Raw genomic sequence first — 71,349 nt, forward strand, 5'->3', positions numbered from 1 at the left:
CTTCCTCGTGAGTGCAGGACTGGGTAAAGAACCAGTACCACTGCCTGTCACTGGGCTTTTCAAATGACAATGGCAAAGCTGTGCAGAACAAATTTTTATGGTGGAATTTCTAAAAACCTCTGCATTGAGCCAACGGGCTGTGTATTGAGCCAGTTTTTCTTCCAAAAAGTTAAGCATTTTATTGCCAGCTGCTAAAAGGAGAGAGCAACACTGCAGGCAGAGGCTGTAGAATAATGTTGTTGAAGCTGCTACCAGTTGTGTTCTGTGGCCAAGCCCTGCAGTGCTGCCTTCCTCTGCAGCTCTGGAGGGTCACACACAGGCACAGAATGCCTTCTCAATTTGCCATGGATATCCTGGATGCTCTGCTGCTTGTCAAAGATACTCCACTGCCATCTGCCAAGAAGTCTGAGGTTTTTAAATCAGCAGATCTGATGGAGACAAAATTCAACAAAAAAAGTGTTGCTTAGTAAGATTTATTCGTATTCTTCTAAGCAAGGGTATATATTTTCCTTTAGTGGGGAGAGATTGATAGAAAGGATTTCTTTAGCAAGTTTTTTTCCCACTAGAAGAGATTATTTTCTTTAATTTGTGACTGACTTAAAGGGCAGAGGTTGCAGCTACTTTAATTTCAGCTTGCTGATTACTTCTTTCTTCTGCAGATTGTGAGGATTGGAAGAAATCATTTTGTGAAAATTAGGTTTAAAATAATACTAATGAGACAAGCTTTTTAATAGCTGCAAAAATTTCGTCAGTTATTCTCTAAATAGCACATTTGCTTTAATTATACCTCACACTGCAGTGCTTCAGTCACCATTAAATAGAAATGGGAATGCAATACACATGTACCATATCCATGGAGATAAATATGTGTATATGTATATATATATATATGTATTTATTTATTTATATATTTATTTATGCATCTTTACACACGTGTATTTACATCCAGGGGTAGAAGGGTTCATAAGTGCCCATGATATTTGTTTGCCTACGCCCCCACATCTTTTGAACCAATTGCCCAGGGCAGACTGGTCAAGCAAAGTAAAGTAAAGTATAAAGTCTCTAAATGTAATATTTCTATATTATTATGTGAAAATTAATAGCCTGATAGAATGCCTCCAGTAAAAGGCTACAGGGTGAGCTCACGTTTATCAAGTCCCAGAAAATAATTTAGGATAAATGCCTGTAGCCATGGAAAACCTTCAGCTGGATGCCAATGAACTCAACCATGAGATAAAATCCCGTAGAAACCAAGCCTTGGTGGTTCTGCTGCTCACAGCAGTACTTGTTTCATTGTCTACTTTACAATATTTAATATTTTTTCTACTTACTAAATGATATGATTTGTCTTTTTCTGGCTGTCTCTCTAGGACCTGACTTGTTTTTAAAAAATTTGCTCATCTTTCCCTACATATGTGTAGGGGAAAATAACTTTAATAACAAAATAATATGTTTTCTCTTGAGGTGCCATAAAGGTCCATTTGTGTAACAAGTGAGAACAGGTTCTCAAAATACACAACTTTATCTTTTCTTGATATGGTTTTAGTTAATTTTCAGCTTTTGAAATAATTATAAGGGTGTCCAACTATATATTGGAGCTTATTTTGCAAGTGGCTCTGCTTAAGTCAGAGCACTTGCAGGGAGTCATTTATTCAGTTCAGGCAGATCAGATCCTGATCAAGCCTCTACTGAAAACAGACTGTAGCCTCTGAAGCTGCTGAAGAATTTCATGCATTCAAAGTATCAGTGTCAGAAAAGTGTGTCTTGCTACTCACTGTTGTTGATACAATAAATGAATGCAACGAAGTTCCTGAAAGTTTAGAGACAGGGTTTTAAGTTAAACCTTTTTTCTTTTTGCTTAGATATTGAAAAGAAGCAGCTAAAAAATAAAGGCATGTGACATATGGCATTTTTTTCTGTCATTTTATAAAAAAGTGAGAATTCACATTTATTTGCATACATTTGTACCATATTGAATTTCTTTAATAATCATGTACGACTTAATTTAAATTAGACTTTCATTTTCTAAACACTTTTGAGAAGCCAAAAGCAGTCAAATAGTCAGGAAAAACACCTGGAGGATGAGCTTTACTGGATAGGGGATTGAGGCAGAGTTGAATTGCTCCCTTTGTGAAATAACAGCCTTGGTTCTCTGAAAACACAGATTGCTGTTTGCTGCTAATGGGTGCCTTGTGCAGCATTACAGCAAATTGCTTTCCTTGATGGCATAAACTGAATACACAGCAAACACGAGCACTTAGTTAAAATGTTAGCACAGCCAGAGTTGCTAAATGAAAATAACTGTTTTCCACAGCAAGGATGATCAGAACTGAAGGATTTCTGGTTTAGGGGACTTGTGTCATCCAAAACAAGAAGCAGCCCCAGGCACCTTGGGATGGGTTTAATAAGGCCCAAATATCTCACCTCACCCTGCAAGCTTGTTTCCTAATGGAATTGACACAGATCAAAGTTGTATCATAGAATAAATCAGTATCACAACAGTGCAGCAATTTATCTAATAATCTGGGCTTGCAATTTATTCCAAGTATTTGCAGTTCCTGCCTTGATGGGCAGCAATAGAACAACCAAGAGTTCTCAGTCCATCCACTCTGGATAGAATTCTGCAGCCAAGTGAGTTCACAGCCTCACACCTCACACAGTTTCCTCTTAAATAAGTAATTTTCTCAAATATTAGGTCAATGCTAAAGCATTTGAGGAACATGTTTTGTTTATTTTTCTGGATTCCACTCGGACTTAAGGACCAAAATATGAAAATATTTTTATCAATTGATCTCATTTTGTTAAAAGGTTGTAATTTATCCTTCTTCCCTGACCACTCCATAGGTTTTGGTAATGAAACCAATAAACCATTACTATCCTATCCTTCCCTGTCAGCTGCTTCAGCAGTAATTAATCTCCACTGAGTGAGGAGCATAAAGGTGCTTTTATCACCAATTTCCCCCTGTATTATAATGATTATATAGCAAAAAAAAAAAAAAAAAAAAAAAAAAAAAAAAAAAAAAGGAAAAAAGGGCACCAGAGAACATCTTTTGGTAGGAGAAGATTTCATGTATTTCTATATCCAGTTCAATGTCAGGTCTTCTTATCTGGAAGCATTTAGAGAGCAAAAGAAATGAATCTTGGTTCCTGTAGTTCCCTGTAAAGTGTGAGGTTATAACTTTTAGAATTTACTTGGAGCCACAGAAGAATTTGCAGCATCTGCTCTGGAGATAAATACTTAAATTAGTCATATTTGGTTTTTTAAGAGCACTTATATGAGTAGTGCAATAAGCACATTTTTTCTATACTATTACCTTCAGCATAGAAAAATTTCCTCAAAGTCTTTCAACATAGAAAAGTTTCCTCAAACTGCAAAGGTTTGTTGCCAAAAACCTCCTTTTGTCACAAATCTATAAACACAAACATGATGACAGCCAGCAAAGCCCAGTTTTTGTCTTGTGCAAATCAAATCTACTTTCCCAAACAGCAGAACACTCTCAGCCAACACACAATCACTAATGACCCTGCTGGCAGAATGACATTGTCTCCAGTGTTATTTTATAAACATTTCCAGCTTCTACTTGCAGCCAATCTTCTGAATCCCATCTCAGAGGAGCTTTCAAACAACTCCAGCACCAATTTCTAATACATTGAATGGTACCATATTCATCACTTGTCATGGAATAGTTCACATAGAAAATCAGACTGCATTTTCATTCAAGTAATTCTTTAACTAATTTTAAAAAGTTTAAACAGTGCATGGCACCTCTTCCAGTTACAAACCCATTCGGCAAGCCTTGATTTTGTCAGCAAAACAGACAAGTGTGCACAGAACAGAGCAAAATCCTAAAATCTGTTATATTTGGGGGTTTTGTCATGGATGTAGTGCAGCCCCTGGACACAGAAAAAGTTATCACAAAGGGAGAAAGCCTTGTTGGCCAATTTGATGCCAGGAACCGTTCCCATGCCATTGTCTGCCCACATATATTTACACTGAAGAGCTGCTGAACCAAAACTGAGGGAATTCACCTTTTTTCATTGAAAGAGTTAAAAGGTACCAGTGAAAATGTTAATAATTTTATTTACTTCTGCAGAAGACATTAAAAGCTATCGCTTAGAGATATGTGATAAGTATTTTTTCCCAGACAGATTTACTACAAAACCGGTTTTGGGATTTTGTGTCCAGACATCAGAGAGGAAAACGAAATGGAGATGTACAGAATCAAGGCGCCATCGAGTGGTGAATCTTGTACTCACACTGCCCTCTTCCCTCAAACCAAAAATAGTCATTATTTTCATACCTCTGTGGAAAATTGAATAACATCCTTGTCATTTATTTTCAAGAACAGAACTGTTAAGATAATTTTTTTACTCATAGCCCACCACAACTTTCCAAGTGCTTTTACTTTGGGGAGATGAAATTCCAACAACATACTGGCTACATGTTGTTAATACTCCTCAGTTTTAATTTGGAAAGCCATATAAGAAATAATCCATCTCCATTTTCGATTGAAGAATTGCTAAAAGATATGAAAGTGTGTGTGGGTGATGGTTATTATCACTGCTTGGAGGGAGGGGGAAGCTGACTCTATTACAGAATGGCAAGAACAGCAGCAGAAGAGTTGAACCAAAAACCTGTAGCATTAAAAGCCTAAACTGTTTTAGTCTAAATGAGGTTCTGTACTGATCCTCACTCATCAATAGATTTTTTACTTCATCTTTGGGAATTAATTTGTCCAGATCTGAATGCTGCAAATCCTATGTCAGGTTCTGTGAATGCAATATACTGAGCAAGGATTGAAAAAGAGGTATTCAAAGCTAAAAGAATTCATTGCTATAGTCTGAGTTCAGAAATTCAAACAATGGGCAGAGATTGGTGAGATAACTTGCAGTCTTCAGACTGCACAAAGAAGGTACACACCACACACTAATATTGTTGAATTTTTAAAATATGACTGTATTTCTGAAAAAATTAATGATTCAAGTTCTACTAGAAATGGAAAAACAAAAAAACAGTGCTTGTATAAGACTAGTGCATATAAATATATTGTTACATTTGCCTCTGGCAATATGTTATTTATGTGTGATTATTGTAAAAGAGCAAGGATAAAATTTAATACAGCTTTCATCACAGCCTGCTCTCCTACATAAACAACTTGTTACTGGGTTATTGTGAAGAAAAATCTTCCAATACAAAGACACACATTCAGTGCTGCAGAAATGCCACAGAATCCTGTGTGCTGCTGGTTTTCTGAACACAATGCAAACTCATAAACCATGTAACTATGCAACTCCAATCATAAATATAGAGGGCTTTGACCTTTCCTAGAAAAACAGCTACATATTACACTGCTGTAAAGTAATTTAGAAATGATAATAGATTCAAAAAAATGTTCCAAACCTGTTGACAAAGCCACCTTCCATTTGACAGGCATATCTCAGGAGAATAGTGTTGGATTATGGTCACATTTGGGGTTTCTAGAAGGTTCTTCTGACACCCTGTGCAAATTGCCAAGGGTTTGGTTTTCTGTGCCTAGCACACCACAAGGCTGAGCTGCATTTGAGCCCACGGGGAAACAACTGCTATCAAATGATAAAGAGAAAAGACTTTGTGCCTTGGGATCTTAGTGACAACAGTGACATCTGTGCTTTAAACCCTTTCCTTTGTTTGCTGATGAAATGCACATGTGGAAGGCATTGTCAGATATCAGGGGACTGCCACAAAAGCAGGTTTTCCATCATTGCTGCTCCTTTGAGGCAGTCACCTGTAGGCTGTTGGACAGGATATTGGATTCTGGATTATTCTGGACATTGTACAGATGTTGCAGTAGGAGCTGAAGCTTCACCTCTGCATGTGAAAAATGCAAACCTGCCAGATCAAGAGAAAACAACCAAATTCCTTCCTTCACAAGCCACAGTCAATTATCAAAGTCTGGCCATGAACCTGGACACTGGCCATGACTCAGTGTCCATAGTGCTGCTCCTAAATTTCCTTTTATTACCACTTTGTATCTGGATAAAAAAATAACTCTATGTCAATTTTGTGTAACTTTAATAGAAAACAAACACAGTGTTCTCAGTTTTCCAGGGTGCTGGCAACCCATGCTATTCAATAAACAATTTTTGCAAGCTTATGGAAAATCTGATGCTGAATCATTTCCCAAGAATGCTCTTACTCTGTATTCAGCAACGATAAGTTAAAAATATGTAATAGTAAATAAAAATGGAAATCACAGAATCTCTCTGTCCTGAAATCAATGTCATTACAGAAATTTTTAAGCAGCTACTGGACTGATACTCCTCGGACAAGAGGAAATCATTTTAGGATTTCTAGTTCATGTTATCTCAAGACTATATTCAGAGCAAACTAAACTGCTCACTGAATCAGATCTTAGGAGCAGTTTGGCAGGTTTGAAGATGAGTAGAGAAAATGGGATAAGTTTATCTGAAGCCTCAAAACTCAGTAAAAGAACATTAGCACCAAGATTCAACTATAGTGGAAGGCATTGTAAATCTGATAAAGAAAGAAATTACAAGCTCCAAACTTGGAATACCTGGGAGGATATAAACTGCTGCCTTCCAAAGCACTTCTGTGGTTTAAGGCTTGCCCTATTGCCACCAATCTTAATGGAAATGGAATCATGCCAGAATTGGAACTGTGGCCTCCAGGAAATAAAACAAGAAGCAAGTGTTAATAAATCAGGAGCACTAACGGGTCAATCAGGATGGTTCTTGCTAAGTGATTACATGAATGACATAAAGATAGCACTTATCTAATGAATCAAAGGGGCCCAAAGAAGCTGTAGCACAAGAGGTCAAGAACTGGAGTCTTTTTATTATGTACAACACTTTGGTCTCTCTCACTGACAACCTTTTTTTTCCTCAGAGTTGTCTGTTTAAAGATATCTCTCCTTGTTATTAGCATTATCACATACTACAGTGCTACCACAATTAATACTTTGGATTTTCTCTTTAAATTAAATCCATATCAGATGTTGCTGAAAGTTTGCTGATTATCCTGTTGCTGATTTTAAAGAAGATGGTATTTGTGCTCATTGAAATCCCCTTAAAAATAGTAAACCTTTCTACTGAAATTTGAAAACAGTCTGAAATAGTTATCTTGTTGAGATGAAGACACCCAGTACAAAAAATCCGAACCCACGTGGCTGAGGTTTGGCAGAATTGTGAGGTCTGTAATGAAAGTGTCAGGCAATACTATTTTAGATGACACAAAATACAAAACTTCCAGTCTCTCCTTTACTGATTGCAGTAGCTTGTTCCTCTGCATGCACCACATACATGATTGCATTTGAAGGAGCAACCATTTTTGGAAACAATCATTTTATGCACCATCAGGCTGCTACAGGCAGGCTGCAGGTTTTGGGGGGGATGGGGTTATGTTTCTTCTAATCTGAGCTCTGGCCTTTTGACAGTTTTTATTTTTTACTGGCATTTTAATTCCTCACTATTCTAGTCAGGTTAATGTTTGGCGTGTGAGTCAGGATTGTATCCAAGGCTGGGATGTTTCCTGGAGAGTTAGAGGCAGGCTGGGCAGCTCAGACTAAAGGAGACAAAGTGCATTCCACACCACTGAGCGTCCCTGAGCCACCACAGAATGAAATGCTGTCCTAACAAGGGAGGCTTTAATTCAGATTTACAGCAGGGTTTGTCTCCCAGCTCTGCCTCCTACACGTTAATAACACCTTTCCTTTAAACCCACCGCGTTCCATCAATCTTCACTGGCTGCCAAGTTCAGGCTGCAACGAGTTTGCCTCGGTTCAGTGCGCTGCAAGCATTAACTCCTGGCAATCAGCAGCACAGCACATTAATTCCACGTGAAATAAACACTTCACAATCCTGTGGAGCTGACCTGAAGAGGTGAGTGCCTCTGTGTCTCCTAAAAGCAAGGACCTTAGGAGAATTTCAGGTTACAGGGCAGCTCACTTAGGGAATTGGTAATCCCCAACAGAGCTCAGTCAGCCAAGCCCTGAGGGCCTGGGGAGCTGAGCTCCGGGTGAAATGCAGAGATCCCAGGAGATGCCTCCCTGCGAGGAGAGCCAGCAGGGCCTGGAGAAAGAATTTGTGTCCTGGGCACATCAATCAGGGCAAAGAAACCCTGGACCCCAGGACTGAGCTGCCTACTGCAGCAAGCAGCAGCACACATATTTATTGCATATAAATATTACACCTAATACGTATGCATTGCATATATTTATTACATCTATTATTATATTAATAATAAATTGCATTTATTATTTATTTTTTGGGTATGGCTCTACCTGACAGCACTACAGAGCTGAATAGGAATTTTCACACATATAGGATGTGCCACGTTAGACATGACTCTTTTTTCCAGACTTCTAGTCTTTACTTGAGAGAAAAAGAAAGTGAACTGGTATTTTATTGTTAAAATTCATTTGGTACACTAAAAATAAACAATCAGTGCTTGTGATTGGTATCCCAAACTGTTCTCATCTTTTTCTCTGAAATAATGATACTGTACCTTTTTTTATTAACATTAAAATGCTGTATCCCACTCCCAAAAAACCTTTTTATTGCCAAAAACCCACCAATAATATCATAGCCAAAATAAATCTCAGAAAAGTAAGGTTGAGTGGATTGGCTTTTCTGAGAGACAATTATTTGGGTAATAAAAAATGCTTTTTAATGCTCTGCACTGAGAACTTTCAAGAGATTTAAAAGCAGCTTTGCACCTACAGAAAATGTGTCCTGCAACACCCTATCAGCAGTTCCTCTGTTATACACTTGTAGACAAAAATATCCACACTTACACAATGTGTTCCTAACAAAAAAGCAGTTGTGGACTGACCAGTCCCACTGCACTGAAAATGTCCTGTACACCTTTATTCTGGTTTTTGAAGGAAGCCAGACCTGAGGCTGCATTCTTCTTCTCTGCAGCCATCTCATCATTTCCTTGCATCTCCTCTCCTCTCCCCTTTCCCTGTCTGTGGTCTGTAAGATATCTGATAGCTACAGGCAAACTCAGGTTTGTGCCCTTCCTCCAGAGTAAAGAAAATGTCCAATTTCTTCCAGGCCTGGGAGGAAAGAGCCAAATGCCCAGCCCAGGTGTGCCTGCTCTGCAATAAAACACTGTGTTGGGATTTTTTACCTGAAAAATATCTTTCAGTAAACAAGCATAGGAATAGCTGCTGAGTTACACAAAAAAACCTGAAACAGAGATTGTGTTCTCATGTAATCCCTGCACTGAAAGGCTTCTCAGGGACACAGCACAGTTCCTGTTCTGTATGCAGCCCCTGGTGGAACAGTGGTCAGTACAGCATACAGGGGAAAGCACAGGAAAGGCAAGCAAATAAATAGTATATTCCCTCTGTACACCTATTTAATTTCCACAATGGATCATGCTTTGGACTCAGAACTCATACCCAGCTGGTAAACTTGCCTCTTACAGCTTGTGAGGGATATTTCTTATTTCGAATTTAATTGCTTTTTTTTCATGTCTTCTTTCCTCCTGTAAGGTCAGTCTTGGCTTACACCCTGTGCTTTTTCTCTCTCCTTTAGCTTTTCTATAAATACAACTTCCCAGGAGAAGCTAACAGCAAAATAATTTCTTCCTTTCTCTGCTGTTGTTTCCTTGACTAACAAGCTCTACTCCCTCATCTTTCTCTTTCCTTGCTGACCATCTCTAATTGCCCTGTAATAGTCTCACCTCTCTCTGGACAGGACTGCATTGAGTTTTTCAAGGAAAAACACACCGTGTGTGCTGTATATCCCCCACCACCTACATTCTCTATTATGGTCACTTTACATTCTCTATTATGGTCACTTTCCTCTCCATCTCTTCTTTCAGTGTTCTGCCTCAGCCTAAAAATCCTGAACTACACTCAAAATTCATATATTTTACTCAAATTGTTCCTTTTAGGCAGGGTTATCCAGATTCTGCATCCTCAGATTCTGTACTTAAACATTTTAAGTGTTATTCATTACATTGTAGAATCACCACTGTGATGAATTCAAAGTGGAAAGCAAGACTTAAAGGAAGCTGAAAGTCTAAATTCATCCATAGCAGTTGACAATATTGTGCCCCTTTTCTTGCTTCTTTTCTCACTTTTCATCAGACTTGTGGGGTTTTTTTTAAAGATTTAATTATCTGTCTTTTCTCACTCGGAGTGAAAATGACAAGAATTGCAGTAACTGTTCTGTCTCTCTGGCTTTTGTTTGTTTATGTCCTTCAGACTGTAAACACTCCAGGCTGGTGTAATCCTTCTTGCAGTGTTGTGGGATGGAGGACACAGAGATCCTAATCCCCAGCTGAACACTTGTATCAAAAAGAGAATTATCTTTACCTGGATCCCAATAAAGACACTCCGTGTTATTCCTCTCCTTTATACAACAAAATATGGGGGATGCAATTTTAGTGATGGAACTTCAGTCTGGGAGTGGGGGTAGGAGAAATTCCCTCAGGAGTGGTTCCTCGTGGGAACCCTCACATTCCCCATGTTTCTTTAGATGCTGTTTGGACTTGCAGCAATTTCAGCTGGCACAATGATTGAGAAAAGTGTTCTATTGCCTGTCTCGGGGTGTAAAGGACTGGCCAGGCTCAGTGTTTGCCTTTGGTGGCAATGGGCACGCCGGGCTCCCTGGCAGGGGCCCCAGAGCGCTGTCACCAGGCTCCTGTGCCCTGGCAGTGCCACCATGGCCGCGCTGAGGGGACAGCGCTGGGGGGACAGCACCAGGCACAGCCAGACCGTGCTGAGGGGACAACACTGGGCACGGCCAGACCACGCTGAGGGGACAGCGCTGAGGGGACAGCGCTGAGGGGACAGCACCAGGCACAGCCAGGCACTCCTGGACATTGTCACCACACCTCCTCACTGAGGGGTCCAGGGCCACAGTGGGGACTCTGCAGGGGACACTGAGGGGACACAGTTTGGGGCATTCTCAGGAGCTGTTGTCTGTCTCTGCCCCGAGGTGCGTGGGATGGTTTGGAGGCAGCCCGAGCTTTGAAGGATGAGACTGGACTCTTCAGTTTTCAATCTTGAGGTTGTTTACTATTTCTTATCTACAAAGCTTTTCCTTCTGCCCAGCCGAGGTCTGAACAGCAAGGCAGCCAAGGGCACTCTGACCACCTCTGAGGCGGCGGCGTCTTTATATACTACAAACTACATATATCATATTTACTTTTATGTCCCAATACCTATCACCCATGTTAGACAGTGCACTTCTACTCTAAACCAGTCCCCAAGTGCCAACATCATCACTGAAAATGGATGACATGAAGAAGAAAGAAGGACAAGACACGCCCAGATTCCTCCATCTTGTCCCCATTACCCTTTATACCAAAACCCCTAAAATCTATATTTTCACCCTGTAAATATATCATTCCTGCACCCTTCAAACCCGAGTGCCTCTCATGTCCTCATACACAGGTGGCACATCCCTAGATGGATCAAAGTCAAGCCACCAGGCACTTCTGGCAACATTCCAAGACTTCCGAGCCCCCCAAGAGGGTTCTCGGCAACTCGGGGCATCCGGAGTGATGTACTGAGTTCCCACAGGGCATCACAGTACAGAAAAAGACATTCAGCTACTCGGGAGTGTCCAAAGGAGGCCACAAGCAGGGGATGCCGTGAGAGCGGTTTGGGACACTTGGTCTGTTCAGCCTGCAGGAGGCTCAGGGAGAGCTCACAGCAATCTCCAGCATCCTCGTGAGGGGAAGTGAGGGGCCGGTAGGGATTTCTGCTCTGTGGTGACAGCGACAGGACCTGAGGGAACAGCAGAGAGAGAGCCGGGTCAGGAAACACTGAGGCTGTTCTCACGGAGGTTGGGCACTGAACAGGCTCCGCAGGGCACAGCACTGAGCCTGACAGGGTTCAGGGGTTTGGTAAGCGCTCTTAGACACACGGAGCGCCGCTCGAGGTGCGGTGCCAGCACCCGGGGCTGGGTTCCACAGTCCCGGCGGGTCCCGTCCCGCCCGGTGCCTCCCCGGCCCCGAGCCGCCTACAACTCCCACCCTGCTCCGCGCCGCCGACTACACATCCCGGCATCCCACGGGAGCGCCTCGCTCTCGCGAGACTGAGGGGCGCGCTGCGGGGCTGTCGCGAGAGCGGCGGGCCCGGAAGCTCCACGTCGGAGATCGGAGCGAGCCCGGGCGGAGCGGGGCCGGAGCGGGGCCGGGGACAGCGGGCGGCACCTGGGCACACCGGGCGGCACCTGGGCACAGCGCGGCCATGGTGAGCGACACGCAGGGTCCCGAGGAGCGCCTCGCCCCCGCTGCGGGAGGGTGACCATCCCAGCCGGCCCCGGCGAGGCAGCGCAGCCCCGCGATCGGCGGAGCGGGCGCATGAGGGGCCGGGGTCGCGGCGCGGTGCTGCCCGTGCTGTGCTGAGCCGCAGCGAGCGGCTGTCCCGGGGCTCGGGGTGCGTGTCGCACTCAGCCCTCGGAGCGGCCCTTCCCGGCGGTTCCCGGGATAAGCGCGGAGCCGAGCGTAGCTGTGCTTGCCGTGCTGGTGTTTGTAGCAGGAGAGAAGCCAAACTCATCTCCACATCCCGTGTCATAGCTATGGTTCAGGTACTACCTGATAACCAGGTGGTTTTTTTCCTTGCAGTGTCTAATATAGGTAACTGCAGGTTTTATTAATGCGTGTAGTGTTCTTTGGTCAGCCATTATCCGCTGAGTTGTCTGAGATAAAAACAGCGTTAAATGATCTCCAGTGAGTGTCTAAAGGAATCCACAATGCCTCGGATATCTTAGAAAATCACTTTGCTGGACTTCATGCCTTTTAAATATTGTGTGAGTGCTTTGGGACGCTTGGTGTGTTCAGCCTGCAGGAGATTCGGGGAGAGCTCACAGCAATCTCCAGCATCCCCCTAAGGGGAAGCAAGGGGCCAGGAGCAATCTCTGCTCTGTGGCGACAGCTTTACATTGCCAGTGATTAAAGTGGAAGATCAGAGCCTTCTTTGTAAGGGAAAGACTTAAACTTTTCCCTGCTCTCAGTTTTTACCAGACAGTGTTCCGTTCTAAACCATAATTTTGGAATTGTGAATGAAAGTAAGTTTACAGTGGACAAATGTTGCGCTTTATTGTGGTAACTGACTTTTCTTCCTGGTTTGTCAGGAAGAAAAGTCAGTTAGGACTAGTAATCCTATAGATGCAAATAGGTGAAGTAGCAGGAAGATTTATTTTCTAACATTTGGAATTGTGAACGGAAGTAAATTTACAATGGGCAAATGTGCTTTATTGTGGTAACTGAGTTTTCTTCCTGATTTGCCAGGTGAAGTAGCAGGAAGATTTATTTTCTAACATTTGTCTTAGGAGCAAATTCTCTTTGCTTTGCTATCATAGTTTAGGGACATCAGGAGGATGTGCAGTGCATCTTTTTTGGGGTTTTTTGTTTTTTTTTTTCACTCTGCTGGAGGTACTTTTGCAAGAAAATCTTGAGTTTCACAGAATTAAATGAAGCAGCGCCACTGCCGTTGGTGGGGATGTGACGCCTTCCTGCAAAAACAGACACACAGATAGATAGAAAAGAGTGGTAACCTTCTGTGTGCACGGGCAGCAGGCTTGGATCCTTGCATTCTCAGAGTGAACTGCAGCTTTCCCTGCCCCTTTCCCTGTCCCAGTTTGCTGTTGTGTCACCCGGTGCTCCCGTTGTTCCCCCAGCCTCTGCGCCTGGACATCAAGCGGAAGCTGACGGCGCGCTCCGACCGCGTCAAGAGCGTGGACCTGCACCCCACGGAGCCATGGATGCTGGCCAGCCTCTACAACGGCAGTGTCTGTGTGTGGAACCACGAGACACAGGTGAGGGCCTTGCTGGGAAGTGTGCATGACTGTGTAGCTGGTGCTGGAAATGGGATTTGTACAGATTCTTCAGTCACTGCTGTTATAACCGACTGTGCTGCTCTGGCGGAGTGCGAGAGTCACCGTATCAGTAGACAAGGAAGTGACATGTTGGACACTGTTAAGAAAATAGAGCTCATCTCAAAGTTGGTATTTTTTTCCCCAGTGTTATAAACTTAACTGGTTTTATTTTCAGACTCTGGTGAAGAATTTTGAAGTGTGTGACCTGCCTGTGAGAGCTGCCAAGTTCGTGGCGAGGAAGAACTGGGTTGTTACTGGAGCTGTAAGCTGTTTCCTCTTGTGTTTTCCTGTTCAGCTGCACTTTCTCTGGTCAATTTTCATGCCATTACTTTCTGCATCATGTAATAATATCATCTGAATTTGTAGAGGAGAAAGGAATACTGCACTACAGTTTCCCAGAAGTTTTCTCCTTTAAGGAAGCTTAGAAGCTTAAATTTTCATTTCAAAAAAGAGCAGCCTGCTAAGGTGATTGACTCTGCAGGTAATGCCAGGTAGATGGAGTTCAGCTGTTACTGCCAGCTGGAACATACTCAGCACAGAGTTCTGACAGTGCTGCTTTAACTAAGATGAAACTATTGACAATCCTAGGTAAAATGAATTTGAAATTGCTTTCTACTTTTTTTTCTTGGTTATGTTAAAAATAATTTTTAGTTTTGCTCATCACTAGAAAAAAATGCCTGCTTTTATTCAGTGAGTGTACCTTGAGAGGAATAATTGTATTCTGATCTTGGTAACACATTTTTCTCTATGGAATGAATATTTTTTGACTAAATTAAGGTAATGCCTAAATAGTTTTTTTTTCTCAACTTTCATTTCCTAGTCTTCTGCCCTGTACCCAGAGTAAAAATGTGTTTTCATTTCATTACCATATACTGCCATGACTCAGTCACTTGTAAAAATGAAAATTTGCTTTTTTCATTTCATAAATGACTTGAAACAGCAGTAATTTACAGCCCTCTGAATCCAAGTATAATTTATATCATTTGCAAGCAAACTTCCTTAAACATTTTGTTGTCTTCAGTGGTGGAATGTTCTTTCCTAGCTCCCCTGCATTGCATAGAAGATGCACTGCACAAGAGACTTCTTTTCACATGGTTTTTCTCCCTTTCCCAGGATGACATGCAGATCAGAGTTTTTAATTACAACACCCTGGAAAGAGTTCACATGTTTGAGGCTCATTCTGACTACATCCGGTGCATTGCAGTGCACCCCACGCAGCCCTTCATCCTCACGAGCAGTGGTGAGAGTCCTTTGGGGTCTTTTCTTGTTCAGCTCTGCCCAGGCTCCTGTTTTCTGTGGGGTGAGGGCTTGCACCCTCTGGGGAGACTCAGGAGCCCTTGAGCAAGAAGCCAACGTTGCAGTTGTCATTTTGTTGTTTCTTGGTAGATGTGTTTATTTTTTTTTTCATGGTATATCATTTGCACTTAAAATTTAAAATATAATGGCTTGTGTTCTTGTCAGAGAAAAGAGCTTTCTCTCCTAATATCTGCCAGAGGAGACATTTGTGTGTGTGGCAAACTCTCAAATAACAGCTCAAGTTGTGTTTTTAAAAAGATTTCATTGTGGTTTGGAGTAAGTTTTTAGCTGGGAAATCTGACTTGAAAGCAACAGACAGCTTTCATCTCCCTTTGGTACTTCTGAAGGACTAGTAATCCTACAGATTACCAGTAGGTAACTTCATGGTACAGGCTGGAAAAGAGGCACTGCAAATAGATTATTAGCAGTGCCTCCTTTCCAGCCTGTACCACGAACTTCTGGATGATTATGCACTTTAAGGAGGTTGTTATCACCCACTGAAGCTTGGTTCTTTGTGGTTTTTTCCAGATGACATGCTGATCAAGCTCTGGGACTGGGATAAGAAGTGGTCCTGTTCTCAGGTGTTTGAAGGACACACCCATTACGTCATGCAGATTGTCATAAACCCAAAAGACAACAACCAGTTTGCCAGTGCCTCTTTGGATAGGACAATTAAGGTACAGAAGCTGTATTTGGGGTTTTCAGTCATTGTGATTATCAGTGTACACAACCAGTTTGCCAGTGCCTCTTTGGATAGGACAATTAAGGTACAGAAGCTGTATTTGGGGTTTTTAGTCATTGTGATTATCAGTGTACACAAAGCAATAATCCTGGATGGATGATGGGTCATATTCTTAAAAACAGGTGCAATAATAGAATTTTGACTGAACAAAGACCTGGACATTGCTCCAGGCACCTGCTAAGTAATTCAGTAAATTTACCAGATTACCTGTTGTCTCTAACAATTGGAAAGTAGTTCTTTAAACTTTTCTAAGTGCTGTATCTTTAACTGTGCACTAAAAAGAAAAAACAACCCTGGTAAAGGTGTCTCTCTCATTATTTGCATGTCCTTGGCTGTCTGTGCATGGAATTGTTTCCAGTGATGCCTTTGGCCTTCTCATGGTCTCATCTGCAGTGCAGCTGTTATTAAATATCTATGACTACAGATTTTCAGCCACTGAGCAGGGACACCCCCTCACATTTCCTGTACATCATCAGTATATTGGCTGTAAAAAGCCAGCACTGATTTCATATGGCCACAGATGTTGAGATCAGGTGCATAAAAATTTTGATTTGATGTGATAAACATGAGAAAACACTAGTATGTCTACACTTGACTTGCTTCATTTTGTATCCTCATTTAACATGAGATTTGATATTCTTGAGTGTAGCTGGAAAAATTAAAATTCAGGACATGGAGGAAACTCAACTAGTTACTTTTATAAACACATAGTAGTTCTTAAAAACAGTTCTTTATATGGCTTCATGTCCTTAAAAAAAGTGTAAAGCAACCAATTTCAATGTTCAGAGGTATGAGCAGAGAGCATGGGCAATTCAGCATGTTATTTGTGTTTATTGGGGGAAGGACTGTAGTTTGCTGAGCAGTTATTGAGGTTTTTCACCTAAGAAAACAACAGTGTCTTTGGAATTCTGTGTTATTTCTCATTGGACTTGTGAAGTACTTCTGGGCACCTGTTGTGTGTGCCAAGGGTGACCTGGGCACAGCAGGTTGCTGGGTACAAGTGTTTGTGTTTCATTGCTCAGGTGTGGCAGCTTGGATCATCCTCTCCCAACTTCACCTTGGAAGGCCATGAGAAAGGAGTGAACTGCATTGACTATTACAGTGGTGGGGACAAGCCATACCTCATTTCTGGGGCAGATGATCGCCTGGTGAAGATCTGGGACTACCAGGTGTGTGCTCAGCTCTTCAGAAGCCTTTGTGCCACATTTCTTATTCAGTTTCTGTTGTTAGATTTTTTTTTTTCTGTGACAAATTGATTCCCTGCCTTTTAGGCCTCATGTTTGTGGATTAAGCTATTCTTCTTTTTTTTCTTCAATCTTTATAGCTCTTCCCTCCTCCTGTTTCATCCTTTATAGCTTCCCTCACTCCTGTTTCATCCTTTATAGCTTCCCCCATCCTGTTTCATCCTGTGCACAATGGCACAGCCCCATGTGTTGCATGCACACCCATGCAGTGCTTGTACCCCCAAACAGGGCAGGAGTGATGAGGTGCCCTGCTTGAATGCTCCTCAGAAAAGAGAGATCTAATCCAGAGATTCACTTCTGTTGCTGGAGCCTAGAGCTCCTGAGTTCTCTACAAGTGTCTGAATGGCCAGAAGGGTGAGACAGAAGTTGTTTGGTGGTACTTTCTGGTCACTAAAACACTGCCCTGGAGTAAATCCAAGCCCAGAAGTTGAAGCTGGCATTGTTAATTTAAGCATTCAATGCAGTCATGAATACTACACAACAGTGCTTGGGATTTTTGCCACCATGTGCAGCTGGAGACACTGTACATGCTCCAGTCTTAGTTACCCCAAGTAGAGCAGCCTGACTTTCACAACTGTGTGAATGAACATTCTTACCAAAGACCTAAATTAGATCTGTTTTCACCTGTAATGCAATGTTGGGTTATGATTTTTTTTTCACAGTGAACTCAGCTTTCTGTCATGCTTTAATGTGTTGTGCTATGCTGAAAAAGCATATTTTCTAGCCATAAACACATCTGAAAATAGAGGAAAACACTTCTGTCAGGGGAAATACTTTCTTCTGGGCAGGAGGTACAGCTCAATGCAATCATTTTTTAATAGCTTAGTGCTGTTGTTTGAACACCTTGCAAATGTAAGAAATTTAGAGAATTTTCAGATCTATTTTGGATTTGGAGGAGATATTTTTAAGAAATAAGGGTTAAAATGTGGCATTGTGTTCTCTCTTGCTTTCAGAATAAAACTTGTGTCCAGACACTGGAAGGCCACGCTCAGAACGTGTCGTGTGTCAGCTTCCATCCGGAGCTGCCCATCATCATCACCGGCTCTGAAGATGGTAACTTTGCATTTTGTGGTGTAGAAAGGACAGGAAAAGCACTGAGGGCAGAGCTCTTGTGGTGCTGTGGCTGCACCCCTGAGCTGAAGGGATGCATGGCTGTGTTTTTCCCCAGGCACGGTGCGGATCTGGCACTCCAGCACTTACCGCCTGGAGAGCACCCTGAACTACGGCATGGAGAGGGTGTGGTGTGTGGCCAGCCTCAGGGGCTCCAACAACGTGGCTCTGGGCTATGATGAGGGCAGCATCATTGTTAAGGTACAGTTAATGCTGTGGAGTGAGAAACTGTGATTCATCCTGTCCTGTCTGCACAACAACTGGTTTCTGATTCTGGAATAATACGTAAAATGCTGACATTTTGGCATTTTAATTGGCATTTTTCCGTAGAGATTGGCTATTTCACTTGATATTTACAACTGAAAAGAAAATCAACAGTGTATTTTTTCCATAGCCTCACTGTTCTAATCTTGTTGTTGTATTTCTAAAGTCCCATATTGTCTCAATCATATTTCTAAAGTCTCATACCTTCTCGGTGATACTTCTTGGGGGCAGTTCTTCACAGCTCTGACTTCTTCTCCTGCTTGTTGTCAGCTCAACTGCACTGGCCAAGCCCAGCCCCTTTTATCCCAGTTATCTTCACTAGCTACAGCTGCAGCCTATCAAAAACAACCAGGGCTTATCAGGGCAAGGCCTATATACAGATATTCAATATACAATACAGATATTTTACTAAGACTCCTACTATACCTCACCTCTTACTTACTTTCTAGCTTGGTCGTGAAGAACCTGCCATGTCCATGGATGCAAATGGAAAAATTATTTGGGCTAAACATTCTGAAGTCCAGCAGGCTAACTTGAAAGCAATGGGAGATGCTGAAATCAAAGATGGAGAGAGGCTGCCACTGGCTGTGAAGGATATGGGCAGCTGTGAAATCTATCCTCAGACAATCCAGCACAACCCTAATGGACGGTAACACATTCCTTCGTCTCTTCTCTTGAACTGGTTGAGGATTTTTAGTTAACAGGCTCAAAAAAAAGGGATCCAGAGTCCAAGAGGTGCTCAGTGGAGACCAGAAGGAGCATGACTCAGAAGGAAATAGAGTTCCATGACATTTTAGGCATATATAAAGCTCATGCTCTGTGTTTCAGTGATTACCTTGGGCAGAGAACCTTTACCTTTACAGATAATCTGCCTTCTTGCTGCTGCCTGTTGACCTGGACACAGATATCTGACAAGTGCCTCTCTCTCCTGCCCCAGGTTTGTGGTGGTGTGTGGTGATGGTGAGTACATCATCTACACAGCCATGGCTCTGAGGAACAAGAGTTTTGGTTCTGCACAGGAGTTTGTGTGGGCACATGACTCCTCAGAGTAAGTCTTGCAAGTTTTTTCCTTTGTATTACATTTGCAGCTGCTATTTTAGTTTAGTTTTCAGGCCATGAAACATGCATGTAAAATGAACTTTCAGTAGTTGTCCTGCTTGAAAAGTTTGGGTTTTTAGCACTCTGCTGGTTTTAGAAGATAAGTCAAATGCAGTTGTTTTGTAGCAGCTTATAGTTTAATAATTTACTACTTTGGAAACAAAATAATTGTTTTGTTTATTTACAATTTAATCTCTATTTAGGTATGCAATCAGGGAGAGCAACAGTGTTGTAAAGATATTTAAAAATTTCAAAGAGAAGAAGTCGTTCAAGCCTGATTTTGGAGCAGAAGGTAAATACTTTACAAATAGATATGCTGGTATGGTTTTTGTACAATGTGGATTTCTTCCACCTTTATTTTCTTGTAGGTATCTATGGTGGCTTTCTCTTGGGAGTCAGGTCTGTCAATGGCCTGGCATTCTATGACTGGGAGAACACAGAGCTGATTCGCAGGATTGAAATCCAGCCCAAACATGTGAGTTTCTGCATGGCACTGAAGATATTTACCTGTCTGATTTACTGATTTATATTTCTTTTTTACTAAACTGGTTTTCTTGCATGAATCAAAGCTGTCAATAGTAAAATAATAATTTAAGTTTATCTCAGTCATGTAGCAGAAAGGACAGAAAAATTCCTGTATGTGTTGACTTCTCAGTCCTACAGCTTCTGGACTTGGGGTGTTTAACCCTTAATTCCCACATCATCCTTCTTAGCCTGGGGTGTGTAACACTGCCACTGTTGATTCTGCTCTCACAGATTTTCTGGTCTGACTCGGGTGAGCTCGTGTGCATTGCTACAGAAGAGTCATTCTTCATTCTCAAGTACCTGTCAGAAAAAGTGGCAGCAGCCCAGGAAACACATGAAGGTGTCACTGAAGATGGAATTGAAGATGCCTTTGAGGTACCTTCTATTTAAAAAGTGGAATGAGATTAGAGATGGTAGAAGCAAGAGAGTGCAGCAAACTTAGTCCTTAACATAGTCCAATTTAAATGTTAGTTTCCAGGCCATTTTTACTATCACATTGTGCACCTGCCTGAGGAACACTTAATAATTTTTTTGGGATTCATGAGGAGTGTATCCCTGTCTGAATCCCAGCATAACAGATCTTGATGCCAACATTTCTCTCCATCTGTTCATTATTGTCAGAGAGTTATAGAGATATTTTTTAAAACACACTTTTGGGTCATTGATTAATTTTTTTTTCTACAAATTTCAAGTTTTGAAATGTTACTCAAGTTTGAGAAGTGAAAAAACCTCATGTAGTGAACCAGAATTTCAGAAAGAAAGCTACCTTTGATTGTCTTGCTTAATGCTTAGTTTGGTGCTTGTTTCCTAGATTTATAATTGGCTTAGTTAAGAATTAGGGTAGCATGCATGTAGAATGAAATTATAATTTATGTACTTCTAATCTAGATCTAAACTTATATTTGCAACTTGTCCAGATTAAAGTATAGAATGTGGAATTATATTTTAAATAGCAGTAGTCTTTCTGCTACCTAGAAGTACCTTTTAATGTATCTAATTACCCAAAATTTGCTTTGCAGGTTCTTGGTGAGATCCAGGAGATTGTGAAAACAGGTCTGTGGGTTGGTGACTGCTTTATTTACACCAGTTCTGTGAACAGACTCAATTACTACGTTGGAGGAGAGATTGTCACCATTGCCCACCTGGACAGGTGAGTTGCTGCTTCAGTTCAAGTGCTCAAGGTTCTCTCAGTGAAGGGGGTTCAAGGTGCCCCCCTGGCAGGGGTGGGAACAAGTGGGGTGTTGTGAGGCAGCAGTGCAGTCCTGAGGGATCAAAGTGTTCATCCAGGAAAAGCAGAGTGTTTGATAGGAGTATTCTTGCTACCATAAGAGCTACTGGAATAGTTTTGTACACTGTTAGTGTGGATCTGTTGAAGCTGACATTTTGTTTTGTTTGTTTTGTTCCAGAACAATGTATCTCCTGGGCTATATCCCCAAGGACAACAGGCTGTATTTGGGTGATAAAGAGCTGAACATTGTTAGTTACTCTCTGCTGGTCTCAGTGCTCGAATATCAAACTGCTGTCATGAGGAGGGATTTCGGCATGGCTGACAAAGTTCTTCCCACAATCCCAAAAGAACAGAGAACCAGGGTTGCACATTTTCTTGAAAAACAGGCAAGAAAACTACTTCTTAGTTATCCAACTAAATAAATAAATAATTTTATTCACATTCTTAATGGAGTTTGCTAAGCAAAACCCACTGAGAATTAACTCTTGTTAATTATCCTGTTTGTTTGAGAACACTGTAACCTTCTGTTCAGAGTGCTTTTGTTAAAGTATTTGGGATTACGATTGACCTGACAGGTCCCAGCTTCACTGTCACATTTTTATTTTAGGGCTTCAAACAACAAGCTCTTGCAGTATCTACAGACCCAGAGCATCGTTTTGAACTTGCTCTTCAACTTGGAGAATTAAAAATAGCCTATCAGCTTGCAGTGGAAGCAGAGGTAATGATATAAATTTGGATGATTCATCCTGGATTCTGAGTATTAGGGGGAGTCTGAGAGGCCCTGTAAGAAAAGGCAGTGGTATGTGGGGATGCAATACAACTCCAACTCCTTTGGTGAAGTTCTGCTGCCTGTAATTCAAAGGAATCTAAGCTGTGGGATAGGGACAAAGAACAGTGTCTGCTCAGAAAGCCACTGGAACTCCTGGAGAATACAAAACTTGAGCCCAGAACCAAGCCTTAATCTCCAGTACTTAACAGTGAGAGAAGGAAGACAGGGCTGAAGGCTTCAGACCTTTGTTCCAGCCTTGGTAAACTTAGACTGCTGCACTAAAAAAACTGATTTGTCCCATCATTATTATGCAGAGAGTTGATCTCCTTGTTCCTGCTGTAAAATAATCCAGTTATTTAGAAGGAATGTTAACTTAGTTAGACACAGATGCCTTTCAGCGTTCTGAGGGTTAACTTGGGAGCTTTAAGAGATCGTTATAGTTAAACTTCCAGAGTTATGCCTGCTTCTCCCCTCCATGTTTACTGAGAAGCTGTTTATTTTATGTAATGTTAGAGCTAGGTAGGGATCTCTGGGCATTCAGTGTGCCATGCTGGGAAGCTGCAGTAATTACAGTACCTCAATGGGAGGACAAATGTAGTCATGGGATACAGCACCTTCACAAGTCAACTCCTATTTTCATACTGAGTGCTCTGAAAACCTTTAAATGCTGTTCAGAAATGTGAGTGATTTGGTTTTTTTCTTTCCCTCCCTCTCCCCTTTCTGTACAATCAGTCAGAACAGAAGTGGAAGCAGCTTGCAGAGCTTGCCATCAGTAAATGCCAGTTTGGCTTAGCCCAGGAGTGTCTCCACCATGCCCAGGACTATGGAGGGCTGCTGCTCCTGGCCACAGCTTCAGGAAATGCCAGCATGGTGAACAAGTTGGCAGAAGGTGCTGAGAAGGATGGCAAGAATAATGTGGCATTTATGAGCTACTTCCTGCAGGGAAAGTAAGTAGCAAATGAGCTTCTGATTGTTCTGTTCTGCTGTCTCAAGTGCAGAGACCCTCAGGTTCCTCAAGTGGTGAACTTCAGCTAATTGAAAACTTCATGGAGAAAGATGAGCATAGGTCCTTCTCAGAAAAGCTCATTCTATAAAGTCTGAAATGAAAGCACCTTAAATGAATGAAATAGAATAAAAAGCTGTTCTAATACAAAAATTTGTCTTTATTAAGTTTACTGGTTCAAACCATATTTTGAAATCTTTTTAGGCTTGATTCATGTTTGGAACTGCTGATCAAAACCGGGCGTCTCCCTGAGGCTGCTTTCCTTGCACGGACGTATTTGCCAAGCCAAGTTTCAAGGTAATTTCTGAGCATGTGCAGAGCATGAGCTGTGTTGTCTGAATGAGCTGTCTCTAACAAATGTGGTTTGCATCCCCAGGGTGGTTAAACTCTGGAGGGAGAACCTCTCCAAAGTCAATCAGAAGGCTGCTGAGTCCCTTGCTGATCCCACAGAATACGAAAATCTTTTCCCTGGATTGAAGGAAGCTTTTGTTGCTGAAGAGTATGTAAAGCAAAGTCTTGCTGAGTTGAGGCCAGCCAGGGAATACCCCCTTGTCACTGTAAGTAGAAGGTTTTACTGTCTCTACAAGAGTAACATTTGGTGCTGTGTAAAATCAGCTCTAAGCAACTCAGTGCAACACTTAAATGTGTCTGGGGTTCTTTTTCCTTTTAGCCAAATGAAGAAAGAAACTTACTTGAAGAAGCAAAAGGATTTGAGCCCTCTGGAATAATGCCATCTCAGGTCAGTCAGTGATGAGTCTAAGGGAGAACTTTGCTATCTTACAGTAACTTCTACCCTGGAGAATATTTCACCAGTAATGGACAAATTGTTGCTTTTATTACCTTGATTGTAAGTGCTGCAGTTGGCTTCATGTTCTTTTGCCTCAGATTCTTTTTCATCTACATCTGCACTTACTAACAGCTTCTTGGCTGTGAAATGATTTGTGTGCTTCCTTATCTTGGGTCACCCTGTGTAGTGTGAGTACTTCTAGACTCTTTCCATTGAATTCATCCTACAGAAAAGTAACTCCAGTTGCATTTACAAACACTGCCTCAGCTGCAGCTGGTTTTCTAAAGCTCAGTAGCTGGAAATGGAAACTCTTGCCTATTACAGCAATGACAAATGCTCTGTGTTCTTTGTTGGTGTGCTCCATGGGTGTGGAATAACAGTGCTCCATAACTAACTGGCCAGGAATCCTACTCGTGTATTTGAACATAGATTCTAGTCAATGTCTGAAGTAACAAACTGATTTTTTTACCACCTCAGTTGTCCAGTTCTTATGCAGAAAATAGGACAAGTATAAGTGGTAAGCATAGATATTGAAACAAATTTAAAGCTTTTCAGAGTCTTTTAGGAGAAAATGACAACTTCTAATTTTGCTCAAGTCAAATACACTTTACATTTGTATGTGAAAATCATAATGTGAGGGTTTCTTAAAGGCAGTGATACTGGCACAACTCTTTGAGGCTATAAACATCCAAAATCAAAACTGCACTGGAAACTGAAGGAGAAACAGAAAAGCTACAGCTCTCCATTGTCTGTAAGTTTTTCCTCATAGGAGGTGCACTACAGAGCATCAGGGACATCCCTGACAGAGCAGAGAGGTTTGGTTACTCTCAAGCCTCTGTAGTGACTCTTTGCCTCTTGTGCATCAAAAGAAATACTATTAAAGCAAAATCAAACTTGTCTGCTCGTTTGTTAAAGATGATTAACAAACTGTCTGGGCTACCTATGGAAACAAATGGAAAGAACTGAGAACTAGCTTGCCATAGAAGCTGAAATCAAGACCTGAGTGTATCTTTGCATTCAGCTCATGTTCTCATAGAAGCCCTAAACCCCAGCTGTCTCTTACAGCAGAGGCTGAATATGGGACATTTTGTAAGAGATAGATTAATTCTATAATTAAGTACAGTTAATTGAATAGTACCATTGCTTCAGTAATAGTACTGACTGATGAATTATCTTAATATAAAGTTTATGCAGCAGTGAAGCAAGAAGAAAGTGTTAAACCATTATAGGATTTGGAACCCTTAGCTCAGCAACTCCTAAAATTTCCTGTCAGTCTCAACTAACTTAGTCTCTCCTGCTGAGGATGTTGAAAATCACTAGCAGCACTTCAGTGTTTAAAATGAATTGATAATTTCTGAAGGTTCTCATTTTATCAGTTCCATTGATATACTGGGAAGGGAAATAGTCTCCAGTGGAGTGAGGACTAGAATATTTTCTGACAGTGAAGATCTGGCTCAAGAGTAACTGAGGGAAGCTGAAAGAACCACTGGGCAAGGGGCATTAGGTCTGCTGTTGTTTACCTGCTTTTGTTGAAAGAATTTAAATTGAAAAAAAAAAAAAAACTAAAGGAATTTCTTTGCCATTAGAAGAAGGCTGAAGAACCAGTTCCCTCTCCTAAACAAGAAGTGATGAAGACAGTTGTGCAGAATTCTGATAACCTTCCAGCAAGAGATCAAAAGGTACCCAAACAGTTTGATGAGGTGAAGTATAAGCACTGAATTCATTTTACACTAAGACTTCAAGGAGTGTGACTCAAGCAGCTGCACACGTGACAGTGGCAGTCCCAGAGCAGTGTTCAGAGCCCTGCACACAGTAACAGACCAGTGCAGCAGGCAGGGGACAGAGGGAGCTCAAACCCTGCTGCTCCCATGGTAAAAAGCTGCACTGGTGGAAGAGGCTTCCTCACCAGCAGGCAGCTGCTCTGCAGCCTCCTTTAGCATTGTGTTCCTCATGAGGCCTTGGCTGGGCTTTGCAGAGTGCAGGTCCATCCCACAAGCTGCAGCACATGTAACCATAGTGGAATCCTCCTCATCCAGTCTTTTCTCTCCCTAGACACTGCTGGACTTGGAAGATGACTTAGATAACTTGGATCTGGAGGATATTGATACCACAGATATCAATCTGGATGAAGAGATCTTAGATGAGTGAACATCCTTTTTTAGGTGACCAAATCAGGAAATAATTTGGTCAAAACCCAGAGGAATGAAGTTCTGTGGACTATGTGCTCCAAGTTATTTTGATTTTTGTATCACAAGTGGACCATGTACATGTAGAAGGAAGTATACAGTAGCAACTGTACAAAGAGAATCAGCTTCCAGTAAGTTGAAATTTGAGATGTAAACCTGCTCCAGAACCTACTAAAATTTTCATTTATCAAGCTGTTCAATAAATCCTTTTAAAATTTCTGCTCCCTCATTTCTCCATTTACTACTAGTATTTACTAAGAATACTCAAATTCTTAAGAATAACCCAGCTTCCATAGTGTACATTCCAAATCTGTGAATCAGGAACACAGTAGCTGAAAAATGGGATTTTATTTTAACTTGACTTTTGTCAGCACCTCCACGGAGGTCTGTGGTTATGTTTTCACTGTGCTGCCATCTAGCACTGGTAACCATCAGTATCAGCTCAGTTACTCTTTCAGACACCACTTGTAGCTAAAAGCTCCAACAGAGCAGTGATACAGCTTAAGGGTTAGAAGGGGTGTTTGTTACACCCTTTCCTAAATGAAGCTGTCCAGACCCTGCACTTACCTCAGTAAGTAAAATGAATTGTGGGCAAATCCTTAGATTCAAGATGCAACAATAAAAAAATTGAACTCAGGGTACAGTGTCAGTGAAAACAAGTCATGAGGGCTGCTCTAAGTTCACTTATAGAACTTCTCAAAATAAACTGCTGTAGTGATGCACATGTATTTCAGTAAAGAAAATACATTCTACAGCAGTAATTTTCAAATATTTATTGTGGAATCCTGTACAGAAAATGTTTATAAACAGACTTAAAACTTTTGATGAGCTGAGGTTTACTTCATGAAGCTGAAGAAGTTGCCATTGCTTCTTCATAAGCCTGCAGGGCCAGCTGGATGTAACCTTCTCTCTGGGATTCAGTTTTCACAAATACCTGCAGCCATGGCAGGAGAGAGGTTAATGTAACAGCAGAGTTAACCATGCCAGTGGCAGATCAGTCACAACTGCAGTCCTGGTGCAGCTGTAGGTACAGAGTTTAACAAAAACCCCAGCCTGGCATGTACAACAGTTCTGTTAAGTATCTGCTTCCTAAGGTAAGGAGAAATGTAACTGCTCACTGGGTTCTGCTGGTTAAAAGCTCTCTTGTGCAGGTTATGTAGAAGCAGAAAAGCTTACCTTGATCAGATCAACTCCTTGAAGTTTCTGTTCTTTAGCTTCCTTTGCTGACTGACATTCAGGGTGAAGCATATGATACAGGGTAATTAAACTTGTAGCATCATCCAGCCTAAACAAATAAAGGCTCATTTAGCAATTCCTCTCTCAGAGCACTTGCAGAGTGTATTTTGTGATGTGCTTTGCACAGCACAGGCTGTCAAACTGCTGCCACCACTGAGTATCCAGTCCCTGGAATACACAAGCAAGTACCTACATCTATCCCTCCTGGCCTGCTTAGCAGTAATACAGCTGACATCCCTCTGAAAATAGAATTAATTACCAATAATGAGTGTTTAGTGGAACTTTCTGACTGCAATGACCAGTGTATTTTACAGAAGTAGCATTAGAAATCCTGTAACACAGAGCTCTCAGCTGAGTTTAAAACTACTGAAGTGTGTGGCAGGAAAACACATTCAAACTCTGCTTGTTAAATGGGCCAGATACGTGGATTTTCCTTTTACCAATTCGATTCTAAACCAGGAACCTTCCTGATTTCTCCATGTGCTCAGGTTAAAAAGCAAGATCTGACCACTGAAACAGCAGAAAATAAATGCCACTATCACTGCAACCTGGAGTTCTGATGGTACACATTTCTAATTTCTCCCAGCTCTAGTGGCATTTTGAACTATTGAATATTGTTCACTTCAGGGAAGTTTGAATAAATTTAGCACCATGTTTTATAGAAATTCACCCATTTAAAATTAAACCTTATCTACATATTCCTAAGCTACTTAGGAGTTGCTCTAAAACCCAGAGTGTATCAACTTTATAAGGCAAAACTGAACTCAGTATGGAAATGCCAGGCTTTAAGATCAGAAATGCTCAGAGCTGGAAGTGTTCTGACAATTACATGGGAAAAAATAAAAACCCAAAAATAAAAACCCAAAAAACACAGGAGGTTAATTTCTGCAGAAACCTACATATACACCCTACAACATCATGGACTGTTACTGGTGCTCCTGTACAGCTAACAGTACCTACACAGCTGGCCTAAAATGTCAGGCAAATGAGAACTTTCCTACATCTGACACAAATCCTGTTTTTATTGCCAAACAACAGTACTTTTCTAAGGCAAGGCAGCATTACCAAGTGGCAGGCTGTACTCACAGGTCTCTGTTGATCATGTCTATGAGTAATCCATCTGCCTTCTTCCTGTTGAGCAGGTACCACACCATGCCCCCGAAGTGCCTGGTGGAGCGCAGCAGGTCGTACTTGCCGCGTTTCTCGATGTCCTCGTAGGTGCGGTGGTGAACCTGCGCACACACACACACACATGAGCTTGTTCATGGCAGAACTGCAGCCTGCTGACAGCTTTCTCCCTGTACCTGAGTTTTTAATGTTTTTCATTTCCCTAATGTTGGAAAGGGACCTGGGGGTGCTGGTTGACAGTCGACTGAATATGAGCCAGCAGTGTGCCCAGGTAGCCAAGAGGGCCAATGGCATCCTGGCCAGTATCAGGAACGGTGTGGCCAGCAGGAGCAGGGAGGTCATTCTTCCCCTGTACTCAGCACTGGTGAGGCCTCACCTGGAGTATTGTATCCAGTTCTGGGCCCCTCACTTTAGGAGGGACGTCGAGTTTCTTGAGCGTGTCCAGAGGAGAGCAACGAGACTGGTGAGGGGCTTGGAACACAAGCCATACGAAGAACGACTGAGGGAGCTGGGGTTGCTCAGCCTGGAGAAAAGGAGACTCAGGGGCGACCTCATCACTCTCTACAACTTCCTGAAGGGTGCCTGTGGTGAGCTGGGGGTCGGCCTCTCCTGAAGGGTGCCTGTGGTGAGCTGGGGTCGGCCTCTCCTGAAGGGTGCCTGTGGTGAGCTGGGGTCGGCCTCTCCTGAAGGGTGCCTGTGCTCAGCTGGGGTCAGTCTCTCCTGAAGGGTGCCTGTGCTGAGCTGGGGTCGGTCTCTTTCTCCGGGCAACAACGGATAGAACAAGAGGACACAGTCTCAAGCTGCGTCAAGCGAGATGTAAGTTAGAATTAAGAAGGAAATATTTCACAGAAAGAGTGGTCAGATACTGGAATCATTTACCCAGTGAGGTGGTGGAGTCATCATCCCTTGAAGAATTCAAAAAAAGACTGGATGTGGCACTTGCTGCCATGATCTAGTTGAAGTGTTAGAACATGGGCTGGACTTCATGATCTTATAGGTCTCTTCCAGTCTTGAACTTCTGTGATTCTGTGAACTCAGCACATCCCTTTGGATGTCCAGAGCTGCCGAGAACCTCATCAGGGGCTCAGAGACCCTGGCATGCTGCCCAGAACACCTGGGGATTTGATTGTGACCCTTGGAGCAAGTTACCAGCTTTGTATGAGGACGTGAAAGTCACACAGGTTTGAATGGTGTAATAATAAAATATGCACAGGGTGAAAATGTAGATTTTAAGACTTTTGGTATGGGGGTTATGAAGACAAGATGGAGGAATCAGGGCATGTCTAGTCCTTCTTCTGTCTTCTTGTTCTCAATTTTCTGCAGTAATGTTGGCACTTCGGGATTGGTTTAGAGCAGAAGCTCACTGTCTAACACAGGTGATAGGTATTGGGAATTAAGTGTAAATATGTTATATGTAGTTTGTAGTATAAAAGGACAACACAGAGTGCCTGTGGCTGCCCTGCTGAGCAGATCTCGGCTGGGCAGAAAGAAAATTTTATAGATAAGAATTAATAAACAACCTCAAGACCTAAAAGGGAAGAGTCCAGACTCGTTCTTCAGTTGTGCAGGCCAAAGCAGAGACACCCTGCACATCTCAGGGCAGCAAATATCAACAGCAACTCAAGACCCTAAGGTGCAGGGGTAAGCCCTATGCTGAACCATACACCTGTTATAATTCAGGGCAATGCCAGGCTAGCCCAGTCCTTGGTACTCAGGCATAGACATCCTTATGGTAAAAGGAAGCTAAATCCTGTCTCTCTTGAATTTTTGGGGACATAGGGACATAAGCTCTGCACCTTCACTGCACTGCTGTCAAGCTGCATCTATTATTTCAGGAGAAAAATCCTAGAGCAAAGAGCTGTGAAATTTTTCTTAGGAAAAAAAGTTACTTGAAAAATCTAATTTAATTAAGCCTATTATTAAGGCTGATACAAATTACAGTTTCTCAAATCACTGAGAACATTACAGTGTGACTGTGTTCACAGGGGTCTGAGGATGAGGGAAGAGACAAGGATCTGACTATGTTTCAGAAGGCTGATTTATTATTTTATGATATATATTACATTAAAACTATACTAAGAGAATAGAAGAAAGGATTTCATCAGAAGGCTGGCTAAGAATAGAAAAAAAAAGAATGATAACAGAGGCTTGTGGCTCAGACTCTCTGTCCGAGCCAGCTGACTGTGACTGGCCATTAATTAGCAACAACCACATGAGACCAACCACAGATGCACCTGTTGCATCCCACAGCAGCATTATTTACATTTTGTTCTTGAGGCCTCTCAGCTTCTCAAGAGGAAAAATCCTCAAGAAAGGATTTTTCATAAAAGATGTCTGTGACATTACAGTTTAAAGGGAAGTAAATGTTTTAAAAGCAAGTCTAGACTTACATTTACCAGCAGCTATAGCTACTAATTTTATTCTGCTAGAACTACATTTTAGTAGCTGGTCACTGTGCACAAAATAATACTTTGTGCACAGTGCTGTTTCTCAAAATGCATTTTGTGAGCTCCCAAGCCAGCAGTCAGTGTGACTTCAGCAGCAAAATTCTGCTCAGAGCCCCTGACAAGTGTTACCATCAATTCTGCTTTGATACCAAAAGCACCTGAATAAAGACTATTTTTGTATGTGCAGTATCCTTCTAGGCTGGTAAAAATTACTTGTGCAAAATCCTGTTTTACTGTTCTGCAGAAAAATAAACCCCAAAACTCATCACAAGGATAGTCTATGTGGGAGAAATTAGAGCACATATGACCAACACCTCTACTCCCAGATAAATATTATGTTTACAAAACAAACCTTACAATTCTTCACTAGGATTTTTTTTTTTTTTTTGCTAGAAAAATGGAAAGTGAACTCACTCTGATATAGTCAGGTGAATCTGGCTCAAACTGAGCAATGCACATGTTCAGGACATCTTCGTGACGGTCTTGCTGAAATACAGTCTGAAACAAGAGTTTAGATTCAGGGGTAGGTCATGTAATCCCACCATCCCAACTCTCCAAAATCAAAACAGCAGCCACAGCTCTGTTCTGGACAACACAGTGAGTAACCCCTTCATCAAAAGACAACATGGACAATTGTTTCTAGTATGACACAGTACTTAACACCTATCCAGGATTTGCTGGGCCCTAACCTGGAACTTTGTTTCAAGTATTTCAACCAAGTTACAATGAAAGGCAATTGGTCCAAACAGAATTCAAGCACTGAACACACCCATGCAGAATGGCTTATTCCGAGTTACCCTGCCCAGAGAGCAGAGTTTCACTATCAGACTGCCATGAAATAAAAGTGCTCAGTTTCAAAGGCAAGAAGAGCTTACCCCAAGGTTCTCATCCTTGAATAATGTTGGGGGAATCACCCTGCGCCCTTCCTTTGGGAAGAATATCTGGATCATCCTGTCTCGCTCCTCCCAGGTGGCTTTGCGTAGCACCCCGTTCGGTTCTCTGACTACAATGAAACGTTCCTGCAAATGAGGTAAAAACCAAACATTGTCCAAAGCCTTCTCTCATCATAAAAACCCCTCATTTGTCAAAGTCCTTCTGCTCCTAAAGTCACACCAGTTTCTAGCTGACTGTGGCCATATGCCAGATTCATCTCTGCCTTACTACCTGCTGGATAAGTGCTGCTTTTGCACCTCGGTTTTACTGTCTGACAACTGTGCATGTGCCAACACTGAAAGCCATGGCTCTGGGAAGTTTAGAGATAACATGATTCACACCCAGAGAGGGAGTTAGCCTGATTTTATCTTTTAATAACACCTACAAAATTAGGAATGCAAGTGTTGTGCACTTTTGTACCTTTTTTCAAGAGGTAGGCTAGAATCAAGTAAGAGCAAGCGCAAGGCAAAAAATAAAACAAATTAAACAACATACTCAGATCTGTTCACAAGCATAACTACTTTAGGGTGGCAAATGGGAAGGTTTGTTGGACAGGAAAGTTTTCAGTATGGTTGTTGGGAGTTGGGTTTTTCTTTCCTTGTTACTTGTGGAACTTTTTCCCCACTGAGTTGGTAAGAAGCACTGATGGCTGGGTGCTTGAGGCAGCGAGGAGGGGGAACTCCTCTGGTTTTTGGGAGTTTTCTTTCGGGGGGACAGAGATCCCGTGCCAACAGAGGCAGGTAATGGACAGGGCTGGGGAGGGCGGCCAGGCTGTGCCTCACTGCGGGGACAATTCACCGGCACTGCTGGAGCTCAGCCCTGAGGGAGCGAGCACCGGCTGCTCCAGGGCCCGGGAACCCCGAACCGGGATTGCTCTGGGAACCCCGAACCTGAGTGCTCTCTGGGAGCCCCGAACCTGAGTGCTCTCTGGGAACCCCGAACCCGAGTGCTCTCTGGGAACCCTGAACCTGGACTGCTCTGGGAACCCCGAACCTGGACTGCTCTGGGAGCCCCGAACCTGGATTGCTCTGGGAACCCCGAACCTGGATTGCTCTGGGAGCCCTGAACCTGAGTGCTCTCTGGGAACCCCGAACCCGAGTGCTCTCTGGGAACCCCGAACCCGAGTGCTCTCTGGGAACCCCGAACCTGGATTGCTCTGGGAACCCCGAACCTGGATTGCTCTGGGAACCCCGAACCTGGACTGCTCTGGGAACCCCGAACCTGGATTGCTCTGGGAACCCTGAACCCGAGTGCTCTCTGGGAACCCCGAACCCCGAGTGCTCTCTGGGAACCCCGAACCGGGATTGCTCTGGGAGCCCTGAACCGGGATTGCTCTGGGAACCCCGAACCCGAGTGCTCTCTGGGAACCCCGAGTGCTCTCTGGGAACCCTGAACCTGGATTGCTCTGGGAACCCCAAACCTGGATTGCTCTGGGAACCCCGAACCCCGAGTGCTCTCTGGGAACCCCAAACCTGGATTGCTCTGGGCACCCCAAACCCCGAGTGCTCTCTGGGAACCCCGAGTGCTCTCTGGGAATACCGAACCTCGAGTGCTCTCTGGGAATGCTGAACCCCGAGTGCTCTCTGGGAATGCTGAACCTCGAGTGCTCTCTGGGAATGCTGAACCCCGAGTGCTCTCTGGGAATGCTGAACCCCGAGTGCTCTCTGGGAATGCTGAACCCCGAGTGCTCTCTGGGAACCCCAAGTGCTCTCTGGGAACCCCGAACCCCGAGTGCTCTCTGGGAATCCCAAACAGGATCTCATTCGTCATTTCCACAGCTCTTTCCAAACCTCTTCCAGATCTTTGCAAGCGTGGAGTAGTTCCATCTTACAAAGGAATCCAATCCTACAAAAACCTTCTAGGAGCATGGAAGAACTCAGCGCTCCTAGCACCTGCTTATAAAATAATTAACCACCTACCACACAGCCTTCCCATGCCTGCTTTTGAGTAGCAGAATGTAATTTATGATTATCAGTTAGAAGCAGGTATTTAGAAATACATTTTTCTCTACTGCCTTGTACAGACTGACTCCTCAGCCCTTCTTCAAACTGACCCATCTACATCTGCATTAAAGCTTATTTTGAGAACAAATTAATAATGTTGATCACATTACTTACACGATGTGGAATGGAGAGGCTTAAATCTGTAAACACATATTTTGCAGTTTCAGTTCCTTCAAGGATTTTGTCTTCTGCTAAGACATCATCAATTGGCTCTCGTTCATTCAAAACAGGGGGCATGATTAGTTTTGTTTTAGCTTCCTCAATGGCTTTTCTTGTGGCCTTGTAGGGGGGAAAAAAGTAGTTTAATTTTACAACTAAAAATATCATCCCATTGGAAAGATAATATACAATTTGGGGACAAATATTTTCAGTTAGACAAGCTTGGTTTTTTTCTTCTGCAGTTGAGAAAAAAGGAGACACCAATTCCACCTCTAGGTAGGTGAATTTCATGTAAACAATTTACCACTACTAAAACCTGGATAAAATGCTGGAGGAAGTTACAAAACTACAACGGACAAACTATTGCAAACACCAAGTTTATTTCAGGTGTTTTTCCATTGTAAATTTCCCCCAAAACACAAACTGCAACAGTTTGTATATAGCTTTAATTGTGACTACAGCAGAACTGGCATAAGTCAAGCCCTTTGTCATCCTAAATGAAGTCAGACAAGAAGAGAGAGGGAAAAAAGTAGTCAAAGGAGTCCCAGGGCTATAACTTAAATATCAGATGAAGGTATTTGACAGAGTTAGGAAGAAAAGAAACAAGAATGTTTTCAAACGCAGCAGTAAGGAAGGCAGAAATACGGCTATTACAGGTATTTTGCTAAAATCAACACTTACTTCCGAAGGAAGCAGAGCAGCCTACCTCTTCCAGCTGAGCTTCGGTCATCAGCTTGTAGTGGGGCGGCTTGAGGCCCTTCTTCTCAGGCCGGAACACCTTGTGCAGGTCGAGTCCCGTCATTTTGTACAGCAGACTCTGAACCGCTTCGTCCGTGAAGGCGGGCTTGGGCTGGGCGGCCTTTCCCTCTGTAGGAGAGGGCATACGCTGTTAGCCGGGGGCTGAGGGGACAGCCACGGTCACCGAGGGGACACCCCCTGCCCTCACGGCTCCTCCCGGCCCCACACCCGCCCCGACCCGCATCCCTCCCCAGGGGACCGCAGCCCACACCAACACGCGGGGCGGCCGGACCCCGAGGCCGGGGCAGCCGGGAGCGCTCTGAGGGATGCCCCGGTCCCCTCGCGTACCGCCCGCAGCCGCCGCCAGCGCCCGCCGCGCGGGGAGCGCCCAGAGCGGCCGCAGCCGCGCCGGGAGCGCCGCCGTGCCCCGCGCCGCCAGCGCCGCCATCTTCAATCCCGCCCCTTCCCGCCCCGCGGCGCGCCGGGAAATGGAGTCACGGAGCCGCGGTGCAGCCCGAGCGGGACCAGTGAGCCCGACCCTGCGGGACCAGTGAGCCCGACTCCTCCTGGCCCTGCACAGCAGTCGTATCCTGTGCTAAGAGTCAGGTCGTGTGCGAGGAGTCGCACCCTGTGCCTGAAAGCGTTGTCCAAATGCTTCTTGAACTCAGACAGGCTTGGTGCTGTGACCACGGCCGCCCAGCCACTCTGGGTGCAAAACCTTCTCGTGACATCCAACCTAAACCTCCCCTAATACATCTTCAGGCCGTTCTCTCGGGTCCTGTCACTGGTCGCCAGGGAGCAGAAATCAGTGCTTGCCCCTCCGTTTCCCCTCATGAGGAAGATGTAGACTGTTATGAGGTCTCCTGAGTCTCCTCCCGGCGTGAGGGAAACACGCGGTCCCCCGGCACTGTCCCGGAGGCAAAGGGCAAGAACGTTGCTGCTCCAAGCGCTCCCAGCGCGTTTGTGCCATTAAAGCGCTGCGAGGGCCTGGTGAGGGCGGGGAGCTCATTCTGCGGATGTAGCACAAGTCCGGCAGGAGCACGGGGCGCCCGGCTCCCTCAGCCGCCCCGGGCACGGGGCAGGGCTGCCGGCTCCCTTCCTCAGCACGGGGTGCCCGGCTCCCTCATCCACCCTGGGCACGGAGCAGGGCTGCCGGCTCCCTTCCTCAGCACGGGGTGCCCGGCTCCCTCATCCACCCCGGGCACGGAGCAGGGCTGCCGGCTCCCTTCCTCAGCACGGAGTGCCCGGCTCCCTCAGCCGCCCAGGACACAGAGCAGGGCTGCGGGGTGCCCGGCTCCCTCAGCTGCCCCGGGCTCGGAGCAGGGCTGCGGGGTGCCCGGCTCCCTCAGCCGCCCCGGGCTCGGAGCAGGGCTGCGGGGTGCCCGGCTCCCTCAGCCGCCCGGGACACAGAGCAGGGCTGCGGGTTTCCTTCCTTAGCGGAGACTAGGAAAACCGGTGGAATTGAGGCCACTGTGAGGGATTAAAGCGCTGTTGACCCGCGAGTCCGGGGGGCTGCGGGCGGCAGTGGGTGCCCTGCACCGGCTGCTGCCCGCTGTAAGGGGCAGGCAGCTCCCGGCCCTGCGGCCGGACAGGCTGCCCCAAAGGGAGGAACACGCTGGGAATTCGCCCATCAAACCCCACCTGGCTCTGGCTGTGCCACTCCGGCCCTGCGTGGTGCCCTGAGGCGCCTGGACTGTGCGGGGCACCGGCCTCGTCAGCCCGGGCACGGCTTCACTGCCGGGGGTAGTGAGGAACTGCTGCCCTCATGTTCAGGGAGCTTTAACGCTTTTGTAAAGGAAGGAAAATACATAACTCCACTTAACCATAAAACCAAAATTAGCTTTATACTCAATAATTATGACATATCAGCTCTAATGTCTGTGAAGAGGGGATACTGACTTCTTAATAACTGGGCCTGTTTAGGGGGTTGCAAGTTTATTATGACTTGAAGATTATTTATTCTAGTTAGTCTGTATATCTTTTATTGTGAATTTCAGTCTTACAGACTCTGCTCAGGGAGGTGTGAAACAAAATTTGATCTTTAAGGTCTCTTCCAGTCCTGATTGTTGTATGATTCTCTTATCAGCAGGCAAGTCTCTGTCCAAGAACTGGGAATGCCTCAAGTTCCAGAAAATCAAAGCCATCCATCAGTGCAAGCTGGCTCTGCCTTCCCATTGAGACAGGAAAGAGTTCATCTCCAGGAGGGGCAACACGAGAAAGAATCTTATGATGCTCATGCTCTGTAGATCTCCAATTGTTTTAAACTTTAGATGGTTGTTCATTGCTTTCCCAGATCTGTTATACTACTTTTGAAAATGATGATTGAGGTTCGGGAGAAAATGAAGACTTTTTAACATATATTGGTTTTAGTTAAAATAAAGTTTTAAAAGTGTATTGTTTCTTATAATTGATCTTTTTTGTGCTGGGGAGTATTCATGGTTTTTTCAGCTTTATATCCAAACACGTGCTCTGGGTTGAATTTATTAATCAGGCTTTTCAATATCCTGGCCTTGTCAAAAAGGTTGCAGGAGGATATGTTCTTCTCATATTTGCCTTGTTACATCTAAATTGAAATGCCTGGGTATTGCAGAGGGCAAATGAAACCCTTAATATTATTTTAATGTAATTTTGTGCAGAATGTATTTAAATAATGCTAAGAAAATGAAAAATAATTTTGATGAAATGGAGAAGGTGTTGTTTCTCAATTCTTGCGTGGAAGATCTCTGGAGTGAGAGCTATACCCTATAAGGGAATTGGGAAGTTATTTGGCGACGTGCCTAAAAGCCACTTCAGACCTGTTCATGAGTTTGGATGGCAAGCCAACGTCCATTTTAATTCACAGAAGTGCTTAGAAAAACAACAGAATTTATTGGGCAATATCCAGGAGAGGTTAAATTCACATTCAGTCTGTACTGGAGTAGTAACAGCTGCTGTGAGGATTAACCTTTTTGGCTGGTGGGATGAAAGGAAATATTAACTAACTATACTGTAGATGGAAGTATAGCAGGTTAACATACTTATAAAGTAGGATCATTTATAAGGGGTAAATTGGTTATATTTTATTGTGGATTAAATTTGTAGTGAAGTAACAGCTTTAAGTAGGATATTTTATTTTGATGTAGTTAAAAATGTAACACCAGCTTGAAGAATGAGTGGTGCAAAAATCAATAATGAAATAAAGAAATTTTCTGAGCTTTTGTCATTATTTTCAATGCATCCCAGGACAGTTGGCTGTTGGAAAATTACAACCATCTGATGATGGGTGGATGTCCCCAGTGAAACCCATGAGTGTTCCAATGGGTTTCCACTGCAGGGAAAGTGTCTATACAAGATCACCCGCACAGTTGGCATTAATTTCCTTTTTGTTGGCAGCTCCAGGATATCAGAAGGATCAGATGGCTGCTGAGAGTGACGTCTCAGGGAGAGAGGAGACAAATGAGGAGCTTAGGAGCTTGTGTTGCTGCTCTGCCTATTTAATTGATCAAATAAGGGGCTGCAGTTTACTAGTCTTCCTGAGGCATAAATATGTCAAATTAGTAGTGAAAAGTTGTTTGGTAGGAAGAATTGGAAAAAACACAGAGAAAAATACAAAATGTCAGGTTTGGTAACTGTGCATCCAATTGTTATGTGAAGAGCACAGAGTGGACCCAGTCAGGCTGTGCATGTATTAACTTTTTAGAGTTAATAGTTGGTTCTCTTCATCCTGATAAGAAAAAGTCTGGCAATCTTGTGGAATATTTTTTCTGAAGGACACAATGGACCAAGCGGGAAGCTCTTTTTACTAAACCTGCATGGATTAGTCTGAAGATAAATTTTTTTTTCCAGAGAAGGCGTAGAGTGCTAACATAAGAAAGTTAACACAAACCTTATTTAGTTTTTAAAGTAATTAAATACTACACGTGGCTGGGTTTGTTTCATTAAGTACACTGAGGGAGTGGATATTTTTTGCTACAATTGTTGGAGTTGTGATTTTCTGTAGGACTGCTTGTTTTCAGAGCTGCCCGCTGAACCTCAGGAGCTGGAGCTGTGCAGCCAGCTGTGTTCTGCTGCTGCAGACATTCCCAGGGAGATGCCTTGAGGAAATGTGACGGAAAGGCTCCCAAAGCTGCTCCTTTGGTGCTGTCACTTTCAGCAAGTGCTCCTAGTCAGCACAGGTTGTACACCAAATGCCCCTCGAGGTTTTATTTGTGCCGTGACTATTTGACATCTGTGTTTCCAATTCGAGGGGGCAATGGCAAAGCAGGAAGGATTATCCGTGCTCTTTATTTCCAGATTTCAGCCTTGTTTTCAGGCAGCGCTCTGTGCTGTGTTCCTGCGGGCCACTGCGGGGCAGGAGCGAGGGCTCCGAGCAAGGGAAGTGCCTGAGGAGCGGTAATGTAAATAAACTGTTTCCATTAATGATCCACATTTGCCTCTGTCTCACATAAAGCTGCCATAATCTCACTTTAATAATGATGAATTAGATACACACAAAACCCGTCTCCAGTAGTTGAGATTACATACATTATTTATAGTAGGGATATAAATCCCACTCCAGTTTATATTGTTTTCTTTGCTACACTATAAGGGCTTGAGCCAAAGCCCATTAAAGTCCTTTCCTAACTTCAGCGGGCTCTGAATTAGGAGTTCCTATTTTTCAAATTAATTTTATTATTCCTTTGTCCTCTTGTAATACTTATCTTTTAAAAACATTTATCAAGGAAAAAAATAATAGTACATATTCAGTATTATTCAAAGCAAGGTATGGTTTCAGCAACTGGGGGTTTTTTTCCAGTCTTAATAGTTTTTAACCTCCCTCTACATTCCATCACTATTTTCCTTCTGAATCCAAGCACTTGCCAGGGCACTGTGAACTAAATCTGGTGTGCAGCACAAACTGTTATGTGTGGGCAGGTGGGATGTGTCTGATCCCTTTGTTTTCACAGGAGAAGGAAGAGCAATGATTCTGGCAGATTTGTTGATTTGTTTTGTTCTTTGGGCACAGGAAAATTAGGAGAAGACAGCACCTTCCAATTCAAAGGTTAATTGTAATTCTTTTCCTTCTCTCCTGTTGCTAGCACAAGTAGTCAATACCTTGTTCTCATAATTGTACTTTTATCTGGTTTTCACTGAAACCTGACACCTGAGGGAATCTTCTGAAACCGAAACTGTCCAAATTAAACCTAGATGTGTGTTGTGTGTATTGCCTGGTCTGTTGTCAAAGGTTTCATAAAAATCTAAATCCCGTGTGTCTGCTAGTTACACTGTTGTGTTTTGTGATCCTTACAAAGAAGCCTGGAGGTCTGGTTTTCCTGCTTTTTTAGATCCAAGTTTCATCTGGGCTATTGACTCATTTTATGGCTTTTTATTTAATTATTTTATCAATGAATTTACCTGGCAAAGAAGCGCATCCTCCTAGTTATAAACTGGTTTAATACCACTCAAGCCAAGTTTTCTTTCTTCCAGCTTGCTCTTGATTTTATTAATAAGCAAGTACTTCACTCTTAAATTGCCTCAGAAGGTGAGTATGTTTCTCTTCTTGTGACTTGTAACAGTTAAATACATTAATTTTTTCTCCAAAACCAGTTCAATTTCTATAATTGTGTTTGTTTATTTTTTCCAGTTTAACACCAACCATCTTGCTGCTTAGTGATGCCAAGAAACTACTCTTATCTGCATGCCATTGCCTTCTCAAGTTCTTTTTCCCTCTGAGACTCATCTGTCTGGGATTCTTTTACAATTTCACTTCTCTTTTTATGCAATTATTTTTCTTTAAGTGTCTTACTTGTTCTTTATAGTACCCCTAAGCCTTCCTGTCTTCATATCACTTTGAATTCATCTGGGTTTATTAGGATTTGTTTTGTCACCTTGATTCTTCTTTTGTCTTTCCCCAATTGAATTTTTTGTGGAAATAACTCCTGTAGTTTGCTATTTAACAGTCTGCACTTTTTCATTTACTTTGTTGTTGTTGATAAGGGCAATGTGTACCTTTGGCTTGCTATCATATATATAAATAGCCTGCAGGATAGGGTCAACATTTTTAACTATTTCATACCAATATCACACTATTTAAAATAGAATCACCTCTCTTTTAAAGGTGGCACTGGAGATCTGTTTGTGTGTTTGTTTTTTTCCTTCTGTTTTTTTCTTATCCTTTCCTTTGGATCCAAACTGTAATACAAATTAAATTTGCTTAGGCAAACCCACTGTGGATTTTAAAAAGTCATTTTAAAGACAGGATCCTGGGGGTCTGACAGAGAAGTTAAACCAGCTGTGCTCTCCAGGACAAACAACACATAAATCTACACTATCTTTTCTTCAGGATCAAATAAGTGAAAGAAAAGCCTCAGAAAGTTAAAGATATTTTTATCTCACAGAAGCAGAGCTAAAAGAATTTTGTGTCAGTTAAAATCTTAGCCATTCCTGCTAAATCCAACATTTTTTTCATTTTCATTTTAAGCAGAAACATTTTCATTTGCTAATCAAACAGCTCTATTTACCTGTTTGATATGAAGGTTGTGTTTAGGCCCAGGAAAAAATGGTTATTCAGCTCTTTAGGGAAGAGCCAGTCTCACAAGGACACTTTCCAGTTGTGTTTGTGCTAACTGACTTGCTTAAGTAGAAAGGAAGCAAGAAAATTCTAGAAACCAAAACAGAAATATAATTAATTTGTCAAATAGTTACCAGATTGTTTTTTGCATTTATTCCCAAATAAACCTCTTGACATTTTATTAGCTCACCGTAGCTATAGAAAGGCTCTCCTCCATTTTTTGGACAAATTGTCTGATTGGAGAATGAGCCATCACCAGATGATTTCCAGAAGAGCTGCAACAAAAAATTATTCAGCTGGTGCTATCCCTGCTGTATTTGGGCCAAAATATATATATATATATATGCTCTTCATAAATTGTTTTAAGACTGTACACTGAGGAATCAATTGCATTTATGCTTCTGGGGGTTTTCAGAGAGTGTTTCTGGGCAGAGCCCTGCATTTCCACAGGTCTTTCTCCTGCATGCCCTGCCTGCTGCCCACAGCATTCTGCAGCAATGCAGTGGCATTTTGTGAAGGCACATATTTCATATCTTAATAAATAATGTAGCCGGGCAGCTGGAGGCATCTAGAAGTGGTTTTATTAAATGCTTTCAGGGAAGTAAAAGCCAGCAGACAGCCAAGCATGGCAGGGGAAATATTAGTGATAGAAATATAAAAGACAGACCTGACTGCCCTGTGCACAGAGCAGGGTGTCCCCATTGTCTGAGGGATGAGTGTGGGACACACAGAGCAGGGAATTCTTTCATTGTTGGGGAAGGGGATAAAAAACAACCCTTCAGCAAGCAAGTAGACTGAAAATTAAAGTTAAAAGTGCTAGAAGTCCAAGTGTTTTTGTCTGGTTAGATCTTTTTATTTATTTAATTTTTTTACAACTGCACAGGAAAAGGGAATGTCTTGGTCTTCCCTTTTATATACCCGTTTCTGGGCAGGCTGTATCTGATTCCTCCCTTTATACCCACACCAAATACACACATTATATCTTTTCATAAACACCTTCAGTATATTATCCAAGTGGAAACAATGAATCCATTTTCTTTTTGGTTAGTGAGCTGAGTCGAGTTACAGAGGGACCCACTGAGTTCCTGATCCTCTGAAGGAAAAATGGAAGAGGAATCTTCCCAGTTTCTTAGCAGCTTTTCAGGTAATTGCAACCTCAAGATGCAGTTTTATATCTGCCCAAAACTGATCTCAGACTTTCCTGTTCCCTCTGTTCAAGCCCTCCCTAAAAACATTTTGTTCTTCACTAAACAGAGTCAATAATTTTCTTGTGAATTTTGATTAAAAGCACAGTAGTTTGTGACACAGAAATTCAGGATCCGACTCTGAAAGGGAGCTTAAATGGAAAAGCAAACTGGATTCCATCCCTTTCGAGTCTCTGCAACAGCACAGACCTCTCCTAAACCTTACAAGGTATTTTACTGAGATGCAGCCAAGCCAAGGGTATTTCACAGGAGAGTTTGGCAGCACTGAGACAATTTCATTTTTGTAGGGAGGCAGGGGAGTTTTCGATTGATACGTGCAAATTAAGCAGAGTATTGCTTGGAGGGTTTTTTGTAACACTCCAAAATTAACTGTGCCATTTAATGCACATTTCTGCCTGAAGGACCGAATATTTGCCTTTAAAGCAGAGAGCATAATTTGAATTAGTTGTTCACTCTTTTCTCCTTTCTTCTCTCTTTTTTTCATTGTAGATTCAATAAAACTTCTTCTAAATGCTGATAAAATATGTGCAATTTATTATATTCTCGAAATATTATTGTATTTCCTACTGATAGTTCAACATTGCTTGTAGTCAGACTTTTTTTTGCTTTCTCCTCATAGTTTCCTCAATACAACTAAAAAAATAACTAACAAAAAAATCTTCCTTGACATCTGTTAGATGTGATTGTTCTATCATATAGTACTGCACTTGTGAAGAACAAAACCGATCTGTGTTTGTTATTGAGAACTAATTTGGAATATCCTTTCCAAGGTGTTGCTGCGGGTGTGGCCTCTGGCGCTAGATGGCAATGTGGCTGTGCGACATCCAGGGAACGGCAGCAGCGAAAGTCTCCACATGTGAGAGAATCCTCGTGTTTCAAAAATATTTGTAATATTGCCTTCTTATTATGAAAACAATTATAATGTGTAAATGCTCCTTTTTTGCAGTCTAAAAGCTGTGCAAACTTCCTTTTTCCTGCATTATGACTACACGGGGAACATTTCTTAATGAGTTAGACTGGTGAGTACAACATTTACCCGTTTTTTTGGTCTGCTGTAAAGCTCTCCAATTGATTAATCTATCAAAAGGCAGAATTTCCAGTTCCTGGCATCATTAGGGTGTTCCTTACCATGAAAGAAGAAGGAGGAATGACAAGATGTTGCCCTCTCCTCTCTCCTCAAATAACCTTTTACTTGGTGTCAGGGCAATGATGAGAATGGACATTAAAAACTCAGGTGGCAATAGGAAACATGTACCCCTATTTCAAGCCATGGAGCCATCCTGAGGACAGCCAGTGCAGCAGCTGTCAGTGTTTGAATGCTTTTGGGTGACTTCAAAAGAAGTGGCTTCAAAACCACACAACTGACAGTTGTTGAAGGGCCCAATCCTGCACAGGGTGTCTAGAAAATATAGAAAATATTATGTGTGTTTTGGGAGTGAAGCTGAACCCCTTGAGGTGTGTTTCTACTTTTCCTTTTCATAGCCTACCTCTGCTTTAGGTCTCCCTCCTGACCAGCCTGTGAGGGTCACTTTTTATCAAGATAAGCTGGTGCCCTATGTTTGTCAGGCTCAATGATCTCACTTTGCAGGCAGGCAGGTAGAAATAATTTCTTGAGGAATTTTGCATGGAGTGTATTATTGCTGTTCAGACAAGGGGGAAATCTGGAATGGTGAGGGCCCACCATGGCTGTCAGGGGTGGGGATTTTGCTTAAGGCATCCCAGAATGGTTGATTGCCCCTGCACTGGAGGGCTCTCCATGGGGCAGGAAGGGTTTGTGTCTGCAGGTGTGTCTGCCTCTGCAACAGGAGGGTGAAAAGGCTCTTTCAGCTGTGCTCTGATGGAATTGAAGGGCCATCCATGGCCTGTGGTTGTCCTGGAATGTAGGGTGAAGGGAGCACTGTCTCATTCTCTCTCTTCTCAGAGGCAATGCTGCTTTCCATGCCCAAAAGGAGAGGCAGAGCCCAGAGCAGACATTTGATTTCCAGTGTCTCCTTGTTGCTTTCTCCATCCTAGTGCGGCATCCAGGGCTGTCTTGTGATAAACACCAGTAGTCATTCCATTGGGAAAGGGAACTTGGATGGGAAAACTAAGATATTTGTGGCCTTTATTAATGACCCTTCTCTGCCCCCAGTCTCTTCTTTGCCATTGGTCTCTCTGCTCCATGTTCCCCACTGGTGCTTTATTTTGACATTTTTGACCCTTTGTGCACTTCCTTTTTTTCCACCCATTGTCTCTTTCTGTCCTTCTCTTCTTTTCCTGGTAATAGGGCGTATCCCTGTGGCATTTGGTTTTGTTTGGTTGGGACTGACACCAGTCTCCACCAAAAACATTTTGGTTTGGGTCCTCATAACAACTGTATGTAAGTGTAAACCTCTCATGGCTACAATCTTTTATTTCTCAATGAGGAACACAAACAAGGAAAGCTCTTGTTTAGTGGAAATAAGATTTGGGACTTCCTGTAGACTGATCAACTGTAAAATTAAAGCTGAACATTTTGGAGAGCAGTGCTAAAGTAAAACAAAATACACCCAATGAATCATGAAAGAACTTTCCCGAGGTTTGAAATTTTGGGGTTTTGATTCAAAATAAATTCAGGATCCAAACTGGCCACAGAGCTGTCCCCATCCTCTTGCAAAGCAATCAGTCTCAGAGCAGGCAGATGTATACCATGAGCACAGGCTAACTCCAAACTGTGTCCCCAGTGCTTTAAAAGCCAAGGATCTCTGTGCCTTCCCTGTGCTGAGGGGCTGGGGCAGGGCAGGAGCTGCAGCCCTCTTCACTCCAGCAGCCCCCAGGGCCTGGCTGGGCCCTGCTGTGAAACACAAGCAGGGCAGAGATATTGCTTGGGAACAAAGCTGTTCTCTGAGGTTATCTCAATGACCAGATGATATGCCCTCCCTGCAGAAAGAATTTTTCCTCCCACCCTTCCCACTGATGGCAGCAGTGCAGAGGACACAAACCTGAGTGTGCTGTGTCTGCGGAGGTGTCCCTGCCTCAGGGTTCTCAGCTGGTGGGGGAAAACTCTTCACAACACCCATTCCAAATCAGTTTGTTTTAATAGCAGATTAAATGCCCTCAAGTCTCCTACTTATGTTTTCAGTGAGAAAATGGCCAAGCAATAGCTGAAGCTCCTCAGAGAAACAGGACATCCTGAGCTGTGGCAGATGGACTTCCTTTACACAGTTTTAATGAAAATTTTCAACAATGGCTCTGTGCATGTTCTTAGGGGGGTTAGAAAGTGCACATGTTTATGTATACACACACACACTGTGCAATGCTCCATAAGCTTTTTAAAATAACATACAAAATACTCAGTATATTTTGCTGGAAGAAATTTGTGTTGTAAATACAATATTTTATATATATTATATATACATAATATAATATAATATAATATAATATAATATAATATAATATAATATAATATAATATAATATAATATAATATAATATAATATAATATAATATAATATAATATAATATATATTATATTATATTATATTATATTATATTATATTATATTATATTATATTATATTATATTATATTATATTATATTATATTATATTATATTATATTATATTATATTATATTATATTTATTATGTCTATTTTAATATTTGTTTATTATATATTACATTTATATATTAATAAATGGTTTTATATTTATTTATTATATTTCTATATTTTATATAATATATATTTATATAAATACATATTACTGTATATATATATATATATATATATATATATATATATATATATACACTGTGTTATGACATAAGGCAGGATTAGGTAGAGAGAAAATTTCAGGGTGTGGGTGGCCACAGTTGAAGGTCTTACAAGGAGTGTTCAGTAAAATATCCTTGGAACAGCAAATTCAAATAAATGAAGAATAAACTTAAGCAAAGTATCAGTGAACATAAACAAATCTTCATGCTAAACCAATAATCCAAGGAAGCCAAAGTGCAATAATTAGAAAGGGATAATTATGCTTCCTCTGCTTCCTAGAAGATCTATGTAAGATTTTCAGTAATAGTGTAAGATACTGGCAAAAAAATTACAAAATTATAAAGTTTATTATATACAAGAATCTACTCTGACTGAGGGTCTGTTTCATGGCAATAAAGACTTAGCAAATGAAAAAAAAATTAAAATATTCTAAAGGTGCTCTCTGCTATAACACAAAACTATCTAGAACTGTAATATATAAGAGAATAAAAGAGTTACAATACTGTAATTTAGACAGGACTATGGTTTTGTCTAAATTATCCATATATTATCCAGTCATTTATACAGGACAATGGTCCTGTATAAATTATCCACATATTATCCAGTCATTGGTTGTGTTGTCTTTAACTCACACATTTTCCTTTTTTGAAGGAGATTTTTCATTTTTTTAATCTTTGTGATTGCTAATTTCAGTTCATTTCTGAGGTACCACTTTTCCAGGAAGAAAAACAGATGGGCATGTTCTGATGTTAATTATCTGGAACTGTTCTGTAGAACTCAGTTTAGATTTTGAAGGAATGCTCTGAGTTAATAAACTATTCTTATGATATTTTAACAAAATTAGATTGTTGTCAAAATGCAGTAACAGCATGAAAAAAATATTTATTAAAAACTTTCTGAATCTTTTCTCATGTAGTGAACAATGAGCTGAACCTCACACCCATGCTCAGAATGACCCAATCACAACTGCAGCATCACCATCAGCCTCCCTTTTGTGTTTTTGTTCTCCTGTATTCTCAGAAAGGTGTCAGCATTAGAGGCCCACAAACACAGTGAAAAAGACATGGCCCAAATTTGATACAGTCATAACTGGGAGGTTTTTCTGTTGTTCCTGTTAGCGCAGCGTGGAGAAGCTTTCCCAAGGCTATAAAAGAGCAGCACTCAATTTCAGTTTTGTTTCAAAAGTTTGAGTCATTCTTAGAGCTAAAATAAATAAAGACTTCTTGTTTCTCTAATCTCAAATGAAGATGTGAAAAGTCTTTCTCATTTTGTGTTTCCAAATTGGAGCCTGGTTTTGGTGTTCCTGGGAAATAATGGACTCTAGGCAAGGAGTGTTTGCTCCATAGGAGAAGCACCATGGTGTCCTTATTTATCAGCTGGAATAGCTGAGCCCTGCCAGTGTGGGACTCTGGGAACTCCCCTTGTAGGCCAACAAGAGCAGCCCCAGGTGATTTATAACTGCATTTAACACACACTCAAGAATGGGGACAAGTAGCAAAACTCATGCTAGAAAACGTGGATGCAGGTGAGCAGGGTTTGTTTAGGTAGATGGATGTGAATTCTGGAAAAGAGAATGTAAAAACTTACACAAAATGCATCTCATGCCAAAGAAATATTTCATAATCTTTAATTTTTCTACGGATTTGACTGTCTTGCATCTTAAACTCCACCATAGAAGAGATTTTTACCCTAAACTTGAATTTTCTACTTTCTGAGGAGATTTTAAAGACTCTGATACAGCATCAGGGGAAAGAATAGTTGGAACAATACGTGGCAATCAGATACATTCCACTAGGACAGACATTTGCATTGCCTATGCTATGTCCAAGAGTCATAGAACTTAAGCCTGTAGGTTTTAGGAAGATGTTGGTTTTATACCTCAGGTCAGAAATCTTTCCACTATCAATGTCTCTAGAGTCACTGTGGATTTAAAGAGATAAATGATGTCCAGAGTATTTTTGTTCTAGGGTCCTTAGAGCCCTTAGGAAAGGGAAAGCCCATTGCCAGTTACTTTGGTGTGGTCTAACACTGCACCTCTTTAGGATCTGTGGAATGCTTAATGCTTGTGATTAGACCTGTTACTGGGAATATTCCTGTCGGTCTCTGGAGGAGCTGGTGAAGAAGAAGAGGGCTGATAAGTGACCCTAAATCAGGAGGAGGTTTGTGTGTTTGGCATGGTGTTGGAATTTGCTCAGGGACTGCTTCCTGCACGCTGCTTGGAAGGTGAAGCTGCACATGTGGCTGAGGAGGAAGAGGATGAGTGTGAGCAGACAGACACAACCATTTCAATGCAGTGCCAGGCTTTGTAGGGATGGGATTTACCTCCACACCAGGGAAGAGTTACAGTGGACAAAAGCAACCTGTGGCCCTGTATGCTGAATTTTTTCTGTTATAAAGCTTTGATTTTAAGGTTTACATTTCCATCCATAATCAAGTCTGAATTCAAAGCTGAGCGTGAAGCTCAGGACACAAGCTGTTATCCTGCCTCCTGTTTTATTTCTAGAGTTGTGCTGCTTGTGGGTCTGAATAGGATCACTAGTCACTTGTTTCCAGTTAGGATTTCAGTGATGGGTTTCTCACAATTGCCCAGCAGATCCAGTTGAGCTGGATGTCTTTGAGAAACCAGATGCCTCATTTTCAGTGGTTAAATGTGGTTTCAGGTCTCCTGGAAATTTAATCCCACAACTGTCTCTAAAGACAATTTGTACCAAAGGCTGTGATTTAGGGTTATGTGGATGCAGTTCTATGTTGCCACATCTTTCTTCTTGAGGATGATTTAATATATTGAGATGCAATATTATTTTATGACCCAAGTGTCCAATTCCAGTCTTGTCTTTCTCTGAAAAATGAAAGTTCAAGCAAGTCATTCTTCAGCTGAAGATTTGATGCACATACTAAAATAAATCACTACAGAAGTTTGATAAATTCTTCACACAGACCAAAGTCAAAATAAGGCTTTTCTAGACTGCATTTTCCATAAATAACCAAAAGCTACAAATGTGTTACTACAAACTCAGTTAGCATCCAAGCATCTATTAACATCATGAAACAAGTAGAAACACCTGCTGTGATTCAATAACCCCATTGGCTAGAGGGTGGGAAATTCAGTTGGGTAATGCCTGGTTCCAGATCCTTGTTAACTGAACACCAGAGCATCATTGACCTGTCTTCTAGAGGTTTTACTTCTCTTGCAGGTAGCAACACTGAGTAGAAACAAAATAGTTCAGAACACAAAGGATAAAAAGGGATCATCTGGGAGCACCAGGCAAGTGACCTAAATCAAGTGGTTTATTGTGGATTAGTTGTCTTCATTTGGGGTAGTCCTCAGAGAATGAATGGAACCATCTCTCCAGCCAGAAGAACCCAAAAGGGTATCAGGTCCCAACAGGAACATGTGGGATTTTTTCTGTTTTGCTCAAATCTCAGACATTAAACCTGAGAAAGGCTTAAAGCCTGAGGAATAAAGCTGACCTGCTGAAATCATCATACTGCTTTCTCTAACTGAAAGCTCTGGGCTAACTTAGCTGAGCATGTGAAGGAGTCTTTTAGGAGAATGACTGCCTTGGTTTCCCACAGCAGGATTGCACAAGGAGAATGCACTCTGTGTGACAACTGGAAAGGAGGTGTCACTCAAGAAATTAGAAGCCCTCTATGTCCCTCTTTAGTTTTTAGGCTTGGAAGAAAGTAGGGAAATGAAGTCTTGGCTTCCAGTGGAGATAAATTTCTGTTTCCTGATTCCCGCAGTGTCACAACTGCAGTGCACATCCTTTTTACTCCCTCCCTGCCAGCTCCTGGGGAGGGGGTGTTGCCTGCCTTGGTGTTTGGTCCATTATTGCCCAGGCTGCTGTGATCATACAGTTTCACCTGCATTAGACCTGGTTCTGCTGTTTTTTCTGTACAAAATCTGCACAAATATCACCTCCCTTAGTGTTAATTAGCTCACACTGTAAAGGAGGGTTGAGATAGGGGTATGAGCTGCTCTCACAGGAACAAGAGCCCATGGCTGAAGTTAACCCCACAGGACTTTCTTAAAGCCATGCAGGAAATCTGTGACAGATCCCAGAATAAATCCCAGATTTCCTGTCTCCTTCACTTGTGCTGTAACTACAAGGCTCAGAATTTCTTAGCTGAGGAAAGTGCTGTCCAGTATTATCTTTCTTTTCCTGGTTTACTGTTGCTCCATTTCACTGCACAAGTTGCTGCCATATGTTTGGCTGTGACTGTTCACCCCATGACTCTTTTTTTGTTGTATTTCATGGAACATGCATCAGTGTTGTATAGTGAGCAGTGCTAATGCTGAGTACCACTACTCCAGCATTTAAACAAGCAAATACTTGATAAAATATTCAATAAAAGTGAGTATTAATACTCAATAAAAGTGAGTATTTGCAAGTGAAGGTAATTTATTGTCTGAGACCCTCTTCAAACTAAACTGCTCATACTTCTAATCTAAATAACATTCAGAGAAGGAGGTTTGGTACATATCAAATAATAACTGCCTGTGCTAAGATAATACATACTGATAGAGTTAAATTATTTGAATAAGTAGATTTTTTTTCTTTGTAATTTTCCTTTTGCATATGGCACTTTGTAAAATTGGCATGTTCTGTTGTTCTCAAGCATCAGTCCTCTTCAATGAATTATAAATCAACAGATGCAGCATTAGCAAGGGAAAGTAACTGGTGGATCTATAATTGAATGAGATGCTCTGAATATATGACTTTTACTAGGGCTTGATAAAGAGAAGTTGGAGGAATTTGGTTTGCTCATTGGGTATCTTAGATGTTCACATGGATTGCTGAATGTCTCTCTTTTTTTTTTTAATTACTTTGCCGCTAGGTTAAACTTTAATAGTTTTCATTCTGTGCTTCTCAATTTGCCATCATGTGGTTCTTCTTTAGATAACATTACTTGTACAAATTCCAGCTGAAGCAGAATCAGTAATCTTCAGCCAGTCTTGACAGCATTTCTAATGCAGTACAGCTATGGAATTTCATTCTGTTTTCTTGTTCCTAAATAACTGAACAGAAACATGGGAACAAATGAGTTTTATGTGTGAACACCCTCTTCTTAATTTATAAGATGACATTTAGATCACTTATTAGAGGTGTAATTGTTTCAAATACAAAACCTTTGTAGACTTCAGTGGGCAATTTCATAAGCAGGATGCTGAAGGTTTGTGCTCTACCGATGTTTAAAACCAAAGCCTGACTTCCAGCACAGAAACTGATGCACAAGCCTGCAGGGAGCTGCTCTGAGTGGAGCCCAACCAGGGCTGACATGAGGGACACCCAAGGGGACCTGCCTGGTGCACTCTCCCCAACATTCTTGGGCCCAAGAAGCTTTTTCTATGGAGCAGATGTGGGTCTACAAAGATGCTTTTCCACGTCCCGTGGTTCCTTCTACAGCCAAGAGCAGTGAGCACCAATGTGCAGAAATCCTTTCCTCTGCAGGATGAGTTTCCTCCCACTCATCATTATCCTGGTGAGCCTTGCCTGGCCCCACACAGCTCTCTGGTAACCATTTCAGCCATGGCTTTCCCTTTACTGTCCTCCTTCCCAATTCAGTAGATAATGGACAGCCAGCTGGATTACAGTTGTTTTCATGTAAGATTGATTACTTCTTGTTGTTGGAAGAGTTACTCTTTGGGTGAGTGCTACCATTGTAACATCTGTATTGATTCTGAATCAGTACATATATCACATATTGCCCTGCAAAGTAAAACAGAAAACATCAAATTGAGGAATGGCACCATTCACTTGAGCCCATTACAAGGTAGAAGGATAATGAAGATGAAGATTTGGAGGATGATGGTGAGGGGAATGACATCTCCCTCACAGAGCTTTAATGAACGCGAGAGCAGCATGGCACAGATCCAGATCCTGAACTCCAGCTTAAATCAGTGTGAAGGGGAAGGGTCTTAACCCAGGTGGTTATCAAATTCTTAGACTGTTACAAAGCATTAAGAGAGTTAACACTCAAAAGGTAAAACTTCAGTCTGAGTGTGCTTTTAAGAAAGAGTGTGCTGTGGTTCTTAATTAGCACAGAGCTGAGCTGCTCCATGTTCATTTGATAGTTGTCTCTAGCCTCCCTTTTATCTTTGAAGTTTAGAAATACTTACATGTCTCTGTAGCTGTTGTGTTGTTCTTACTTTTCTAATGCCTTATGAATCCAAGGTGATGTGATTAGCAATGCATGTCATTATTTTGATTGCAATTAAGACAAGTTAAAGAGAATATAAACCAGCTCCAGTCAGAATATTCTATCTTTTCCATCATTTACCCTTTATTTAATCTAGTTGCTTACAATGGTTTTGCCTGGTGAATGAGGCTACATGCAGTAGTGGTGTTAGCAGAAACCATCCTCATGCTGCTGTTTTTAGTAAGTCTGATTTTTTTTGTGAAAAACAGCTGTTTTGTACTTGGACTATCTAAGTTCAAAGACATAATCAACAAACCTCATAGTTCTGAAGTCAGAAAGCTGTTTAGTTCTATGAGACTAAGGATTGATTGCAAGATTAGAATATCCCTAATAACAGCTGGCTGCATCTGGACAGTTCTGCAGGATAGTTTCTTTCTTCATCTCATTACATTCATTGGTTTCTATTGTTTCTTTCTACATTGATCTGAGATGAAAATAATTTTTTTAATTCAGTTAAATTTCCCAAATGGAACTTAACTAATGCTTTTCAGGATTGAGGATAAAATTATCATGTAGCTATGCCCACTTTGCAAATGTGAGAAAAACTCAAATCTTATCTGCTTTGTATGGAGCATATACATAAATAATTAATAATGCATATCATAAAATAGTAGCAATTAAGACAATAAAAATGTAATCAGTGATGTTTAGCACAGGATTTCAATTTTATATGAGTGGTGAAGAACATCCACCTTCAATTCTTATTGTGATTGGTTGTGGAAGTACCACAGCACCTGATTACCATGAACAACAACAGCCACTCTCAATTTACTGCCTAAAATGGCTCTTTTTGCCTCCTAATTCCTGTTTGTCCTTTGTGTGCATTCAGTGCCTATTTCATGGATAAGGACAGACCTATTTTAATACCTTCCTGATTTACAGATCCAGTTCTGCCAGGCAAGAAGGAGCTGGTTTATACCAGGTTTCCTCAGTAAACACGAACCCATTGCTAAGCAGAATGAAGGAACTGTGTCCCCAAACCTACCCCGGCTTCACAAACCCAGCAGGGGCTGCAGAGCCACCCCCAGCAAGGGCACCTCGCTTTGCCAGAGCAGCTTTCTGCTGGGGAAGAGCAGCAGCTCCCAGGTGAGGCTCTGCTGCCTGCAGTGGATGCAATCTCTGAGCTGATGGAGAAGCAAGGGAGGCAGGAGCTGGGTCAGTGCAGCTGCAGTGTTTAGCAGAAATCTTGATATTCCACCTTTTGCTGAGTTACTTGTTTGCCAAGTTGCTCATGTGTCAGCACTTGCAGTTTAAGATTCCTCACGTTCTCAATGGCACGGGCAGGATGGACTTGCAGTGATATTTCCCCCCAGATAATCCAGGCTGTTCTGCACCTCTGCAAAGCAATCATCCAAAGCTGGTGGCAGGATTGCTTTGCCTCAAATGAGTGGGTTTCCCTCAGTTAAAAGCTAATATGTACTAACATCCCTTAGCTGCTGATCATTTTTATTTCTTTTTTTTAATAATTATTTTTAAAGTTGAAATTTAACCATTGCACTTACATGATTTTATAAGGATTTATTATCAAACCACCTGTATTCAGTGCTTTAATGCAGGCTGAAAATCAATTGTGCAGTATTCTCTGGAAAGGAAATCACTCTCCTTCTAGAAACATCTGTTATTGTGCCACTTTGAAAACAGTGTTTCATTATTTTCTCAGAAAGTGAGCAAAGATAAATGTAGAACTTGACAGTAAGAAATGGAGTAGAACTGCTTAGATTACCAAGTGTATCCCAAAATGCTTTAGACAGACAACAGAAGATTAATTTTCTTGCAGAACATTTTGGCCTAAACTCTTTCTAATCTTCACACACATGGAAGCAGCAGCCCTTACACATAACTGAAGTAGGGAAGAAAATAATTGTGGCATTTTTTAATTTTATTTCTAATTTGCAGTTTTAAAAGAAATGCTGTTGTGCTCGCCTTGATGCTTTCGAATCACAAAAAGCATTTTTAGTTTCATTCCAGTGAATATTTTCTCTTGTTTGTTATTTCTAGCAGACTCACCCCATCTTAAAAACCTTCCTGAAACCTTCTTGGTCTAGAACCGAGCTCAGAATTTGTGTAGGCTTAAAAATCAGCATTTCCAGGGAATATCCATGGGAATGGGAGCTGTGAGTAACAGAGAGGGTCACCCCTTAATCCTCCTTCTGCCCTCAGTGCTGTCATTGCTGCCTCCTCAGCGTGAAGGAGAAACTAGATCAGAAGCAATGCAAGTCAAAGCTACTAAAAAGTGATTTTTTTAATATGTTCTTCCCCCAAAACCATCACTCCCCTTTACTGGAAAAGCTGCTTTCTACAGCATCCCTGTCCTCCAAGCTTCCTAAAATGATAATGAAAAGAGCAGGGCATACCTGCTGAGTCAGCTGCTGCTTTATTAGAAAACCAACTGGGGGGGCTGGAGAGGGGGAAGCAAAAATACCCTGGTGTAGAGAGTTCACTGCAGAGTCAGTTCAATAAAACTTGTGCTTCCCAGCGCTGGCAATGCCTTTGGACATTTCAAAGGGCCTGATAAACAGCAACAGCCTTGTCTCCCACACATTAAAGCTTCATCACGACGTTGCATGAAAAGAAGCAAAAGCTGGCAGCACAGTAAAGCAAAGGGTAAGGTGTTCCTTGGATGGGTCAAGGTGCTCTGAGCTGCTCTGAAATAACAGCGTTGCTTTTCTGGCAGCAGAACATCTGTAACCTCTGCCTGCCTCAAAGCAGCACATCTGTTCACAGTTATGGGTCAGTACCCTACAGGAAGCTCACTCGTACTGCGCTCAGAGATGCTGGATCAGAGCTCCCAAAAAGCATTCCTAAAACCTTAATTAGTGAAGGAACACGGGATAAAATGAATGCAAATCAAAGCCAGGAGAGTTAAAACCCCAAAAACCTGCTTTTAACCTGATGAACATCTAGACGGAGCTGTAGGCGAGCAATCATCGTCTTTTATTCAATGCTGAATTTCTTTATTGATTTCAGCTAAAATTCCCGATTCTAAAAAAATACCAAGGAATAAAATTTATATGGGTAGTGCTGCAAGGCTCCTGAAGAGCCTGGTGGGCTGTCTGATCACAAGGAACTCACAGCACAGCCTGTTTGCTGCAGTCATTCCTGTCCTGCCAGCCCAGAGCTGCTGCAGTGCTTCCCTCTGTCAGGCAGCTTCTTGGAAGTTCTTCCAGATTTAGGGAATGTTGAAACACACAGCACACACAGTTTGCAGTGACATTAAATTCAGTTTACTGCTGCTACAGTTGCTCTGTAAAGAGAACGCATTTCTTTTGGTTCTCTTACCTCTGAAAATGGATTTTGAGAGGATTAAGATGTATATTTTCAGTCCAAAAATATGTAGACCTATACACATGCAGCTTTCTAATTACAATATCTGCCTTGAATCCAGTTATTCCAAGTCTACTTTAACTGGAATACAGAAATATTTCTGACAATGGTAGCACCAGAACCTTTTGCCCTGTGGCAGGAAGAACAGATCAGAAAGCAATTTAGAAAACTAAAATTTAAAATACCTTTATATGTCATAATATCACCCAATCACTTTGTTCAAAAGAATTAACAAACTTATTTGAAACATACTAATAATAGTGCAAAACAGACTGAGCTGATATTTTCCCTGTGATTGGTTCTGATTCTTGATAATCTTAACTGTGAGGCTGACCTTGCTCTCCACCTTACACCCATTTAATGTAGCTCAGTTTTATTGCTGTGTCTTGGAATGAGCTGATAATACCAAAATTTGCCTTTAGGATGCCTGGCTTTTGAGCTGCTGGAAATATTCTGTTAATCTTCCACTAAAAAAAGGAAATTACACTTCCATTTTCTTATTTCCTCAAAGCACAAGCACTTCAGCAATTCAGTGCTCCAGCACAGTGTCTATTCTGTGAACTCTAAATTCCATCATGAGGACCCCAAAGGAAGTCACTGCTTCAATGACAATGACTTCTAACACATCAGAAGTTGTAATTGCTAAAACAAGTTAATCTGATGACTGATCTTTTGTTGTTAATTGACAATCATGACTTATAGCAAGCATATTCACTATGGCATTGTATGCATTCATTTGTGTGGCAGGAAGTGCTTTGTAACCTCCAGAAATAATGTGTAAAATATGCCTGGGGCATAAAAATGTCCAAGTTATTTACAGAAAGACACTTGGGAGGTTTGTAATGTGCTCATCTCTGGCTTAACTCTCTTCTAATTGCAGTTAATAAAATGCCTCCCCTTCCCACAGCTCAAAGGGCAGCGATGTTCCTGCTGAGGAAGCTGTGGCTGAACCTGGAGCTCCTGACACTTAGGGGATGCCCAGGGGAAATTCTGTCTTTGTTGCAGGAATTTCACTTGCCAACCACGTACTGGACTCCAAAAAATCCCTACATCATGTTGGACAAACTGCTCTGCTGTGAAAGATTGAACCCTTGACTAATATTTATGCAGTATGACATGGAGAAATTATTGACATATTATTGAATGGCACAGTTCAGCCCTTTTAATCCTTGAATAGCAGGATTTTTCTTGTGCAAAGTCCCGGATACCTTCAAAATGCATGCATAGAAAACATTAGTAATCCCACTGAGTCATCAGATAAAATTAGACAAAAACATTTGCTATTATTTATTTGCTCTTTTACTTACAAATCTAACAGCAGAATACTTATAGGTATTTTAATAATACCAGTTAAGGTTTAAATTGATAGTGAAGCTGTAAACGTGAGACTGTGAGATGTGAGGGAAGAGCTTTTGCCATGGATTCTGTGTTGCAAGTGTTGTGTCAGCTTTGTGAGCTTGGGAAAGAGTTGGGAAATAGTTTCTGTAACCTGGCCCCAGACATCACTTTGCAAAGCTCTTGGTGCACAGCTTAGCTGATCCTCTATATCAGAAATAGAGCCTGTGAATTATTACCTGCTGGGCATAACCCAGAGGACAGCAGCCATTACAGGCGTGGGTTTTAGAAAATGTGCAGAAACACAATTGTGATAAATGTTCTTGCAATTGCTCCTGTGGCACCAGGGTCAGAAAGGTACATGAGAGGCAATGAGTACTTGGTTTTCTGTAGAAAATAAGTTTACTTGTTTTTTCTGTGCACAGGCTGAGGGGGAAGAAGAGCCTGTCAGTGATCATAATTAAGCATCAAGGAGCTTAGTTCAGAATTAACAAATATAAACAAGGAAAAACCGATGAACATCTATTTGAAGGCTGGGATTTGAACTAAAGGGGTTACCACAGCCAATGTAGTTAGATCCAAGGCTTCCTATAGCAGAAAAAAGCTTGAGTTTCCTCTTAAAAAATAACTTTGGCCTCAATGCCCACATGTGCTGTCTGGCAGGTGATACAAAATCTCAAATTACCCTGTGCGCTGCAATGGCTGAAACAATTAGTGTAGTAAGCTGTTTCATGTAACTTTTTCTTCCAAAATATTCAGAGCAGGTGATTTGTTATGCTTGCTTTCCTTGGAACCTGAACTTTGTTAGTAGTTAGAGTAAGATGCAGCAAGGTCCTTGTTTACTTCAGGTTTGCCTGATTTCCAAAGAGAACATCATAAAGAAATGGAATCAGAAAGTCTCATCAGCCCCTGGATGAGAGCACATGGTTGGTGCTGCATGTTAAAATCCATCAGAGAAACCTGAAAGGATTTATTTTGCAAACACAGTAGCACACAGACAAGAAAGCTGGGAAAAGTTAAAGTGCAGAAGGCAATGATTTATATTGATGTTTGAGGCTGGAGAGCAGCATATGATTGTTTTATCAAACATTAGGACTTTTCCCAGAGAAACTTCGCTGCTTTTGTTGATAAGTACACAGCTGACCAGTTGCTTTTCAGCCTAGCAAATTATTCTGCTGATTGATAGCTCAGTTAATTTCAGAAGGAGCCTTCTTGCTGTAGGTGCAGCTGTGAGTTCTAATCAAGGGAAGCAATTAATTGCTATCTCTCTGGCTGCAGAGGAGCCAACTGGAGAACCAAATGTACTGAGAACAGTCCTCAGCAGATAACTAAGAGTGAATTCCTGCCTAATATTTACTCCCTGTAACATTCCCTAAAATACTGAAGTATTTAGTAACTGGATTTCTCAGTACTACTCAGTCAAGATTACTATTTTCATTATTTTTAATTTTTCTCAGTTTGGCAGTTGGTAAGAGGGATTAAACAAGGAAGATCTTATACTGTGAATAAGTTAAAAACCTGACTCCCACATTTTCAGTCTGGATACAAGTATCCTGTGTCCCAGGTAGACTTTTAAACATTATCTGCCACAGATTTCAGCGAGAGCAAGTTTGATCCAGGTCATATAAACTCAATGTCAGCACATCAAGCAGTACTACTAAAGTAAAAACTTTTCATGGTTATGTCTTTCTGGTGTTCAGATACAACAGGTAAAATTCTAAAACTTCTCTAACTGCTAATGTTGACAGTCACACAAGTAAGAAGAAGGAGAAAGCAGTTGTAGTTTTTTAGAAGTGATAAACTACAATATAAAAATAGGATCACTGAATAGAGTTGCTAAGCTGGTCTATAATATGCTTTCACACACAATTTTTCACTTTAATGTCGCTTGAATTCCACTCTCATTGAGTGGAAAAACAGCAGTTAAATGAAAAAAGTGACAATCAATTATGTAGGCAAATGAAGATATAAAAAGTTCATCTCGTATGAGGCTAATATAATAGTACCCCTTGTACTGATAGTCTGTGCAAAGAAAAAGAATTTTCTATTAAAAACCAGTATATAAAATGTCAGGGTTCATCAACAAATATTGAGCATACTTCTTACAACTGCCACCCTTAAGTAAAATGAAGACCCAAAATAACCTTCCCAACACTAGCTCTGACTCACCCTATATTTCCATTTTCATTATCTCATTTTCATTATGCATTTGCAAACTGATAAGAGAATGGAATTGTGCCCAAGTTTCAAGAGCTGGAGCCTGCCTGGCCTCCAGCTGTTCCTGATCTTGAAAATTGCAAGGCTGCAAGTTGGCAAGTTCAGATTCACCAGAACAGCTGAATTGTACAGGCTTAGAATTGAACTAAAAGGAATTAAGGCTTGCTGAATTCTTATGCTTTAATCCAACAGCAGAAGGAAGTGGTTACTGAGTCTCCTTTTTTCAGTCATCAGATTCAAGTTTAGGAAGTGTTCAAGTATGCTTGGGGCAATTTAAGAATGCACAAATAAATTCATTGACATGCCTGTGGGTAGTGCTGCTTGTGATCCCCTAAAATTGCTTATCAAATGTTTTAAAAGAATTTTTCCCTTTTTCCAGAACAGGGTGAAGGTAAGGTTAATAGAGTCATTTCATTTATTCTAGAAGAAAGTGCCTTGATATGTAAAGCTAATCTTGCTTTTGGAGCAGAGGTGAAGGGAATTGCTGCATTTAAACATGACTTTCTTTTGTGTAAAGTGAAGCCTGTGCTTGGGCAACCAGAATACACCTGCTTGTTGAAATGGAGTTAGGATTGCTGATTTCTGGAGATGTTGTGAGGCTGCTGCTGGCACTGCCAGGCTGGCTGGGCACTGCATTATTGCCCCTGCAGCTCCTTCTCTCCATGCACAACTCACACCTGGCTCATCTGGCAATTTAAAAGGAACTTTCTCATGATGTAGGAAGGAAGTCTGAGGTTTAAAAATCCATTCACCATGGGTAAGCAATGAGCTGGGGACTTCTTGAGTCACGGAATTCAGCATCCAGCAGTTGGGAACAACAATATTTCATCCAGAGGAGGACAAAGAAGAGCTGTTCTCTTTTCTCTCATAGATAGCAAACTGTAAAACTTGCCCTAATGTGCCATAATGACCATATAGGCTTTTGTGTGAGAAAATTGTGTGGTGTCAGTTACAGAGAGGAAAGCAGGCAGGATGGGGAAAAGCAAGCTTTTAAAGTCTGGCAAATTTCGTTCTTATTCATCCAAAGTTAAAATTAATTGCCTTTGGATCAGTATTACATTAATTGTGAAGGCTGCTTCTCTGGTTTCAGCTTTTAATAATCAAGCCAGCTTTCCAAGAGTTCACTCTGCATCCAGCTCTTTCATTTAGTTCTGTTTGGAAAACTGATTCTGGAAAAACTCAGATTCTAAAGCCAAATTTGTACTGGGGCAAGCTCTGCTGATGGCAAGAAATCTCCACTGGTGCAAGTTGGAGCTAACTTTTGCATTATCCCTTTATTAATTACTTTGTGTGTGCCAGCCCACCAGTAGGTGGGTCAGAAATGATCTGTTCAAATGGTTACTTGAAAATACAAAAGCATCTATTATTTCAGACACCCAGACACTGGTGATGTTTATGATAAATTTTGCTTCCTATTTGCTGTGACTAATGTTTAGCTCATTGCTTTAAAATTAAAAAATAAACAAAATGCATCTCCCCCTCTGTGCCCAAAATCCATTATGTTTTATTTCCTATCCTGGCACAGAAGAACATTTGAGATGGTAGAAATAATTTTGGGATAGCGAAATGTCACAGTGGGTTTTTTTTAATTCCATCCAACAAAGAGAGAAATACTTTAACTGCAAAATTCTTGGTCAAGATGTACTTCTGTACCCAAGTAAATTCCCTGTGTTTGCCAAGAAAAAAACAACCCTGGAGAACAAAAGAAAGTTTGGAATGAATAAAAAGTTCAATAGGAGTAGATGCTATCAGAGCTGCTCTTTCACTTGAAAGGAACATGAAAAACCTTTTGTGGCGTTCCTATAAACTCTTAGAGGACACTGACTTCTCAGAAAATCCTCCTGTCTGTGACGTGGTGTGCATGCTCAGCTCCTCCCAAGCTGAAAGCGACTGAGCACCTCACTTTTAACTTTTAATCTCTTTGCTTTTCAGCACCAGGGGGGATTGCAGGGCCTGCAGCAGCGGTGCAGGCGAGCACAGCATTGTCAGTGAAATGTCTCCCACAGTTTGCTCTGCTACAATCCCTGCTCCTCACTTGTGTCAAAGGGCACAGCCAGGCCTTGAGTGGTGCCACAGAGCCCTGCTTAGCAATAAACACACCATTATTCAGATTTTTTTAATTACTGCTGACTTTAACCTCTTCCTTCTAACCAGCTGGGTCTGAGCGCTGACTTTATTTCTTGCAGTTGACAAACTGGCAGACAAGAGATGTGTAAAATCTGTAACTTCTGGTGTTCTCAGTTGTTCCTCTTTAATAATGAAAAGCTCCTACATGTTTTGAATGGAATATTGACATCTGTTTTGACAGTGTTGCTTAAGTGTTTTCATTGTCATTATTCTTGAAAAAGGAAAAGCAGTTTGAAATGCAGCTCCAGGCTGGGTTCCAACTGGGATAATTACATGCTACCTCCCTTTAATCCCCCTCCAACACTGTTTCCTCTGATGTTCCTTAGCTGCTGGCTTTAAACCATTGTTCACTGCTGCTCAGCAGAGCCCTGCTCCTTTCAGAGATGGGTGCACATCTTTGCATACCATGATGTTAATCAAGGAGCCCTGCAGTTCCAAAATTGCCCAGTTTTGGGCCCATACCCCAGGGCAGAGCACAGCTGGTCCAAGGAAATCCTGCTGCATCTCCTCACATATGGAATCCCAGCACGGCCAAGGCACCCTCAAGGATCAGCACATAGCTGCTGTACTTCCCCCTTCTTTAAGGTGAGAGGAAACTGAAATAAACTCCTCAACATCTATTGAAGCAACCCAGATATTTGATGAATTAGCTGCGGTGATTTGGAGCCTGTCTGTGCTGTCTAAGGAGCAGGAGAAGCTGCTGGTGGCTCCCAGTGTCACTGGCAGGACAGGGAGTACAGGGTGACCAGAGAACTGATTGATTTTGCCTTCTCAAAAATACCAGGATCTCTCTCACACTTGCTTAGTTCGGCCAACACATGAATGAAATTTACTTTGAATTTTTTTATCCACAAGGAATGCTTGAAAAAGGAAGCATCTTTCTCTCTCTGTGATTTAGCCCCTCTATCAGTACCTGGTCCCCCAGAAACACAACATCCCTGCTTCTGTGGCACCTCCCCTCCATTTCACTGCTGAGATGAATCTTGCAGCTATCTCAGGGTGGGAAGGGCTGTTTTTGTTTCCTTCAGCCAAACCAGTAGCCTTGTTTTCAGAACAAAAAGTCACTGATGGGAGTAACAGTTCCTTTTGGTGAGAACTGAACTTGGTTCCAGTGCAAGGCTTGTGATAAACGTCGCCTCCATGGTTCCACTGAACCAAAACAACTTGGCACTGCCAGGCAATTAAAATGCAAACAGTGAAGATTAAACTGTATTGGGGAAAAAAAAAAAAAAACTGAATAGAGATAACTAAATTGCAGTTGAGGCAGGTCAGATTCACAGCACAAAACCTGGACCTAAGTCCTGTGTGAATCTAAAAGGGATGAGTTAGCCACTGATAATGTGGGGAAAAGGGACAAGACTTTCTTCTTTGGAATTCTGATCCCTGATGTGGCATGGACTCACCTCTTTGCCTCTTCCAGAAAGCTGAACTGCTTTGCTATCTTTTTTCCCTTTCTATTTACAAGAAATTTCTATTTACAAGGCAAGAGAGAACCAAACAGACTCGAGAATTGTGCTGCAGATGCTGTGGTGGAATGTGGAGGATGAGCTGGCTGAGTTAGTGCTGTGTGCAGTGTTTACTTCTTTTGGAAATAAGCAGGAAGCTCAAAAGGAACAAAACATTTTCCTCAATATTGGGCCTTTTTACTGTCTTTTAAACCCTCCACTGAACCTGCTGACATTTTTGCAGGTTTGTGAAGTCACTGCACAAGCTGTGGCAGATCACTGATTGTTGTGGCTGTGTCACAGTAATCAATACTATAAGGTTCTGCTTCATCTCTCTGTCTCTCTTTTCACTGTAGTTCTGCTGGGACATTAAACTGTGCCTTGTACATTAAACTGTAAATCTGGGAACAGTGGTGAAATCACTCCTTGTACATTGAACTGTAAATCTGGGGACACTGGTGAAATCACTCCTTGTACATTGAACTGTAAATCACTGGTTCTAAATCACAATTTTAGATCTAAATCTAAAATCACTCCTGCTCCAGTGACCTCCATGGAGCTCCACTGGCTCATATGCATTTAAATATATGTAAATATGGTTATAGCCTGGTCACTAAGGTGGTGGGCACTGAAAGGGTGCAGGAGAATAATCCAAGAGTCACAGGCACTAAGGAGAGTGTAAAATGGGAAGGGACACTCAAGAGGTGTATTCTGAGTTTCAGGAGTAGTTGACTGAAGAGTCACACCTGATCCCATGGAGAAGGGAATTTAACATGCACAAAAAATTGTTACTTGAAAACTGGGGGAAAAGATTGAAGCACATTAGTGGTCAGATTGGCAGGCTGTGTAAGAAAATGGGAATTTTCCAGAGAATGTGTTGTCAATAGAGAGGAGAAAGTAACATGGCTTGGAAGACAAATCCAGGTCCTAAGATAAATGCCAAAAAAAGGAAAAAAGGGAAAAATAGCACAGAAAACCATCAGAGTGATAATAGTGTTTTTCCAGTGGGTGTGTGATTGCTGGTTCCATGGCTGTGGAGTTACTGACATGATGAAGGAGTAATAAAGCCTTTTGAAGTCATTGGAGAATTAAGTTTGCTGCATTTTAAAGTTATTCAAATGTGCAATTTATTTGGGCTTTACTTCTACTTCATTTGTTAGCAGAAGGTATCTAGAGAATGCAAAATGAAATTTTCGTTAGTTCCAGTCATAATGAGTCATTTGTAAACAAGCATAAAAGCTTAAATAAGCACATCACTTTAACATCAATGCTAAAGTTCTTTGGAGACTGATTCTTTGACCATTCTCAGTTTCTGTGGCCTCAGAGATCTGACTTTGGATTTTCAGTCAGAAATTTATTGGAGGCATTTTAACAAAAAGCAAAGCCAGGTGAGTTTCACTTTCAGCACAATTTTTCTTATGTGAGAGGTTTTATAATCTTCATTACAAACTCTGTACCTTCCCAGGCCCTGGTAATGAGCAGTGTGTATCCAGAAAATAACAGTTCAGCTGGTTTTGGTTCTGGAGAGGTGCTTGAAATCTGATGAATTTACATGTTCAAACCCAAAACTGGCATGTGCACACCAACAACAAGGTGTCTGCCTACACACACACCTCTGAAATAATAAACTGTAAATTTGCTTTTCCATTGAAAAACCTTGTAAAGGGCCTATTTTGATATTTTCTAAACCCAGTAGCATTCTTTTCAGTTTGAAATTATTCTCACAGCTAATGATTCAATCAAAATTCTTTAAAATCTGCATATAATAACACAAATTTCTATCTCGGTTTCACATGGGAGGATTTCTGGAATCTCAAGCATGCTCATATAAGAGAAGTTCAAGCATGCTCATGTAAAAGAAGTTTTGCTTTCCAATTTGAAATTATTAAATGAAAAATAAAATTATTAAATTATTAAATTAAATTTAAAATCTCAAGTGTGCTCATATAAAAGAAGTTTTGCTTTCCAATTTGAAATTATTAAATGTAGTGTGCAGTGTTGTACTGATTTGTTATGCTACGAAGACTTTGACAAAAATTCCTTTAATTTCAATGTTATGGGAGATAAGTTATTTAAATGTAAGCCTTGCTAAAGCATAGAATATTCATGATATTCTGAGTATCACTGTGTGGAGTTCAAGGTGCCCCTCTCACAAATGTACCTGCAAACAAAACCAAGGCACAGAACTCAGGTTTATTGTCACTCCTTTACATTACCTGCTTCAGAGGCCCCTTTGCCCACATCCAGTGCATTTTTTCTTCTGCAAGAAAGAAATACAAATTCCTTTTCAGACCAGAGGAGTCATCAGAATTAATTAATTACTGTGCCCAGTGATGAATTGGGAAAGGAAATAGATGCACTGATTGCATCTTTTGCTCCCACAAATGGACTGTGTGAGAATCATGGACTTTTCTCTCATGGATCCTGATGTTTGACCCTTCTTGTTGAGTACATTAAGGGAGGAAATAGGTTTTTGGTTTCTTGAGCATGATTTAAGGGCACCTCTACTATTTAACTCATGTACAGCCTCGTTTACCACAAGCCTTGTAAAATACTGAGCTTTGGTAGCATTCAGAATTCAAATTCCGGAAAGCATTGCCATCATACCCATGCAGCTCTCCAGCCAGCCTGAGCCACTGAGCCAGGGACTGAAAATGGCACTGGAATGCCCAAAACAAGGTCTCCAGCATCACCTGTGGGAGTTTGGGAAGGTGGAGTTGGGGTTTTCTGGACTTTGGGTTTTAATACTGCAGTATTTAAGGGAGCAGGAAGTATGCTCCAAAGAAACCCCAAAGTTTTAAGTGAGTTTGTGAGACCTCTGGGGTAGTTTATGCCTGATCAGATGGGAGCGCCTAAAAAGACAGGTTAGACACAAATTCCAGTATTTTCCTAGCAGTTTTCCCCTTTTTATTGCCCCATAGCTACTGAAGAGATGGAGGAGCACTGGCATTTCATTTTAGGGCATGGAGTATCTCAGGTTTCCCATTCTGGATAAGTGTTGTTGTTGTTTCTGAAAGCAAGCACAGGAGAGCTCGATATGCAGTGTGCCAACCCACTCTGCAAACGTGGAAATAGCAATTTTCTGCTGAAATTCTGATGGTAGAGGACAGACATTGACTAACAGAGACAGATGGACAAGTAGAATGTGTAAAAGCTACAAGAGCAACTATTTTAAAAAGTTGACAGCTATAAATATAACACATTAAAAATTAATTTACAATGTTCAGCCTGTCTGTCCCACTTTTCTGTCTGGGACCTGTGTTAACATTATACACTTAGGACATTATATCATTATTCTTATTTCAATGCATTTCATGCCGATAGATTTAATATAAACAGAGGTGCTGACAGGAGCTTTAGTTTAAGCAGGTTTAAATGTGAATTTGACTTTATGATTCTCATCAGGGAAAAAGACTAAACAGTTTAAGTTGATTAAATTTTCTTAAAGCTGCAGCTAAATATAATGAAAGCCATTTGTGCATTTTTTTGCAGGAAAATTGAGTGGCTCAGTGTTAGTGACTGACAGCTTGGTGCAATGAATTCTTTTCTTGTGAAACAGAGTCAAAACAGTTTCTATTTTTCATAAACTTCTGCAAGGTAGTTTCAATTTTCTGATTTTCAGAGGAAGCATAGCTTGCCCATTTAAGAGTGGGCTTATTAGACCAAACTATACATGTCAAATTACTGAAAATACAGATAGCACCAGATATTCCTTAAAGATTATGTTTTATTGTGCTATGGACATCATAGTGATCAATTTTTTTTCTTCCTTTTTTAAAATTAAATTTCTCCTTTTTAAATGTTATTTATGAAGTGTTGTGATTAAGTAAAGCCTAGAGCTCTGACTCAGCTTGAATACCTGTTTAAGCATGGAGCAGATTCCAGGCATGGGCTATCACATGAACAAAGGTGGTGGTGTGAACTTGGAAATAAATAACAGGTCAGGCTCTGGCTAAAGCTGAATATATGTTTCCTAAAAGTAACTTTTGCACAAGAAAAATGTCTGAAACGAAGCCATTTAAGCTATATTGAAGGGGAATACTGTGTTCATATATAAATTTTTTGGTAATCTTTTCCCTGGAGCGGGATCTGAGCTGCACTGAGGGTGTGCAGTTGCATTTTGGATGTCATTGCCCATCACAGTGTGAGCACATCCTTGTTCACAGGTAAGTTTGGGACCAAAAACCAGAGGTATTGGCCCAGGGGTGAACACCTGGGAAGGGTGAGAGCCCCCTGAGCATCCCAAGGGATGCCAGGCTGCAGCCACACACAAACCAGCCCTTTGCAAGTGGAACTGCAGGAAAGCTTCAGCTTTATTTTTGGGCAGAAAGTGATTCATCCTCTTCCTGTTCTTGCAAATTACAGAAATGTGCCTTCTCAAAAACTCGATCCTTTTTGACATGTTCTTAGGAATTATTTAATATTCTTGGCTCCAGTGTGGTATTTCATAGGACAGGAGCTGGGAGACAAATGCTCTGTGTCTTTGTACGGGTTTGTTTTTGAAGTCGCCTGAAAAATCAGATTAGACATCACAGCCTGTGTCGCTTTTCAGTGCACTCTGTTGAACTTGCAACATCTTGCTGCAAGTTTGTTTGACATCTTTTGCCCCAGTGGTGTTAAAAGTCATGCAAGTCCACAGATGTAGACTTTGGAAAATAATTTTCCATAATAAATCAGTGTAAATTATGTTCCTGGTTAGCAATAATGTGGATAACTGGTCAACTCAAATACTTGGCCAATGGTTCCCTGTGCCTTCATGAGGAATCACATCTGTGCTCTGTGCCTCAGTTTCCCTTCACCTCTCCATCCACTGATCCACCACACCTTGTGTTTGGAGAAAATTTAGAAACTTAGAGAAAGAAGAACAAAACTGCTTTGCTTAGAGGGCATATTATCAGTTAAAATTACTTTTTCCTACACTTAGTCTTATGTAGAAAATAAGGGAAATTCTCATGGCTGGTGTGTCAAACTCATTTCTGTTGGTGACCACGAGTCTGCATTTAAGTGGACATTGAAAAATCTTTCAGGTGTGTTTTCAAATTTTCCTGTGATCCACCAACCTGCATTCCAACTATCACACTGAGCAACAGAATCCCAGCTGGTTTTTCACCAGCTCAAAAGCTTATTATTAGCTCTGTCGTTCTCTAATTTTTAAGGCATATTTTTGGCACCAGTTCCTTCGCTTCTTGGCCATTTTTTCTGAGCATAAAATAAGACCACAGCAGCTTCCCCACTTGCCAGGCCTGGAATAGGAAGTATCCTTGGGGATAACTGTCTCAATATTTGGAAACATATCCCTCTGGTGTCACTAGATCGCAAGTTTCCAAGGATATCTTTGGACAGTCCCACTATTAGATTTATTCAGAAAGTCAGAGGGGTCAGTGAGTGCATGGGAAAGAGGATCAGCAGGAGCAGTAAAGGCAACCATATGGAAGGATTCACTGCAGTGAGAGATTCCAGCCCCATGAAACCACCCCGGAACCAAGGCTTGGCCTCTTGCCCCTTGCAGCTTTGCCAGGTATTCTGAGTTACAAATCTTGGTGATCCCACTCTGTCAGAGCTCAGTGCATCCCTCTGGGTGTCCAGAGTTGCTGGGACCCTGCCAGGGGGCTCAGAGACCCTGGCACACAGCCCAGAACACCTGGGGACTTGATTGTGACCCATGGAGCAAATTACCAGCTGTGTATGAGGACATGAAAGCCACACAGGTTTGAATGGGGTAATAACAAAATGATCACAGGGTGAAAATGTAAATTTTAGGATTTTTGGTATGGGGGTTATGGGGACAAGATGGAGGAACTTGGGTGTGTCCAGCCTTTTCTTCTTCTTGTTCTCCATTTTCTGCAGTGATGTTGGCACTTTGGGGTTGGTTTAGAGTAGAAGCTCACTGTCTAACACAGGTGATGGGTATTGGGAATTAAGTGTAAATATGTTATATGTAGTTTGTAGTATAAAAGGACAACACAGAGTGCCTGTGGCTGCCCTGCTGAGCAGATCTCAGCTGGGCAGAAAGAAAATTTTATAGATAAGAATTAATAAACAACCTCAAGACCTAAAAGGGAAGAGTCCAGACTGGTTCTTCAGTTGTGCAGGCCAAAGCAGAGACACCCTGCACATCTCGGGGCAGCAATTAACAACGAAAAACCCAAGAGCACTCTGTACCCAATTCCAGTCCATCCTGACTGAGCTCTCTAGGGGTGGCTGGAAGGACAATGCCCTGGCAGCACCCCGAGCTGTCCCTCTGCTCAGCCGGGCACTCCAGAGCACCCTGGCTCAGAGGCACCCTCACAGGACAAGAATGATGCGATTTCTGTGTTTCTGTGGTTTCTGTGTTTCTGTGATTTCTGTTGGACAACTCATGGATTTAATATTGTTTAATAACGGCGTTCGTTTCTACGTTCGCTCATTACCAGAGACAGCGTGAAAAATCTGGCAGGGGAACCTCAGTGGTAAATGGATTTTGTCTTGCATAAAATGGCCATCTCTGTGTCAGCTATCAAAGCTGTGAAAGCATGCTTGGAGCCACCCCAAATATAACATTGCTATTAACTTCCTCTTCACTTAGCCATAATTGCCTCATGAACTGGAATGTGCAACTCCAACTGGCTTCCTTGGAGGACAGAAATCTGCTCTTGCCATGCAGAATAAAATAATGTGTAGTAAATAAAAGGAATCTTTTTCATCATAAGGAAATTCTTCTTTCTGTGAAGACTTTCTTGTGGAAAGTAATAGATGCAGGATTAGAAAAGAGAAAGCAAAAATTACTTGCAACAAGACATTAAAATGTTTGCTTGAATCCAATCCACCCCCTCATTTGTAAAACATGCAGTTAACTAGATCTGAAACAAAGGGCAATAAAGATAAACAGCTGGACACTGAAGAATTAGCAATACAATTGGTCATGAATACTTCTTTCCCCTATTTGCAAAGTTATTGCGAAAGAGAAAAAGAGAATCATTCCAAGGGGCTCTTTAAGGTGTATTTTTAAAATGCATTCACAGGAATATGTAATTCAGAAATGTGTTGGGCTGCATGTTTGTATCTGCAATGCCTTCTCTGAGAGCAAAGACCACACAGACTGCTTTGGGATGTGGAGCCATTCTCTACAGAATTTTTTTTTTAAATTTTCTTCTTTTGAATTATTTCTAGGTCTTAATGCTAAACCTGTGCAATGCCTAGTGTAAAGAAGAACAGGCTGGAAGGACTGCAGAGGGCATGGATTTTCAAATCATGTAAAGCTCTTTCAGACCTGGATTTTTACATGTACATGTTAGTACATTAAAAGTACAAAACCAATGCCTTGGATGGTTTTGCTGGTTCTCCTGTCCCCCTGAACTCCTGTTGTAATTAATGCAAAGAATACAAAAAATTTCAGGAGGGCTGAATCTGGTCTTAAATCCTTCAGGGATGGGGACCAGTTGCATATACCTGTGACAGTGTTCACAGGGGTCCGAGCATAAGGGAAGAGATGAGGATTTGACACCATGTTTTAGAAAGCTTGATTTATTATTTTATTATATATATTATATTAAAACTATACTAAAAGAATAGAAGAAAACATTTCATCAGAAGGGTAGTCAAGAATAAAGAAAAAAGAATGATAACAAAAGTTTCTGTCTCGGAGAGAGGGTCCGAGCCAGCTGACTGTGATTGGCCCTTAATTAAAAACAACTCCATAAGACCAATCACAGATCTACTTATTACATCTACAGCAACAAACAACCATTGTTTACGTTTTGGTTTTGAAGCTTCTCAGCTTTTTAAAAGAAAAAAATATTGAAAAAAAGATTTTTCATAAAAGATGTCTGTGACATATACCTGTATCACTTTAAAAAATATTCCTATTATAATCTCAGACTTCACTGTCCCAAAGCCTCTACCTACCCCAGCTGAGAGCAATTGGAGACTAAAAATGTCTGATTGTGCTTGCTTTATTTCCAAACCTGTTCTGGCTAAGGACTAAACTTGGGGTATTTGTGGAGGAAAAATTTTTAAAACCTATAACCCCCCCAACATTTCTGATAAAGAAACTTGTCTCAATATGTGGACACAGAGCACTCCTTAATCCAGCACTGAATGCTGCACAGGTATGCAGCTACAATCACATTGACAGCAAAAGTGTTAAAAACAATAGAACAGAACTTTAGGACCTTTCACATCCATGAGTCCATGAAATTATTCCAGCAGATGTAGGGCAGAAGCAATGAAAGCAATTCAATAAAAATATTCATTTTTACGCCTGAAGTGGCATCAGAGGCACAGCTTGTCACAAACTGCAGGCAAGAAACCTTATGGAAACAACAAGCTGGTACACAGACATGTGACAGCAGAAACTCCAGGGTTTATTTTATAAGCATTCACTTAAGCCCTGCACAACAGAAATGTAACACTTCCCTGTTGCTATTCTCACATTTCATAACAGTGCACAGAGAATTCCATTTTGATGTTCTCAGAATTTATGTGATGTCTGCATTGAAGGGAGTCTGAAATGCACTGCTCTGC

At 41.6% G+C, this 71,349-nt stretch overlaps 2 protein-coding genes across 4 annotated transcripts; one reads left to right on the forward strand and one right to left on the reverse strand.

The window, feature by feature from the left end:
* The first annotated feature begins 12,097 nt into the window (after window positions 1-12,097).
* COPB2 (COPI coat complex subunit beta 2) lies at window positions 12,098-26,316 on the forward strand. 3 transcript variants are annotated; one of them, XM_058031015.1, is made up of 22 exons: window positions 12,098-12,212; window positions 13,642-13,779; window positions 14,015-14,101; window positions 14,953-15,079; window positions 15,664-15,812; window positions 16,900-17,046; window positions 18,075-18,174; window positions 18,290-18,432; window positions 18,945-19,144; window positions 19,433-19,543; window positions 19,797-19,885; window positions 19,962-20,068; window positions 20,350-20,493; window positions 21,138-21,268; window positions 21,525-21,732; window positions 21,954-22,064; window positions 22,848-23,062; window positions 23,323-23,415; window positions 23,495-23,675; window positions 23,789-23,857; window positions 25,492-25,584; window positions 25,958-26,316. In XM_058031015.1, the coding sequence occupies exons 1-22, from the start codon at window positions 12,210-12,212 to the stop codon at window positions 26,051-26,053; spliced, it is 2,742 nt and encodes a 913-aa protein (XP_057886998.1). In that variant the 5' UTR covers window positions 12,098-12,209; the 3' UTR covers window positions 26,054-26,316. The 3 variants fall into 3 exon arrangements, with proteins under 3 accessions (XP_057886998.1, XP_057887000.1, XP_057887001.1); XM_058031017.1 differs by having other exon boundaries at window positions 25,495-25,584; XM_058031018.1 differs by lacking the exon at window positions 25,492-25,584.
* A 533-nt stretch (window positions 26,317-26,849) lies between these two features.
* MRPS22 (mitochondrial ribosomal protein S22) lies at window positions 26,850-35,183 on the reverse strand. Its single transcript, XM_058031019.1, has 8 exons — window positions 35,084-35,183; window positions 34,704-34,864; window positions 33,953-34,117; window positions 31,778-31,921; window positions 31,317-31,400; window positions 28,414-28,559; window positions 27,268-27,376; window positions 26,850-27,025 (listed from the first exon to the last, which is right to left on the reverse strand). Exons 1-8 carry the CDS (start codon window positions 35,181-35,183, stop codon window positions 26,933-26,935), a joined length of 1,002 nt encoding a protein of 333 aa, XP_057887002.1. The 3' UTR covers window positions 26,850-26,932.
* Between the last annotated feature and the right edge of the window lie 36,166 nt (window positions 35,184-71,349).

The sequence above is a fragment of the Melospiza georgiana genome, chromosome 10 (genome assembly GCF_028018845.1).
Source record: "Melospiza georgiana isolate bMelGeo1 chromosome 10, bMelGeo1.pri, whole genome shotgun sequence".
Lineage (NCBI taxonomy): Eukaryota > Metazoa > Chordata > Aves > Passeriformes > Passerellidae > Melospiza > Melospiza georgiana.

Excerpts from the sequence above, each read along its gene's own strand:
- COPB2 (XM_058031015.1), top strand. Across the intron at positions 17,047-18,074 it reads TGAAGATCTGGGACTACCAG|AATAAAACTTGTGTCCAGAC; the intron begins GTGTGTGCTCAG and ends TCTTGCTTTCAG. Across the intron at positions 23,676-23,788 it reads GGGAATACCCCCTTGTCACT|CCAAATGAAGAAAGAAACTT; the intron begins GTAAGTAGAAGG and ends TTTTCCTTTTAG.
- MRPS22 (XM_058031019.1), bottom strand. The coding sequence starts at position 35,183 with ATGGCGGCGCTGGCGGCGCGGGGCACGGCGGCGCTCCCGGCGCGGCTG. Across the intron at positions 34,118-34,703 it reads CCGAAGCTCAGCTGGAAGAG|GCCACAAGAAAAGCCATTGA; the intron begins GTAGGCTGCTCT and ends CCCCCCTACAAG. Across the intron at positions 27,026-27,267 it reads AAGGAGTTGATCTGATCAAG|GTATTTGTGAAAACTGAATC; the intron begins GTAAGCTTTTCT and ends CCATGGCTGCAG.